This window comes from Hypanus sabinus, unplaced genomic scaffold (assembly GCF_030144855.1).
Source record: "Hypanus sabinus isolate sHypSab1 unplaced genomic scaffold, sHypSab1.hap1 scaffold_513, whole genome shotgun sequence".
NCBI classification, from domain to species: domain Eukaryota; kingdom Metazoa; phylum Chordata; class Chondrichthyes; order Myliobatiformes; family Dasyatidae; genus Hypanus; species Hypanus sabinus.
In genome coordinates, this window is record NW_026781377.1 from 1,423 (window position 1) to 73,511 (window position 72,089).

Here is a 72,089-nt window from a genome sequence, read left to right on the forward strand (position 1 = left end):
TAAGGGAGAGATGACGTCTAGTATCACACCTCGCCCCTTCCACTGGAGATCTATCACCAGGATCTGAGCTTCTCCTCAGCTCTGCATGCAGAAGCCAGTCCGTGTGGTTCCACACCACTTGCATCAGTATCTGCATCTTAACACCCTTTATCTCGCCTCTTCTCTCCTCCCCTTCCGTGCTCCTCCCCCAGCGCATTACCCAGGTCACGCAGAGACACACACACACCATCTCCGAGAGAACACTCAATTCGAGTCACAAAAGCGAAAAGCTGGGTATTAGTGAGAGTGGAGGACGGAGGAGGGAAAGATTTGCGCAGTGTTTCTGTTTCCATTAGTGTATGCTGAGGTGGTGCCGGAGCAACTTTACATCAGTGACCCCATGTCTGCTTGGACACCACTCCTTGTAGGACCCACTATATCACGACCCATATATTCCTATTCTGGCCTCAAGCCCCCACACACATACACAAACACAAACTTCGGTTAATGGTGTGTGTGTGGTGTGTGTGTGTGTGTGTGTGTGTGTGTGTGTGTGTGTGAGCGTGTGTGCGTGTGTGTGTGTGTGTGTGAGTGTGCGTGTGGATGTGTGTGTGTGTGTCTGTGTGAGCGTGTGTGCGTGTGTGTGTGTGTGTGTGTGTGAGCGTGTGTGCGTGTGTGTGTGTGTGTGAGTGTGCGTGTGTGTGTGTGTGTGTGTGTGTGTGTGTGTGTGTGTGTGTGTGTTTGTGTGTGTGTGTGTGTGGTTTGGTGGCTCTGTTTAATGTTCTGTGGCTCCTGAAGGGAATGTGAGAGGAGAGCAGAGGCGAGCTGTCGTGACAGGGGATTCGTTAATATGGGTTACAAACGGAGACTCTGTGGAGAGAACGAGAGTACTGAATGGTATGTTGCTGGACCCATTTTCTGTGTTGCGTAGTTTTCATGAAAACATAGAAAACCTACAGCACAATAAAGGCTCTTCGGCCCACAATGTTTTGCAGAACACCTCTCTAGTTTAGAATTTACTTGGCTTACCTATAGCCCTCTATTTTACAAAGCTCCATGCAACTTATCTAAAATAAACTATTACATCCGCCTCCACCACCGTTGCCGGCAGCCCATCCCAATAACTCATCAGTCCTTCAGTAAAGAGCTTACCGCTGATATTTCCACTGTTCCTACTTCTTAGCACTTTAAAACTGTGCCAACTCCTGACAGTCATTTCAGCTGTAGGAAATAGTCTGACTGTCCCGCGATCAGTGCCTCTTATCATCTTAACGTAATACCCTTAACATTGAGTCAACAACAAACTTACGAAGCCAACCCTCCTCTTCCTCATCCAGGTCATTAAGAAAAAAATCACTAAAAGTTAGGGTCCCAGACCAGCTCCCTGAGGCACTCCATTGATGACCGAGGTCAATGCTAAATGTGACACGTCCTAAAACAACTCATTACCTCCTGTGAGCCAGTTTTGGTTTCTAATCACATCATACCTCTCCAAATGTTCATGAATAATGCATCTCAGGATCTTCTCCATCAACCTACATACCAATAAGTAAAGTCTCACTGGTTCATAAATTCCTGGGCTAGCTCTGCACACTTTCTTGAATGAAGGGACAATATTCGCAACTCTCCAATTCTCCGTAAGCGCTCCCGTCTCCATTGATGATGCAAAGATCAGAGCCAGAGGCTCAGCAATCTCCTCTCTCGCCTCTCATTGTAGACTGGGGTACATCTCATCTGGTCCCGGCGACTTATGGAACTTTGTGATTTCCAAAAGACCAAGCACATCCGCATTCTTAATATCCACATGTTCAAGCTTTAGAGTTTGCTGCAAGTCATCACTACTATCACCAAGTTTATTTCCATAGTGAATACTGAAGAAAAGTTTTCATTAAGTACCACCGCTATTTCGTGCGGTTTCCTGCACACCTTTCCACTGTCTAACTTCATACGCCATATTCTTTCACGTTTTATCCTCGTGTTCCTCATGTACTTGTGGAGTGCCTTGGGGTTTTCCTCAATCCTGCCCTCCAAGGACTTCACATGGGCCCTTCTGGCTCTCCTAATTACCCTATAAGATCCTTCCTGCTAGCCTTATAATCATTTAGATATTACCTATCCATCCGAAACTTTTGTAAATTTCTCTTTTTTCTTGACAGAGTTTCGCCTCTCCCTGATCTCTTCCGAACGAGACCAGCTGACACTTGTGGAACAATATCAGGAGATGGACAGGAGCCGGAGCCAAAATCGACTAAATGTACTTGAGTTGTATTCGACCGTTGAATTCAGGACAATTGCAAATTCCCTTCGGGACCTCTGCCAGACCACCTGTTTCAGGAATGCGTACATCCTCAACCACAGCAGCTCTGTCCCCGAAAGCAAATTATTCTGCCAACGTTGACCAGCAGGAAAGGTGAGGTAAAATCCCACATCCCCCGCTCCTACTCCCGCTCCTACTCTCAAGGAGAGAGAGAGAGAGAGAGAGAGAGAGAGGGGGGAGAGAGAGAGAGAGAGAGAGAGAGAGAGAGAGAGAGAGAGAGAGAGAGAGAGAGAGAGAGAGAGGAGAGAGAGGAGAGAGGGTGAGTGAGAGAGAGAGAGAGAGAGAGAGAGAGAGAGAGAGAGAGAGAGAGAGAGAGAGAAAGAGGCCCAGACTGACAACACATCTGGGGTCATGCATAGAGTGAAACCTCCTCTTTACCGTCCCATAACACTCTCCTCTGGTCAGACAGTGAAGCTCCCTCCAAAACCCGCTTGAACCCGTTTCTCAAGGGAGAGACAGAGAGATGCGAAAGAGAGACAGAGAGAGGGGCAGAGACAGAGACAGAGAGAAACGTAGTGGAGATATACGGGCAGTGAGAGCGAGCGAGAGAGAGAAATAGGATTACTCAGTCTGTGATCTGGGCTGTGCGTGTTGGGTCGGTGTGGTGGGCATCACATCTATTGTCTGACTCCTCAAGACTAATCTTCTGGAAGTTTATGGGGATCTATCTATGAGAATGGACAAGTGGAGTCAGTGGATTTAGTGTACCTGGACTTTCAGTAAGCCTTTGATAAGGTCCCACACAGGAGATTAGTGGGCAAAATTAGAGCACATGGTATTGCGGGTAGAGTACAGACATGGATAGAAAATTGTTTGGCTGACAGGAAACAAAGTGTAGGATTTACGGGTCATTTTCAGAACGGCAGATAGTGACTAGTGTGGTACCGGCAAGGCTCAGTGTTGGGACCGCATCTATTTACAATATACATTAATGATTCAGATGAAGGGATTAATAGTAACATTACTAAATTTGCAGATGACACAAAGCTAGTTGTTATTGTGAAATATGAGGAGGTTGGGTGAGTGGGCAAATGTATGGCAGATGCAGTTTAATGTGGATAAATGTAAGGTTATCCACTTTGGTGGCAAGAACAGGAAGGCAGATTACTATCTAAATGGAATCAAGTTAGGAAAAGGCAAAGTACAACAAGATCTAGGTGTTCTTGTACATCAGTCAATAAAAGCAAGCATGCAGGTACAGCAGGCAGTGAAGAAAGCTAATGGCATGATGGCTTCTTATAACAAGAGGAATTGAGTATAGGAGCTAAAGAGGTCCTTCTGACCGTGTACAGAGCCCTCGGTGAGACACACCTAGGAGTATTGTGTGCAGTTTTGGTCTCCAAATTTGAGGACAGGCCATTCTTGCTATTGAGGGAGTGCAGCGTAGGTTCACAAAGGTTAATTCCCTGGAATGGCGGGACAGTCGTATGTTGAACGATTGGAGCGACTGGGCTTGTATACATTGGAATTTAGAAGGATGAGAAGGGATCTGATTGAAACATACAAGATTATTCAGGGATTCGACACGCTAGAGGCCGAAAGCATGTTCCCGATGATGGGGGAAGTGCAGAACCAGAGGTCACAGTTTAAGAATAAGGAGTAGACCATTTAGAACGGAGTTCAGGAAAACAAAAGTCACCCAGTGAGTTGTGGCTCTATGGAATGCTCTGCCTCAGAAGGCAGTGGATTCCAATTCTCTGTATGATTTCAAGAAAGAGTTAGATAGAGCTCTTAATGATAGTGCAGTCAAGGGATATTGGGAGAAGGCAGGAACGGTGTACTGATTGTGGATGTTCAGTCATGATCACATTGAATGGCGGTGCTGGCTCGAACAGACCAGTGGCCCACTCCTGCACCTATTGTCTACTACTAGAAGAATAGATTATAGGAGAAGGGGAGTGATGTTGAAGCTCTATTAAGGCACTGGTAAGAACTCAGTTGGAGTGCAGTATGCAGTTTTCGGCACCTTATTTAAGAAAGGATGTGCTGACTTTGGAAGGGGTTCAGTTAAATTTCACTAGAATGAGTCCGGGAATGAGAGAGTAACATACGAGGACCGTTTGACTTCTTGGAGTTCTGAAGAATGAGGGGGGGCATCATAGAAACATTTCGAATGTTGAAAGGCATGGACAGAGTGGATGTGGCAAAGTTGTTTCCCACGGTGTGGAAGTCTATCAGCCAGAGGGTGTTGGATTTCTGGAATTTGATGTTCCGGGCGGCAGTGGAGGCAGTCATTCGGTGTATTTAGGCAGAGATTGGTAGGTATCTGAGTAGCCAGGGCATCATAGGTTATGGTGAGAAGGCGGGGGAAGTGGGACTAAATGGGTGAATGGATCAGCTCATGATAAAATAGCGGAGCAGACTCGATGGGTCGAATGGCCGACCTCTGCTCCTGAGTCTTATTGTCTTAAGTGCACCCAGCTGCAGCTTCTAACACTCCGCGTTGAGGAGTTGGAAATGGAACTGGATGAACTCAGGGTCATTCGGAATGCCGAGGTTCTGATAGGAAGGACATATCGGGAGAAAGTTAACCTGCAATGTCATTCCAAAAAAATCGGAAACACTTCACTCCGTATGCATAACACCCTTCCTCTGCAAAATCCCTCTACAACCCCGTCAAACTTTCTCCCCTACACCACTCCCGTCTCCGTCACCTATCACTCAGTTCCAAGCAATCCCGTCTCTGTGACCCAAACCACCGGCTGCACACTTCACCGTCTCCATCATCCCGTACGTACCCACACGTCCCATCCCCATCTCGGTGATACACTCCATGTGCCAAACGTTCCCCATCTACGTCGTCCCTCCTCCCACTCTGTGTCACAGGTAATTGTGCACTGTATGAGGGAGAGATGATGGGTGGTGTTTCACCTCCCGCCCTTTTCAACGGATATCGATCACCAGGATCTGAAACTCTTCACAACTCTGCATGCTCAGGCCGGTCATGTGATTCCACACATCAGTGCCTGCATTCTCACATCCCTTTCCCTGGCCTGCTCTCTCCTCCCCTTCCTTCCTCTAACGGCAGCACTCAATCCGCTCACACAAACACACACACACCATCTCCGAGAAACACACACAGTTCGAGACTGCTGGAAGCCGAAAGGCTGGGTATTGGTGAGTGGGGAGACGGAGGAGGAAGAGGGTTTCGTACTTTTTCTCATTCTAGTGGAGTGTGCTGCGATGTCGCGGGAGGTACTTCACATGTCTGACTCCGAGAGTGAGATGGGATTATATTTAGGGAGCTTCGCTGGTTATCTGACCCAGGAAGAGTGTTCTGGGAGCTTCACTCAGTGTATGACCCCGGAGTGTGTGTTGGGACAATGTGGAGGGAGCTGCGCTCTGTGTCTGACCCTGGCTCTGTATGATGGATCTTTGTGGAGGAAGCGTTACTCAGTGTATGTTTACAGGAGTATGGGATGGGAATGTATGGCGGGATTTTCGCTCTGTCTCTGACTCCTAGTCATGGGTCAGTGGATTTCAGCTTTTAAGCTGACTCCAAGCAAAGATAGGGAGCAAGAAATGGTAACTCACACGTTCTGCTCCAACGGCTGCAAATTGAGCACCCTTTCTGTGGCCTCACTCTCCGCCGCTTCCTTCCTCATTTTGCAGCACACCATTCCTTCTCTAAGATGCTTAAGTGAGTGAGTGAGCAGCATATATGTACAAATGAAATCGATATGTACGGGAAGGTGGTTTTGCAAAGTGAGGTCAGGGATTTAGCTAATAAATCAAAGGACAGGACCACCACTCGTCCCAGTGTGTTCAGGTGTGGGACGACCATACGGTTTAGCACGTGGTGTAAGTGGGAGGGCTCAAAAATTCGGAATCATAGCATTTTTTTCCAAGTAAGGTGGGGTCTGTATAGAAGAGATGGAAGACAGTTTACACCTGACCTGGTGGGAATCTGATATCCCAGCGAGAAGGTTTGTCGGTACTTTGCATGAGAGTTTTTGGGAGAGTTGCGGAACTTGAGTTGTAGTGGGATGGGATTCAGAGCTCCAGAGCAGAGCAGAGTCGATATGGAGACAGAAATTGTTAAGATCGCATAAACGGTCAGATATCAAGGGTTTATGCATAACGCGACTGGTGCACTCAGCTCTGTATATTTCAATGCAAAAAGCTTTAAAAAAAGGCGGATGAGCTCGGGGAATGAATCAATACAGTGAATATGATATTGCAGCCATTATTGGGCATAGGGTGTAGGAGGAGCAAGCAGGACAGCACGATATTTTGGGTTTCCATATGATTAGTCGTGAGAAAGAGGAAGGAATTAAAGGAGGAGGGTTGACATTACTAGGCTAAGAAAATATTACCGTAGTCAACAGTCAGGACAGGCAAGAAAATTCGTCGAAGTGAGGCTTTATGGGTGGTAATAATAAATAAGAAATGTATGGCAATTTTATAACATAGAACATAGAATAGTACAGCGCAGAACAGACACTTCAGCTCTCAATGCTGTGCAGACACTTAAACCATGTCCCCTCCCTATAACACAACACCTAAAATTCTTCCATTTCCCTGTCTAGTAGTCTCTTAAATTTCACTGGTGTATTTTCCCCCACCACTAACTCAGGCAGTACATTCCACGCACCAACCACTCTCTGAGTAAAAACACCTTTCTCTAATATTACTCTTGATATTACAACCCCTTACGTTAAAGTCATGTCCTCTTGTATTGAGCAGTGGTGTCCTGGGGAAGAGGCGCTGGCTGTCCACTGCATCTATTCCTCTTAATATCTTGTACACCTCTATCATTTCTGCTCTCGTCCCACTTCTCTCCAAAGAGTAAAGCCCTAGTTCACTTAATCTCTGATCATAATGCATACCCTCTAAACCAGGCAGCATCCTGCTAAATCTCCTCGGTACCTTCTCCAGTGCTTCCACATCCCTCCTATAGTGCGCCGACCAGACTGGACACAGTTCTCCATATTTTGTTTTTGCATTTTTATGCCTTTTTTTCAAGGAAGTTGGGATCTTAATAACCATATATCCATATAACATATAGCCCTAATGCGAGGGTAAAGCAGTGGATGTTGTCTATATTGAATTCAGTAAGGCGTTTGACATAGATCCTTGAGGCACACCACTGGCCTCCGGCCTCCAACCTGACAAACAGCTAACACCAGTACTCACTGGCATCTCTCATCCAGCCACTGTTGAATCCATTTTACTACTTCAATATTAATACGTAACGATTGAACCTTCCTAACTAACTTTCCATGCAGATCCTTGTCAAAGGCCTTACAGAATTCCATATAGACAACATTCACTGTTTTTCCCTCGTCAACTTCCCCGTAACCTCTTCAAAAATTCAATAATATTTGCCAAACTTGACCTTCAACTCAGAAATCCATGTTGACTAATCAGACTCGTCTATCCAGATAATTATATATACCATCTCTAAGAACACTTTCCATTACTTTACCCACCACTGACGTCAAAGTTATAGGCCTATAATTGCTAGGTTTACTCTTAGAAACCTTTTAGAAGAGATGGAAGACTTCTTACACCTGAACGAGAGGGAAACTGATATCCCAGCGGGAAGGTTTGCAAGTACTGTACATGGGAGTTTTTGGGTGAGCTGTTGAACTTGAGTTGCAAGGTATGGGATTCAGATCTCTGGAGCAGATAGCGGAGTCGATATGGGCACAGATGTTGTTCAGACCGCAGAAAAAGTCAGATATCAAGAGTTTATGCATAATGCGACTGGTACACTGTGCATTCTAATGCAAAAAGCCTTAAAAGTCCGGTTGAGCTCAGCGAATGAATCAATATGGTGAATTATGTAATTGTAGCCATTACCGAGAAATGGGTGTGGGAGGAGCAAGCAGGACAGCACTATATTTCGGGTTTACTTAATTTTAGTCGTAAGAAAGAGGAAGGAATTAAATGAAGAGGGCTGACATTACTAGGCTGAGAAAAGAATACCGCAGTGGACAGTCAGCACAGGCAAGAAATTCGTCTAAGTGAGCCTTTATGGTTGGAAATGACGAATAAGAAATGTATGGCAATGTTACAACATAGAACATAGACTAGAAAAGCACATAACAAGCGCTCAGGTCCACAATGCTGTGTCGACCTGTAAATCATGCCCCCATATGACCCCCCCAACTTGAATTCTTACATTTACCTGTCTAGTAGTCTCTTATATTTCACTAGTGCATCTGCCTCCACCACTGAATCATGAGGTGCATTCCACACAACAACCACCCTCTGAGTCAAAACACCTTCCTCTAATATCCCCCTTAAACTTCCCTCCCCTTACCTTAAAGCCATGTCCTCTTGTATTGAGCAGTGCTGCCCTGGGAGGAGGCGCTGGCGTCTATCTATTCCTATTATTATCTTGTATAGCTTTATCATTTCTCCTCTCATCTTCTTTCTCTTCAAAGAGTAAAGCCCTAGTTCCCTTAATTTCAGATCGTAATTCATACACTCTAAACCAGGCAACATCCTGGTATATCTCCTCTGTATCCTCTCCAATGCTTACACATCATTTCTTTGAGGAGGTGACCAGACATATATATGAAGGTAGTGCAGTGAATGTGATCTACATGGATTTTAGTAAGCCTTTTGACAAGGTTCCACACTATAGGCTTATACAGAAGGTCAGAAGGCAAGGGATCCAGGGAGGTTTGGCCAGGTGGATTCAGAATTGGCTTACCTGCAGAAGGCAGAGGGTCATGGTGGATGGAGTACTTTCTGATTAGAGGGTTATGACTAGTGGTGTCCCACAATGATCTGTTCTGGGATCTCTAATTTTTGTGATTTTTATTAACGACCTGGATGAGGGGGTAGAAGGGTGGGTTGGCCGGTTTGCAGGCGACACAATGTTTGTTGGTGTTGTAGATAGTGGAGAGGATTGTCGAAGATTGCAGAGAGACATTGATACGAAGCAGAAGTGGCAGATGGAGTTCAACCCGGTGAAATATGAGGTGGTACACTCTGGAAGGACAAACTCCAAGGCCGAGTATAAAGTAAATGGCAGGATACTTGGTAGAGAGGAGGAGCAGAGAGATCTGGAGGTACATGTCCGCAGACACCTGAATTTTGCCTCACAGTTAGATAGGGTAGTTAAGAAAGCTTATGGGGTGTTAGCTTTCATAAGTCGAGGGGCAGAGTTTAAGAGAAGCGATGTAATGATGCAGCTCAATAAAACTCTAGTTCGGCCACTCTTGGAATACTGTGTCCAATTCTGGTCTTTTCAGTATAGGAAGGATGTGGAAGCATTGGAAAGGGTATAGAGGAGATTTACCCGCATGCTGCCTGGTTTAGTGAGTATGGATTATGATCAGAGATTAAGGGAGCTAGGGATTTACTCTTTGGAGGGAAGGAGAATGAAAGGAGACATGATAGAGGTGTACAATATATTAAGAGAATTCGACAGAGTGGAGAACAAGCGCCTCTTCCCCAGGGCACGACTGCTCAGTACAAGAGGACATGGCTTTAAATTAAGGGGAGGGAAGTTCAAGGGGGATATTAGAGGATGTTTCTTCACTCAGAGAGTTGTTGGTGCGTGGAATGCACTGCCTGAGTCAGTGGTGGAGGCAGACTAGTGAAGTTTAAGAGACTTCTGGACAGCTATATGGAGGGATTTAAAGTTGGGGGGGAGTTTATATGGGAGGCGGGGTTTGAAGGTCGGCACAACATTGTGGGCCGAAGGGCCTGTAATGTGCTGTACTATTCTATGTTCTATGTTCTATAGTGAAGCGACCAGACTGGATACAGTACTCCAAGTTCGGCCTAACCAGGCTTTTATAGAGCTGCATCTTTATATCGCGACTCTAAAACTCTATCCCTCATCTTATGAAATCTAACACCACATAGGCTTTCTTATCTACCCTTCAAGGATCTGTGGACTCGTACCCCCAGATCCCTTTGCTCCTCCCTATTATCAAGTATCCTGTCACTTACTTTGTACTCTGCCTTGGAGTTTCTCCTTCCAAAGTACCGCTTCACACTTCTCCGAGATGAACGCATCTGCCACTTTTCCCCGGGAAATGAATAATCAAGCGTATACGTCCTATCGAAAGGACAGGTGGGCAGAGAGGGTGGGGTGGCTCTGCTGCGGAGGAATGAAATTCAGTCCCTTGCGAGGTGTGACATAGAATCAGGAGATGTAGAGTCAGTATGGATTGAACTGATAAATAATAAGGGCAATTTGTCATCACCTCAGTTCATGACGTTTCTTGCATTGTCGTACACGCACTTTATCCGTTCTACCTAACTACTTTACACCCTTCATTCTGTTTCTCTTTCCTCAAATGCAAGATCTGGCTTTACTCCATGCACTGTCCTTGCAGCTCTCGCATGACCTTTATCCTTCTCCATCTCACCATCTGCTCTAACACTCTGGTTCCCCTCCCCCTGCAAATCTAGTTTACACACCCCGGTGCAGCACTAGCAAACATTCCCGCAAGAATTATAGTCCCCCACCAGCTCAGGTGCAACCCGTCCCGTCGGTACAAGTCCCACCTTCCCTGGGACAGGGCCCAATTGTCCAGAAACATGAAGCCATCTTTCTTGCACAAACTGCTGAGCCACGTATTTAGCTGCATTATCTTCCTATCTCTGGCCTCACCAGTACGTGGCACGGGTAACAATCCTGAGATTGCAACCCTGGAGGTCCTGTCTTTCAACTTTGCACCTAACTACCTAAACACTGTTTGCAGGATCTCTTCCTTCTTCCTATCTACGTTATATATCCCTACATGGACCACGACATCCGGATGCTCACGCTCCCTCTTGAGAATATTGAGAGTTTGATCCGAGATATCGCCGACGCTGGCACCAGGGAGGCAACAGATCATCCGAGATTCTCGATCTCTCCCACAGAACTTCCGATCTCTTCCCCCAACCATCGAATCCCCTATCACTACTGCACTCCTCTTTTCACTCCTTCCCTTCTGAGCTGAGGATACAGTCTCAGTGCCAGAGACGTGACCATTACTGATTGCCCCTGGTATGTAGGGACACCAGGGGCAGCTCCTGCTTTACTCCATGGGGGTACCTCCTCACCAACAGTATCCAAAACGGTATACTTATTATTTGTGGGAACGGCCGCATTGATGCTCTGCTCTTTCTGTCTATTCCCCTTCCCTCCGCTCACAGTCTCTCAGCTACCTGCCTCCTGACATTTAGGGGTGAATGTCTCCCTGTAACTCCTGTTTATTGCTGCCTCAGCCTCCCGAATTATCCTAGGTTTCTCAAGCCCCAGCTCCAGTACCCTAACTCGGTTTGTTAGGAGCTGCAGCTGGATGCACCTTTTACAGTTGTGGTCATCAGGCACATTTGTGCACGCCCGGACTTCCCACATCTTGCTAACGGAACACTCGACTGCTATAACTGCTGCCTCCATTACCTACACCTAAGCTAATTAGATTAATTAAAGGAGATTACCAGGCCTTACCTGAATGGCAGCAAGCTTGCCCTCAGCATCTGCTCGCCGAAGCCTCTGGAGCCAAAGCCTTCCTACACTGTCTCCCTCCAGTACGTCGCCCGCTCCGTTAAACTGCTTGCTTTTTAAACTCTCCTGCTGCCTCACGGGCAGATTTTCACGCGCTTGCGCAGTCGTGTCCCGTTCAAACTTCCAGAGTAATCTTTTGGAGATATGATTTGGTGGCCATTACAGAGCCTTGAATGTCTCAGGGACAGGAATCGATACATCAAGTGCCGACTTTTAGATTTTTCATAAAGGGCAGGGAGGGGGGCAAAAGAGCTATGGGCGTGGCACTGTTGATCATAGATAGCGACACAGATGCAGAAAAGGTGGACGCCATCGAGGAATTTTCTACGGATACTCTTAGGGTGAAGGTTGTGAACAGAAAAGGGTCAATAACTTTACTGGGTGTTTTTTTATTGGCCGCCCAACAGTAGCAGGAATATCGAGGGTACAGATAGGGAAACAAATCTTGGAAAGTTAACATAATAACAGAGTAGTCGCGATGGGAGATATTAATTTCCCAAATATCAAATGGCATCTCCCTTGAGCAAGAGGTTTAGATGGGTTGGAGTCTGTTAGGTGTGTTAAGGAAGGTTTCTTGACTCAATATGTAGATAAGCCTGCAATAGCAGAAGCTGTTCTTGATTTCTTATTGGAAAATTAACTTGTCAGGTTTTAGATTTTCGTGAGATCTCACTCTGGAAAATGGTCTTGGTGATCATTGTTGTGACTTACAGCAGACTGAAAAGCTTGAGCACGTAGATAATTAAAAAGAGGATGTGCTGGAGATTTTGGAAAGTATCGTTTGGATAAGTCGCCGAGACCGGATGAGATGTACCCAAGGCTACTCGGGGAGGCAAGGGAGGAGGTCGCTGCGTCTCTGGCGATGATCTTTGCATCAATGGGGACAGGCGAGGTTCCGGAGGATTGGAGGTTTGCGGATTTTGTTCCTTTATTCCAGAAAGGGGGTAGATATAGCCCAGGAAATTATAGCCCTGTGAATCCTGACTCAGTGGTTGGAAAGTTGATGGAGGAGATCCTAAAAGGCAGGATTTATACACATTTGGGGAGGTATAATATGTTTAGCAGTAACAGCATAACTTTGTCAAGGACAGCTTGTGCCTTACCAGCCTGGTAGAATTTTTTTGAGGATGTGACTATACACATTGATGAAGAAGAGCAGCAGATTCAGTGTTAAAGGATTTCGGCAAGGCATTTGATAAGCGTATTAAGCCGTATTAAGAAAGAAAGGATGCATTGGATCCACGGGGACATTGCATTGTGGATCCTGAACTGGCTTGCCCACAGAAGGCTTGTTACAGAAGGGTGATATTCTGCATGGAGGTCGGATAGTGTGGAGAGCTGTCAGAGGTTACAGCGGGGTATCGATTGGATGTTGAGGAAATTACAAGAAGGCTAGAAATGAGAGAAGCAGTGGTTTTTGGTAGGAATAATCCAAGTAGGACAAACATGGGAAATTGTAGGGCATTGAAGAATGCAGTAGAACAGAGTAATAATGGTGCATATTTCCCGGAATGTAGAATCTCATGTGGATAGGGTGGTGAAGAAAGCTTTTGGTCTGCTGGCCTTAATAATTCAGAGCATTGAGTATTGGAGTTGGGATGTAATGTTAAAATTGTACAAGGCATTGGTAAGGCCGAATTTGGTGTATTGTGTACAGTTCTGTTCACCGGATTATAGGAAAGATATCAACAAACTAGAGAGAGTACAGAGATTTACTACAATGTCACCTGGGTTTCAGCACCTAAGTTACAGGGAAAGGCTGAACAAGTTAGGTATTTATTCTTTGGAGCGTAGAATGTTGTGGAGGGGGTACGTGATAGAGAAATTTAAAATTATGAGAGGGAAAGATCAAGTTGACGTGGATAGGCTTTTTTCATTGAGAGTAGGGGAGATTCAAACAAGAGGACATGATTTGAGAGTTCGGGAGAAAAAGTTTAAAGGTAACACGAGGGGGCATTTCTTTACTCAGAGAGTGGTAGCTGTGTGGAATGAGCTTCCAGTAGAAGTGGTAGCGACATATTCGGTAATATCATTTGAAGTAAAATTGAATAGGTATATCGACAGGAAAGGAATGGAGGCTTATGGGCTGAGCGCGGGCCACTGGGAATAGTTGAGTGTAAGCGACAGCACGGACTAGTAGGGCCGAGATGTCCTGTTTCTGTGCTGTGATATTTATATGGTTCTCTGGTTAACTGGCAGAATATTATATAGATAAGGAGAGAATTCAAAATTCTGAGATTCAGCGGGACTTGGGGGACCGCATGAAGGATACCCTTAATATTAACCTCCAGACTGAGTCGGTGGTGAAGAAGGTGAATGCAATGTTGGCATTTATTTCTAGAGGAATAGAGTATAGGAGCAAGGATACAATGTTGAGGTTCGAAAAGGCACTGGTAAGACCTCACTTGGAATACTGTGTGCAATTTGTGTATCCTTATTTTAAAAAGTTTGAGCTGACTTTGGAGTGGATTCAGAGAAGCTTCACTACATTGATTCCGGGAATGAGAGGGTTTACATATGAGGAACGTTTGGCCGCTCTTGGACTGTACTCCTTGGAGATTAAAAGAATAGGGGCGGGGGGTGGGAACTGATAGAAGCATTTCTAATGTAAAAAGGCATGGACGGAGAGGTTGTGGCAAAGTTGTTTTCCATGTTGGGGGAGTCCAGTACGAAAAGGCATGACTTAAGCATTGAAGGGCCCCCATTCAGAACAGAGATTTTTTTTTTTTATTTATTCTCCAGAGGGTGGTGAATCTGTGGAATTTGTTGCCACGGGCGGCAGTGGATTTCAAGTAATTGGGTGTATTTAAGGCAAAGATAGATAATTATCTAAATTCCCAGGGCATCAAAGTATAAGGTGAGAATGCGGGGGAGTGGCACTAAATGCGATTAGCTCATGATAAAATGGCGGAGCAGACTCGATGGGCCGAATGGCCGACTTCCGCTCCTTTGTCCTATGGTCTTATGGATGTAAGACTGGGCTGAGAAGTGGCAGATTACGTTCAACCCAGGTAAGTGCGAGGTGGTTCATTTGTGTAGGTTTAATATAATGGACGAATACATTACTAATGGTAAACCTTGCAGTGTGGACGATCAGAGGGATCTTGGAGTAGGGGTCCATCAGACACCCAGAGCTGCTGCGCAGTTTGACTCTGTGTTTAAGAGTCCGATGCATTGGTAATCATCAACCGTGGAATTGAGTTCAACAGCGACAGGTAATGTTGCAGCCCGATAGCACACCGGTCAGACACACCCCCCCCCCCAACCCACCTTGGAGAGCTGTGTTCAGTTCTGGCCAACACACTATAAGAATAATGTGGAACCTACAGGAATGATACAGAGGAGCTTTACAAGGATTTTGCCTGGATTGGGGATCATGCATTCTAGTTATAGTTTCAGTGAACCCGCAGTTCTCCCCTTGCAGCGACGGAGGATGTGAGGTGACCTGACAGAGGTGTATAAATGATGAGAGGCACTGATCGTGTGGATAGTTAGAGACAACGCCACCAATATTACCCTCTTCGGCAAGGTTATTCACAGTTCCTTGTACATTCTCATAAAAAACCGCCATATAGCTGAACGCAATCAAACTTCTCAGAGAGGTGTTCGCGGGTTCCACATCATCCTTCAATGTAGTATGCAAACTGGACCTTGTTAAAAACCTAGTTAAATTCCATGAAAGTTACATCTACTATCCGTGCGTGATCTACCTTCCCCGGTCAAATCAGACCGACAAATCTCCCTGGGTCTCACGCCATCTGATAACTCCCTCCCCTTCGATGTTCCACGCTCCCAATCTCCACTTCTCTTTCCCTCTCTCACCAGTCCAGTTCATGTCCGTCTCTCCCAATCTTCCATCTCCCAGGGTGTCTACCATCTGGGATATTCTGAATGGACATGTCTATGTTTATTACACATACCAATATAAAAAATAGCTCCTACACAATCAAATCAGCCGGTCATCTCTCCCTGTGACCCACATCATTATTCTCGAAGGATTTAACTTGTTTTACCAAATTGGACTGTAAAAGAATTTATCCTGGGATCAAACAGAAATAAAGACACAAACATCGGTGTACGGTTAAACCTGCAATAGGTGCTCCCGTTGCCTTACGACTCCGCCAAATATCAGGTTATCACTTAAATTTATACAGAGAATTTTTGGTAATAACCAACAGCGAAATATTCTCAGTGAGCGATTTCAAGACGCACTTGTTAGATATCAGCCAGACATTGAATGCTTCGAGGGGGTGTACAAAATTAGAACTGCACGTCTGCAGTTAGTTCCTCTTTTACCAAGACAGTGTTGGATAAAAGGTAACACTACCTCATTCTTGGTATGAAATGCTGCTACTATTGTTAACTCGCACAAGCAAGGCAGCGTCTGCATCTTATCCTGTGACCTTCGTGACCTCAATCTTCAGCTAGTCCAGCTTGGCAAAAACACTTATTTTTTTTCACATTCAGACAAAGTAACTCATCATGAGAACGTAGGGTTTAGAAGCAGAATGAGACAATTTGTCCCATTCAGTCTGCTCCACCGTTTCATCATGTCTGATCCAATTTACTTCTCAGCATTAATTCCCTCCCTTCTTCCAGTATTCCTTCAAGCCCTGACCAATCAAGAACCTCTGCCATAAATATATAAAAAAGAAAGCTTTGGACTCCACGGCCGCCTGTGGCAAATAATCCCACAGATTCACCATTCTCTGGCTGAAGTAATTTCTCCTTGTCTCTGTTCTAAAAGGACGCGCCGCTCTTCTAAGTTTTTGTCCTCTGGTCTTCGACTCCCCCACCATAGAATCTATCCTCTCCACTCCACCTCATTCAAGGAATTTAAATATTCAATGGATTTCAATGGGGTCTTCTTCCTTCTAAATTCCAGAGAGTGCAGGCCGAGGGATATCAGGCACTTCTCATATGACTCCCCTCGATCTGGGAATCGTTTTTGTGAACCTCGTTTGAAACCTCTCCACTTTGAGCACAATCCTTCTAACATAAGAGTCCCAGAACTGTTCATAATACTCCACGTGAGGCCTCACCAGTGCTTTATAAAGTCTCAGCATCAAACCTTTCCTTTTATATCGGAGTCTAAATGCTGACATGCATTTGCCCTCCTCACCACAGACTCAACCTGAGAAGGTGACATCATCGACAGAACGTTGTGGGCTGAGGGACCGGGAATGTGCTGCATGTTCAACCTGCAAATCAACCTTCAGGAAATCCCGCACAAGGATCGTAAAGTCCCCTTGAATCTCCGTTTTTTTTTTTTTGCTTTCTCTCCATTTATAAAATATTCAACACTTTTAATTTCTCCTAAAGCATGACCATGCATCTTTCAACACAGCGGTACATCTGGCATTACTTTGCCCTGTCCAAGCCTTCTGCAGCCTGTCTACTTCCTCAAAACTACCTGCCCCTCCACTTATCCTCATATCGTCTGCAAACTGTGGAGCCACGTTCATGGAGCTACATTCACGGACCGTAAGATCCCTCTGCTCCTCGACACTGTCTTGTTTTTTAAGAGTGTGCTATATCTTTCTATTTGTCCGGATTGAACTCATCTGCCATTTCTCCAACCATATCTGCAAAGGATTTCAGCAGAGCAGTAATTGATCTCGTTTCTAGGAAAAGATGAGGAAGGTGCAAGACATGTTTATTCCAAAAATGAAGTTCTCAATACTCAAGAAGTATTCGATTTTGGCCGAAAAGGGAACTCAAAGCTCTTTTAAAAGCTGAAGAATGGTCTTGCAAGAAAATAAAAATTAGTTGGAATGCAATAATCGGTTCTGCTCGCAGCTTCATCCGGGTGATGGTAGCCCCCGACCCGAGAAAATTACGAAATCTCGTTTGAGTGGATATTGTACGACGTTTAAAAACAGTACGCCATATGAGAGTAAACGATTGAGCTTTAAATTTGTATTTTGACTATATGGCTAGTAAAGCAACATAAAAAAATAAGAAAGGGGCACATTCTTATGAAACAGTCTAATATGCCAACGTTAGAGCTCATAGTATCGTCCATTTGTTCCCGTCAACCTCTCCCGAGCGTAGGCGACCCTCGGATGCACTGTCCTCTCACCGCTCCTCCAGAGGTCATAGAAACATAGAAACACAGAAAGCCTAGATCATAATACAGACTCTTCGGCCGACAAACTGTGAGAACATGTCCTTACCTCCGAACCATCCAGCCCTTATACAGAATGGACTTCTAAATTACCTGGGATTACCAATTGCTCTCTGTTTTCCTGATCTCCATGTACCTGTCCAGGAGACTGTTAAAAGTGGCTGTCGTATCGGGCTCCATCACCGTGGACGGCAGCGCATTGCGCGCACACACCACTCTCTCCGGCCAAAAATAAAAATAACTCTGACATTCCCTCTGTACCTACTTCTAAGCAGCATAAAACTGTGCCCTCTCGTGCTATCCATTTCACCGCATGGAAAAAAGGCCTCTGACTATCCACACGATCAAGGCCTCTCATCATCGTTTACACCTTATCAGGTCATCTCTCATCCTCCGCCGCTCCAATGAAAAAATAGCCGAGTTTACTCATCTTATTCTCATAAGGCAGACTCTCCAATACAGGCAACATCCGTGTAAATCTCCTCTGTATCCTCTCCACCTATTCCCTGTAGTGAGGCGACCAGAACTGAGCACAATGCTTGGTGGGATTTGACCAGCGTCCAATATAGCTGCAAGATTACCTCCAGGCTCCTAAACTCAGTCTCACGCTTGATGAAGACCAATGTCCCATATGCTACCTTAACCACAGAGACAACCTGCGCCGCTGCGTTGAGTGTCCTATGGACTCGTACCCAAAGATCCCTCTGATCCCCAAACTGTCAAGTATTACCATTACTACTATATTCTGTCATCTTATTATGACCTACCAATATGAACAAGCTCACACTTACCTGCGTTGAACTCCATCTGCCACTTCTCAGCCGACTTTTGAATCCTATGAATGTCCTGCACTAAATTCTGACAGACGTCAAAATTGTGGGTATCTACAACAGCGCCAACCATTCTATCATTCGTATTTTAAGAAACCACACTTCCACTTTCTCATCCAGGTCATTTATAAAATCAGGAAGAGTTGGGGTCCCAGAACAGATCCCTGAGGAACTCCACTGTTCACCGGCCTCCATGCAGAAAATGAACAGTCCACAACCTTCTGTGGGCAAACCAGTTCTGGATCCACAAAGCAATGCCCCCTCGGGACCCATGCCTCCTTACCTTCTCAATAAGCTTTCCATGGGTAACTTATCAAATTCTCGGTGAAAACAATATACACTACGTCTACTGCGCTACCTTCATCAGTTTTTTTCAGTCACATCCCGATAAATATTCAATCAGTCTCGGAAGGCACGACCTACCATTCACAAATCCTTATGACTTACTGATCCGATTAATCATATTATGCTTCTACAAATGTTCATAAATCCAGCCTCTCTGGATCTTTTCCGTCAAATTACCAACCACTGAAATACGATTCATTGTTCTGTAAGTTCCTGGGCTATCTCTACTCCATTTCAAAGATAAAGGAACAACATCCAAAACCCTCCAATCCCCCGGAATCTCTCCCGTCCCCACTGATGGTATAAATGTCATCGCCAAAGATCTTTGTCGTCAAGTAGTGTTTTGGACCACTTGTAAAGCCTTCTTTTCTTCTTCATTAGATGTATAGTAGCCTTTGTACACCACGGTTCCTGAGCCATACCATCCTTCCCCTTTCTCATTGGAACGTACCTATGCAGAACACTACGCAAATACGCCCTGGACATTTGCCACATGACTTCCGTTCAGTGCGGATGGAGTGCGATGGAGTTTAATACAGACAAGTGTGAGGTTTTGCACTTTGGAAGGAAGAACGAGCTGAAACAAGGTAAATGGTAGGGCACTGAGGAGTGCAGGAGAACAGAGAGATCTAGGAATACAGATACACAATTCCCTAAAAGTGGCGTCACCTGTAGATAGGGTAATGAAGGGAGCTTCTGGTACATTGGCCTTTATAAATCAATCTATTGAGTATAAGAGTTGGAATGTTATGCTGAGGTTGTATCAGGCATTGTTGAGGCTGAATTTGGGGTCTTCTGTGCAGTTTTGGTCACCGAATTACAGGAAGGATATTAATAAGGTTGAAAGAGTGCAGAGAAGGTTTAGAAGGATGTTGCTGGGACTTGACTAACTGAGTTACAGAGAAAGGTTGGACAGGTGAGGACTTCATACCTTGGAACGCAGAAGAATTAGCGGAGTTCTGATAGAAATGCATAAAATTATGATAGGTATAGAGAGAGTGAATGCAAGCAGGCCTTTTTCCACTGAGTCCACGGGAGAGGGAAAACAGAGAACATGGGTTAAGGGTGAAGGGTGAAAAGTTTAAAGGGAACATTAAGGAGGTGTGTCTTCTTCACACAGAGAGTAGTGGGAATGTGGAAGGAGTTGTCAGATGACGTGGTATATGCGGGCTCACCGTTAACATTTATTTTAAAAATTGGACTCTACATAGATGAGAGGTGTATGGAGGGATACAGCCCAGTTGCTGATCAGTGGGTCTCTGCAGAAAAAATGGTTCGGCACAGAGAAGAAGGGCCGGAAGGCCTATTTCCATGCTGCAATGTTCCGTGCTTCTATGATTCCATTAGTCCCCCTCCAGTTCAGGTGCAATCCGTCCCGTCTGAACAGGTCCCTGCTCTCCCTGGAACCATGCCCAATTATCCAGAAACACGAAGCCCTCCCTCCTGCACTAACTCCTTAGCCTCGTATTTAACTGCATTATCTTCCTATTTATAACCTCACTAGCACGTGGCACGGTTCGCAATACTGGGATTGCCACCCTGGAGGTCCTGTCCTTCAACTTTGCACCGAACTACTGATACTCTCTTTGCAGGACATCGTGCTCCTTACTACTCTCTTCATTGCTCCCTACATGGTCCACAACATCTGCTACTCAATCTCCCTCTGGAGAATACTGAGAATACTGGGAATACAAAATTGTTAGAGGTTTATGCAGGGGAACATCTTCAATCTATTAATTAAAATACCATTCGTATAAAGGGAGTTATTAAGAAGTCCGGTCCTCGGGTTTGGATTCTAAATTAGAACAAGGCCAATTTTTCCTTGGATCAGAAAGGATCGGGGAAGTGTGGATTTGGACAAGTTTATTTTTCATCTGGCGATGGTGCACTTGGTAATTTAGATCCCTAGCGCAGTTTCATCTCAGTGTTCAAGTGAAAGGCCTATGCTCTGAATAGTGGGAAGTGATGAAGGAGAGAGGGACTTTGGTGTACAAGTCTAGGGTACACACACTATGAATGGTGAGGAGTGCCAAGGGACTGACAAACGTCCCACTCGACCCCGACACTGCCCCGCTGTGAAACCGACTCGTCCTTCATTCTGACACCGATAGTCCGACACGCTCTGCATCATAATTAATACACTCATTTCGATCACCATTAGCCGTACCCCTCCCGTCTCCTCACTAACTAAACTCTATATCCTTGTGAGTATTCCCATTTCCATAGCCTTGCTCGTCTGCGTTACACAACTCCATCTCTCCTACACTCGGCCTCTTTCCGTCATCCCACACCTCCGCTATGCCCCTCCATGTATTCATAAGGAACTGTGATGAGGGAGTGGGAAAATTGTCACACCTCCCCCTTTCCCCCCCAATATCGATTTCCCGGTTCTGAATCTCTCCACTGCTCTGTGTGGTCAGGCCGATCATGCGGTTTCACCCCAACATCCTCCATTGGCTGTAATCTCACCACCCCTTCCTGCAAAGCGCTCTGCACTCATTTCGGCCTCTGTTCCCCACAACACATCCGTGGAGCAGGGGGAAGGTTACCGACTTCACAAAACAACTGAACCCAACAGCCGGTGTTGAGAAGGTGTGGTTGGAGCACCCCCCAGTGGTTGACATCTGACAGTGCATGATACGACTTTGTGGAGTCCATTCATTCAGTGTCCAACTCCAGATGTGTGTGATGGGGCTGCCTGTAGTGAGCTTCAGTTCTTCCCTGACCCCGGGTGAGTATTCGGGACAGGAAAGAAGGAGCTTCTCTCTGTGTCTGTACCCGGAAGCGTGTTATGGGAAAATGTGGAAGGAGATTCACCAGGGAACTGTGTGATTGGATGACATGGAGTGAGACCCCGCTCTGTGTCTGAGTGAGAGAGACAGGTGATTTCCTTGTCTCCAAGCAAAGAGATGGAGTCAGGTAAGTGTCACTCACACGAGTCGGCGAGTGGCCATTAAATTGCTGCGATTCACGGAAGTATCAGCGTTTAAACAGCAACCAGTCAGGGTCTAGGATTCATTAGAAAGTGCAAATAAAATATATGGCTGCTGCAAGCGGAGAGGATGCTGTTGGAGTGAGCAGTGTCATCGTGGCTATTATTTACCGCTTTAGTGCTTGAAAGCGGAAAGAGTTGAGTGAGAGAAAGCACGAAACTGTTGAGAGATTTGTTTTCGTTTCATTTATTGTTTGCATCTTCAGAATTGTACAGTTAGACTCGTAGGCAATGGCTGGCTGGAGCGTTGAATGATCCTCCTACAGGACGTGGGACGGCAGGGAGACCTCCAGTGTCTCAGACGACTTCATCTGTCAGAAGTGCATCCGGATGCAGCTTCTAACACTCTGGGTTAAGAAGCTGGAACTGGAACTGGATGAACTCAGGGCCATTCGGGAAGCTGAGGGGATGATGAGGGCATATTGGAAGCAGTTAGACCCACCGTGTAGGACAGAGGAAACAGCGTGATAGTCAGGAAACTGAAAGGGGTTAATCTTCCAGGGCAGAATATTCTTGTGGCGCTGTTCCTGGGCAATGTGAATTGGGAGAGGCTATTTTCTTGCAGAGGTATAGCTGGTAACTGGAAGGCCAAGCGCCATTTAACCTCAGTGCCCAAGGGAAAGGCCAAGACGGTCACTGGTGGAAAGCGCTGACGGAGAGAGCGACTTGGGTGTACACTGCTGGGATAGACACATTGTAAATGGTGTGGAGAGCCGAGGAAACGAGCGATGGGTATCGGGACCTGGGTGTACACTGCTGGGATAGACACATTGTGAATGGTGAGGAGAGCCGAGGAAACGAGCGATGGGAATTGAGACAGAGTCTCCAGTTTCCGAGTCCACAAACTAGTTTCTTGTCGCCTCGTTACGGGAAGAATGTGGAGGTCTTCGGACAGAATGCAGAAGAACTTCACAGGGACGCTGCCTGGAACAGACAGTATAATCTATAACCAGACAGACCAGACAGTCTGTGCATTCCTCTAGAGAGGCGGAGACTGAGGCGGGGGGGGGGGGGGATACAGGTCTATCTCATTATGAGACACACAGGGAGATAGGGCAGACAGTGTATTAGTCTAGACCGGCCGAGACTGAGTTGGGAGGAGGTACAGGTCTATATCATTATGAGAGATACAGGGACTGCAGATAGACGATGTATTATTCTAGAGCGGCGGAGACTGAGGTGGGAGGAGATAAAGGTCTATATCATTATGAGAGATTCAGGGAGACCAGGCAGACGGTGTATTAGTCTAGAGCGGCGGAGACTGTGGTGGGAGTAGATACAGGTCTATATCATTATGAGAGATTCAGGGAGACCAGACAGACGGTGTATTAGTCTAGAGCGGCGGAGACTGAGGTGGGAGGAGATACAGGTCTATATCATTATGAGAGATACAGGGAGACCAGACAGACGGTGTATTAGTCAAGAGCGGCGGAGACTGAGGTGGGAGGAGATACAGGTCTATATCATTATGAGAGATACAGGGAGACCAGACAGACGGCGTATTAGTCTAGAGCGGCGGAGACTGAGGTGGGAGGAGATACAGGTCTATATCATTATGAGAGATACAGGGAGACCAGACAGACGGTGTATTAGTCAAGAGCGGCGGAGACTGAGGTGGGAGGAGATACAGGTCTATATCATTATGAGAGATACAGGGAGACCAGACAGACGGCGTATTAGTCTAGAGCGGCGGAGACTGTGGTGGGAGGAGATACAGGTCTATATCCTTATGAGAGATACAGGGAGACCAGACAGACGGCGTATTAGTCTAGAGCGGCGGAGACTGTGGTGGGAGGAGATACAGGTCTGTATCATTATGAGAGATACAGGGAGACCAGACAGACGGCGTATTAGTCTAGAGCGGCGGAGACTGTGGTGGGAGGAGATACAGGTCTATATCATTATGAGAGATACAGGGAGACCAGACAGACGGTGTATTAGTCTAGAGCGGCGGAGACAGAGGGGGGAGTAGATACAGGTCTATATCATTATGAGAGATTCAGGGAGACCAGACAGACGGTGTATTAGTCTGGAGCGGCGGAGAATGATGTGGGAGGAGATACAGGTCTATATCATTATGAGAGATACAGGGAGTACAGACAGACGGTGTACTTCTATGGAGCGGTGACAAGCAGGAGTGTGTACAGGGATTGGAGGAAGATGGACATTGCGTCGGCAGAAAGGATTTCATTGGGCCTGTTCTTTTCTGTCATTTCCGTTCACTGCTTTTCAGGAGGGCGGGGACTGATTTGAAGTCGCAGTGTGGGAAGAGCAGGGGTAGATTAGATCAGGGAAAATGAAGATTAACAAAGTCAAGAAACGACTTTTTCTTCCACAGACGACATGGGAAGTGAGCGACCCGCACGGAGAGGCAGATCAGACTCAAGCATATGGCTAATCTGCGTTTTAACAGCGGCCCTCATTATCACGGGTATCTGCTGGAGGATTCATGGTGAGTTTCACTCCGGTCGCAACGACCAAACCGCAGAGAATAAAAATGGCCACTTTAAAATCAGCACATTCCTAAAATGTCCAAGAAACACCCTTTACTGTGCTATCAACACACCTATCACTATGGTAGTGACGGGCCACTTATAATGACTACGACACATCCCTCACCGTGACCCCTACACTACCCCCATCAGCACAGAGCTCAACGTGATGCCTACAGACATCTGCCAACTGTAGAACATTACAGCACATAAACAGGCTTTTTAGCACTTCTTGGCTGTGCTGACCCATTTTTACAGCCTCGCCCCACAGACCTGCAGCTGGACCATATCCCTGCATACCCCTCTCATAAATGTACCAGTCCAAGATTTTCTTAAATGATAAAAGTAATCCTGCATTCACCAGTTCAAAAGGCGCCTGATTCCACACTCCACACTCCCACTACTCTCTGTGTGAAGAGTGCCCCACTAATGTGCCCTTTAAACTTTTCGCCCTTCACCCTTAACCCTTGTCCGTCGTTTCGTTTTTATCTCCTAAACTCAGTTGAAAAAACCTGCTTGCATTCACTCTATATATACTCAACGTAATTTTATACACATCTATCAAATCTCCCCTCATTCTTCGCGCTCCATGTAATAAACTCCTAACCTATTCAGCCTTCCTCTGTAACTCAGTTTCTCAAGTCCCGGCAACATCATTGTAAACCTTCTCTCCACTCTTCCAACCTTATAAATATCCTTCCTCTAAGTAGGTGACCAAAACTAAACGGAACACCCAAATTCGGCCTCATCAATGTCTCATAAAACCTCGCCATGACATTCCAACTCTTATACTCAATAATTTGATTTATAAAGGCCAATGTGCCGAAAGCTCTGTTTACAATCCTATCTACCTGTGATGCCACGTTTAGAAAATTATGTATCTGTATTCACAGATCCCTCTGATCTACTGCAATCCTCAGGGTCCTACCATTTACCTTGTATGTTCTACCTTGGTTTTTCCTTCCAAAGTACAATATCTCACACTTGTCTGCATTAAACTCCATTTCCATTTGTCATCCCACTTTTCCAGCTGGTCCAATTCCCTCCGCAAGCTTTCAAAATCTTCCTCACTGTCCATTACACCTCCAATCGTTCTATCATCAGCACATTTGCTGACACAATTCACCACATTATCATCCAGATCAATGAAATAGATCACAAATATCAATGGACCCACCACTGATTCTTGTGGCACACCACTAGTCACAGGCCTGAACTCAGAGAAGCAATCCTCCCCTACCACTCTCTGTCTTCTCCCATTGAGCCAAAGTCTAATCTAATTTACTACCTCACCATGTATACCTAGTGACTAAATCTTCCTAACTAACCTCCCTTGCAGGACCATGTCAAAAGCCTTACAGAAGTACATGTAGTCAACATCCACTGCCATCCCTTCATCTGCTTTCCTGGTAACATCCTCGAAAAGCATTGATAGTTTGGTTAAAGATGACTTACCACGCACAAAGCCATGTTGACACTGCCTAATAAGTCCCTGTCTGTAGATCATATCTCTTAGTACACCTTCCAATAAGTTACCTACTACTGACGTCAAACATACCGGCCTATAATTTCCCGGATTACATTTACAGCTTTTTTAAACAACGGAACAGCATGAGCTACCCTCCAATCATCCGGCACCTCACCCGTGGATACCAACATTTTCAATATATCTGCCAGGGCCCCAGAAATTTCAACACTACTCTCCTTCAAGATCCAAGGGTGATCTGCTCTGTCTGCTCATGGGAATTTATCTACTCTGACTTGCTTCAAGACAGCAAGCCCATATTCCTCTTTATCTGTTGAGGTTCCGAGTCCTCACTACTCGTTTGCCTTATTTTCAGAGGCTCATTACAATTCCTTACTAAATGCAGATGCTAAAAATAAAAAAAATAAAATCTCCACCATTTATTTTGGTTCCATACATAGCCAAATGTTTTGTTCTTCAAGCCGACAGGTTTTATCCCTCGGATGTATACTCCTCAAGCACCTTATTTGCTCATTGTTGCCAAAACTTTCGTACATCTCCCTCTTCTTCTTTATCAGAATTCCAATCCACGCTTTTCCGATCCTTTCTCAGTTATTCAAATTTCCCCTTTTTCCAGTTTAGTACCTCAACCCGAACACCTGATCTATCTTTATCCCTCGCCAAGTTGAAAATAATGGTGTCATGATCACTAGACTGAAAGTGTTCCCGACACATACTCCCGTCACTTGTCCTAACTCGTTTCCTATTAGGAGATCAACTATTGCATCCTATCTAGTTGGTACATCTATATTTTGATTTATAAGACTTTCCAGATCACATTTAACAAACTCTGACCCTTCAGTTTCGGAGCCCCAACGACATGTTGAAAATAAAATCTCTTCCTATCACAACTTTATGTTTCTTGAAGTTGACTGCTATATCTCTGCAGTTTTGCAGCTCCAATTCTCGCTGACTATTGCGTGTTCTGAAATACAATCCCATTAATGTAGTCATACCATTCTTGCTTCTCAGTTCCACCCAGATGACCTCTGTAGACAAACCCTCTAATCTATCCTGCCTGAGCACTACTGTAAAATTTTCCTTGACTAACAATTCTAACGCACACCCTTCATCCCTTTGCCTCTATCACCTCTGAAAATGCGTATCCTTGGAACATGAAGCTGCTAGTCCTGCCCCCACTATAGACAGGTTTCACTAATGGCTATAAAGTCATAATTCCATGCGTTAATCCCCGCCCTCAGCTCGTCTGCCCTCCTCAAAATTCTCCTCGCTTTTAAATAGGCACACCGCAGAAGATTATTACCACCACACACAGCTCTTCTATTTTTGACTTTGCATGAACTTTTAACATCATATATTTTCGCCCCCGCTCCACTATCTGCTCTTGCACTCTGGTTCCCATTCCTTTGCAAACCTAATTTAAACCATCCGCAATTACACCAGGATATGGGTACCCCTGTAGTTCAGGTGTAACCGTTCTCTCTTGGATAGGTCCCACCTGCCCCAAATGAGGTCGCCAAGATCCAAAAATCTGAAACCGTGCCTCCTATAACAGTTCCTCATCCACGTGTTCATCCTCCAGATCATCTTACACTTACCCTCACTTGCACTTGGCACAGGAAGCAATCTTGAGATCACTACTCTCGAGGTCCTGCTTTTTAACTTCCTGCCGAACTCTCCATACTCACTCTTCAGGACCTCCTCACTCTTTCTTCCTACGTCATTTGTACCGACGAGAACCATGACATCTGGCTGATCACCTTCATACTTCAGAATGCTGTGAACAAGTTCAGAGACATCCCTGACCCTGGCAAATGGGAGGCAACAAACCATCCGGGAGTTTCTGTCATGAGGACAGAAACTCCTGTCTGTACCTCTAACTATCGAGTCCCCTATCCCAACCGCTCTCCTCATCTGCCCTGCTTCCTTCTGCACTGCAGAACCAGACTCAGTGACAGATATCTGGCAGCAGCCGCTTGTCCCAGGTAAGTCATCCGCCCCAACAGTATCCAAATCTGTATACATGTTGTTGAGGGGAATGGCACGGGGGATCTCTGCTCTGTCTACCCTTTACCCCCTCCCTCGTCTGACGGCTATCCAATTGCCTGTGCTCTGCTTCTATGCCGTAAAAACCTCCCTGAAACTACTATCTATAAACTCCTCATTCTTGGGAATGATCCGGTCGCAAATCCGGGCTGAGTGCGGGCCAGTGGGACAAAGTGAGAGTAAATGCTCGGAACGGACTAGAAATCTCCTGCTTCCGTGCTGTAATTGTTTTATTGTTATATGGTTATAATCTCTTTACCCTTTCGGTAGCGTGACGCTGACTCACGTGTTACTGTAAACATCCTACACCATCTCTCTCAGTGTCACAGATTCGTCAGTCTAAGGAAACCTGCCACCGAAACTACAATGAGTTAAACTCAACCCTTCAATCCAAGCTTACTGCGCTCAACTCTAATCTGTCCGTTCTTAAACAATTGCACAACGATATCCGTCACCATTTCTGTGCATTGTTGACCGGCAGAAGAGGTAAGACGTCATCCCCGTCTTTCTCCCGCTCCTCATCACAGGGCAGTCATGGAGAGAGGAAGCGTCACTCTGTGGGTGACATCGGTAGTGTGTGAAAAGATGGTATGGAGGGTGATTTTCTCTGTGTTTGACCCGGCAAGAATGATGGGACTGCGTGGAGAAAGTTTCCCTCTGTCACTGAACCCAAAGTGTGTGATGGGACGTTGTGGAGGTGGATTCATTCTGCGTCTGACCACGGGATTGTGAGATATAACATTGCTGCTTCACTCTATACCTCATTCTGGGAATGTCTGAAAGGACAGTATGGATCCTGCTTCACTCTGTGCCTGACAGCGGGATTGTGTGAGGGGACGGTGCCTACAGATATTCACAGCACACCTGAACCCTGAAGTGTGTTATGACACCGTGGAGAGAGCGTTTCACTCTGAATCCGGGAGTGTTTGATGGGAAGGTGTGGAGGGGGACTCACTCTGTGTCTGACCCCGGGAATGTGTGAGAGGCGGTGTGCAATGAGTAACTCTCAGAATCTGACCCCGAAAGAGTGTGACATGATGGTATGCAAGAAATTTCACCTCACGTCTGTCCGCTGGAATGAGTGTCTGTGTCTGACTCCGAGAGTGTTTGATGGGACAATGTAGACTGAAGCTTGGCTCCACGTCTGACCCCGGGCTTTTATAAAAGTAAGACTGTGTTTCACCCCGTGTATGTACCCCGTGTATTGACACAGAGTGCGTGTGATGAGAAGCTATGGTGCGAATAGAGGTGCGTGAGAGGATTAGGTTTTGGGGTCATGCGTGTGACTGACACAGTGAACAGTGTCGCATGCCTGGAGAGGAGACATGATAGACGTATACATTATTTAAGAGGAATAGATGGAGTGGACAGCCAGCACCTCTTCCCCAGGGCACCACTGGTCAACTCAAAATGACCTGGCTTTAAGGTAAGTGATGGAAAATTCAAGGGGAATATTAGAGGTAGGTTTTTCACTCAGAGAGGGGTAGGTGCGTGTAATGCACTGCTTGATTCTGTGGTGGAGGCAGGTACACGAACGAAATTTAAGAGACAACTAGACAGGTACATGGAGGAAATTTTGGTGGGGGGGGGAGTTATATGGGAGGCAGGGTTTAAGTGTCGGCACAACATTGTGGGCCACAGGAACTGTACTGTGCTGTATTATTCTATGTTTCATTTACTCTGAATGTTGACCCCAGGAGTGTGTGATGCATGGTGTGGAGGGAACCTCACTGAGTCTGATCCTTGTTAATTTACGATGGGACGTTGCGGAGGGATATTCACTCTGTGCCTGACCTCATGTGTGCGTGATGGGACCGCGTGGAGGGAATTTCCCTCTTTGCGTCACCCCCAGTGTGTGTGATGGGGAAGTGTGAAGGGAGATTCACTCTCTGTGTCACGGTTCCTTGTCCCTGATTTTCAGAGCAAATGTGTTCCGAGGACTGGGTCACAAATAAAGACAGGAGTTATTACGTATCCACGTTTGATACATCTTTCCACAAAGCGATGCAAGAATGTTCAAACCATGATTCAAGGCTGCTGGAAATCAATTCAAGCGATGAAGCGGTATGTGTCACAGTACGAGAAGATTCCACAGTAACACAGAAATCATCAAACACTCCCGGGATCAGACACAGAGTGAAACTCCATCCTCATCGTCCCATCACACACCCCCGGGACCAGACAGAGTGAATTCCCCTCCACGACGTCCCATCACACACTGCCGGCGTCAGACACAGAGTGAATCTCCCTCCGCACCGACCCATCACACAATCCCGGGGTCAGACACAGAGTGAATCTTCCTTCAAACCGTCACATTACACACTCCCGGAGCCAGATACAGAGTGAAGCTCCCTGCACCACTGTCCCATCACAAATTCCTGTTATAATCAATAGAGGGAAGGTACTTAGATAGTTTTCTATTCTTGGCATTAATCAAGTAAATTTAACTTCCCAGCGCTTTGTATACGACAATCTTCTGGATAGCAAACGTGTCGACAGAAACAGTGCTTACTGGATTAAAAAATGCGTAAACGGGTAAGATTATCACTGATCGGTGAGGTGAAGATTGGTTATTGACATAGTCCTGACAGGAGAAAATGGGATTAGTTTACGGACTGAAGTAGTTTTGTTGGAAAAGGGAGGGGCATTGAGATTTGTTTGTAGACTGTACGTGGTTAGAGGGTAGTGTAGTACAATGGGAACATTTTGGGGCCGACACATGTCTGTCGGGGAAGGACAGGGCAGTGGGAATATTTCGGAAACTGCCAGGGGGTAGTGGGGAGAGATCAGTGACAGAGATTACTTTGGTATTGACGCATGTGGGTGAGGACAGCGCGGTGCAGTGGGATTATTTTGAAGATAGTCGCCGTGCTGTGAGGAGAGGGAACAACAGCGGGATTAGTTTGGTGAATGGCATGGATCTGAGGGGCGACAGTAGGAAAACTGGATTAGTTTGGAGTCAGATACAGGGCGGTGGGCACACAGTGGGTTAACCAAATTACTTTGCGATCTGAGGCAAGGATGTGGGAGAAAGGGTGCCAGTGTTATAAGTTTGGTGGCCGACTCGTGGCTATGGGGAGAGCGCGGAGTAGTGGAATATGTCGGGAAACGGACTCGAAGCTCTGGGTAGAGGGTAGGACAGCGGAATTAATCTGGGACCGGTACAGGGTTGAAGGAGAAGGGCTGAACAGTGGGATTAATTTCGGGACAGCCATAACATTGTGGGGAGACGGTGGGACAGTGGGGTTTGTTCGCGGACTGAGAAATATCAGCGGGGAGAAGGTGGATCACTTCGATTCGTATGGGGACTGACAGAGGACTGTGGTGAGAACCTGGTTCCTTGGAATTAGTTTGGGGTACCCAGGGCTGTGGGGAGACATTGGGTCAGTACGATTAGTTAGGGAATTGACGCAGGATTGCGGGGAGACATTGGGACCCTGATATTTTTCTTGGTACCAGCACGGGGCTATGGGGAGAGAGCGGCTGAGTGGGATCAGTTTGGGGACTGAAAGGTGACTGTTGAGAAAGCGTTTTGGTGGGATTAGTTTGGGGGATACGAGGCTGTGTGGAGACATTGGGTCAGTACGATTAGTTCGAGAACTGACACAGGCTGGTGGGGAGATATTTGGACCGTGGTGTCTGCCTGGGTACTGACACGGGGCCTTGGGGGGAGAGTGGTTGAATGTGATGAGTTTGGGGACTCACACACGCATTTAGGAGAGATAGACTTCATGAAATTAGCTTGGGGACTGACTCCGCTTGGGTCCTCTACTGAAGCTGTTTTGTCTCTGTTGAAATTGTTTAACACTCCTGCATAGGACGGTGGAACAGAATGTCCTGTACAAGCCGTCCTCTGGAACGCCCGCCTGTAGTCAGTGCGGAAGGAGCTACCCTTGTTCTGGTTTTTGGCGTTTCATCTGCGAGAAGTCGGCACCTTTGTTCCCGGATATTCCTGAAAAGATCCAGGATCTCTGTCAATAGCCAGTGGAGTCGATATGAATCAAGTGACTACCCCCATTTTCTCCTCCTTCACTCGCACACCTAAATCCTTTCAAATTCCCTCCGCACCCTCTCTGCCCCACCCTCCTACATCTCCCCCTCCTGTCGCAATCATATTCACCCCATCAGACACCAACAAACCCATCTCGCCGTCTATCCCCTTCGTGCTCGCCATTCTTCCCGTAGCGCTCTTCCTAGTTCCCTCTACCTTCCTGTCTAGCATCAGCTCCTCTTATTCCCTCGAGCTTTTTCCGCCCGCACTTTCTCTGCTCCCTCTACACTCCTCTTTCACCTCTCTCCCCTTCCTTCCTCAGGAACTCTATAGCTCCTCTCCCCCTCCTCTCTAAACCTTCCATCTCCCTGTTCTACCTCTCTCTTTCTCCTTTCCACTCACTCTCACCCCAATCCTGTGCCGTCTGGTTCTCGACAACCCAACCCTGGGTGAAAGTCTGTGTGCATTCCCTCTGTTTGTCCCCCTCTCGGGTTTATGTAACTCTGTAAGGTTATAACTATGCTCTAGAGAATAAACTCCATATCTTCCCTCCCTCCCACCATAACTCAGTCCTCCGAGTTCCAGCAATATTCCCGTAGAACTCCCTATACAATATATCCAGTTCAGTGCTATTTTTTCCTAAAACAGGGCAGCCTCAAAGACGTGTTGTCCCACGGCAACGTGACCTCCCGACTCCTGTACTCAGTGTGACTGGTGAAGACCAGCGGGCCAAGTGTCCTGTCCACCCTATCGGTTGTTTTCCACTGGAATCGCTATTTCGATTATTATCTGAAGCTTATAACCTCTGGAATTTGTACTTCTGAAGCATCAGTACGGCGCAACGATGTACAGTAATGTAAATTGCAAATATTAATAAACACCGCAGAAATGTCGAGTTTTTGCTGATGCATTGAAAGGTGTGATGGTGCAGGGGTAGATGCTGTTCCTAAATCGCTGTGTGTGGGTGTTCTGTCTCCCGGAGCTGTCAAATACTCCTCCTATAATACCACGTCCAATCCCGTTATCATTCCCATGAGCCCTCTCTAATGTCTCACATCCCCTGTGAGATAAGCGGTCGAAAACAGCTCCCAAAACACCAAATGTGGCCTCACCAGTGACGCATTGAGTCTGGGAATGACGTCCTTGGTTTTATGACCCAGTCCTCTCGGATTGAATGCTGTCATCGCATTTGACTTCCTCACCACCGGCTCTAACTACAGGTTAAACTTTTGTGAAAGCTACACGAGGTCTCCCAAATCCTGGTGCACCGCAAATATATTTTTCTTTCCATTTAGAAAATAGTCTAAGCTTTATTTTTTTTTAATTGCTTGTCCAAACAATTCCGAGCACTGTATTCTATCTGCCGCGTAAATTCCCATTCTCCTAATCTGCCTGAGCCCTTCTGCAGACCCGCCCCCCCCCCCGCTTCCTTAACACAACCAGTCGCTCGGTAACGTTGCTACCGACTGTGGTTTCCGGATGAGAGAGTCTATCATCCTATCATCCCGTTGCAGAGGGACGGACCGCAACCCCGGATTTGGAGTCGGTGATTAAAACTGGGATCACGTGCGCGCTGAATAATCCACATCCTGTCACGCGCACTCACAGTATCCGGGACAGAATTCCAGACGACATGGATGGCGGAGCGCTGGGGATTGCCGAGAGGAGAGAGTGGAGGTCGATGGGGTTTTGTTCACCTATTGACATGGGTAGTGTGTGTTACGATTGTGCGGGTTTTGGGCTGGGAGATGCAGTTGAACTGAACAATATTTGAACCGTGAGTGTGTGAAAGGATAGGGAACAGGGAATTAAATCTGTGTCTGCACTAGAAAGTATGTGATAGGATATTGTCGAGGAAACATCACGTGGTTGACACCGGGGAACTGGCTATAGGACGGTGTGGAGGGAACGTCACTCTGTATCTGTCCCAGGGAGTGTGTGATGGGACGGTGTGGAGTGAGGTTCACTCTGTGTCTGACCCCGGGAGAGTGTGATAGGACGGGGTGGAGGGAGATTCACTCTGTGTCTGACCCTGGGAGTGTGTGATGGGACGGTGTGGAGGGAGATTCACTCTCTGTCTGACTCCGGGAGTGTGTGATGGGACGATGTGGAGGTAGATTCACTCTGTGTGTGACTCGGGAGTGTGTGATGGGACGGTCTGGAGGGAGATTCACTCTGTGTCTCACCCGGGAGTGTGTGATGTGACGGTGGGGAGGGAGATTCACTCTGTGTCTGACCCCGGGACTGTGTGATGGGACGGTGTGGAGGGAGATTCAGTCTGTGTCTGACCCCGGGAGTGTGTGATGGGACGGTGGGGATGGAGATTCACTCTGTGTCTGACCCTGGGAGTGTGTGATGGGACGGTGTGGAGGGAGATTCACTCTGTGTGTGACTCGGGAGTGTGTGATGGGACGGTCTGGAGGGAGATTCACTCTGTGTCTGACCCCGGGAGAGTGTGATGGGACGTTGGGGAGGGAGATTCACTCTGTGTCTGACCCCGGGACTGTGTGATGGGACGGTGTGGAGGGAGATTCAGTCTGTGTCTGACCCCGGGAGTGTGTGATGGGACGGTGGGGATGGAGCTTCATTCAATGCTGACTCCGGAAATGCGTTATGCGACTGTGAGTGGGAGCTTCACTCCTTTTCCGAAACGTTGCGACAGCTCGGAGGGAGCTTCACTCCTTGGCTGACTCCGAACTTGTGTGTTGTCATGTTGGTGAGGGAGCTTCTCTCAGCGTCTGACTCCGGGTTTGTCTGATGGGATAGTATGGGGTTGTCTCGCTCAGCGTCTGACTGACGGCGTCAGAGACTCATATATATTTTCCCCTTGGGACAACCTCCAATCAGAGTTCGGGAGCGGGAAATGTGTGCATTATAAACCAGTGCCTCGCGTTTGTTTCAGCAATAACCAATCAGCAAGGCGGCTTCATCAGCAAGAGAAAATAAATATAGAAACATAGGAACATAGAAACCCTACAGCACAATGTTATGCCGAACATGTCCCAACCTTAAAAAATAAATACTGGGCTTACCTATAACTCTCTATTTTGCTAAGTTCCATGTACCTATACAAAACTCTCTTAAAAGACCCTATCGAGTCTGCTTCCACCACCGTCTCCGGCAGCCCATTCGACGCACTCACCACTCTCTGAGTAAAAAACGTACCCCTGACATCTCCTCTGTACCTACTACCAAGCACCTTAAATCTGTGTCAACCATTTCAGCCCAGGGAAAAAGCCTCTGACTATCCACTCGATCAATGCCTCTCATCATCTTGTCGTTATACGATAACTCTCTGTCAGGTCATATTGGGAGGAAAATAGACCGAATGTTCAGTTCGCAGGAAACTGGTTGACAGTCCACAGATTCAACGGGTTTAAACATCCAGGCCCAGTACAGCGTCCCACTGTGAAAAAGCGGCTCAATAATAGGTACACCAGTTTGTGTACCTCTGGGCGGGATAGACGGGTTAAAATGGTCAAGTGGAGATATATCTCGCAGGTCAGGACGACAGATGAACATCCATGAATACAGCCTAACGAGATAGTGTTACTCCAGAAAGAAGGTGCAAAACGCGGAACAAAGCACAAATAATATGGATAAAATAGAAAAAAATATACCAACGCAGTTTGAGACATTGGGTCAACTCAATACCACTGATATCTGATGTCGACAACAACAGAGCCTGTCTTCTGCCGAGCGAACACTGGGGGGCAGCACAGACTCCGGCCCGGAGGCCACGCCAAATCAGCCTGCCGTGCGCAGCTCCTCCACTTCCTCTGCCAGCGACCGGCTCTCACAGTTTACACCTCAACATGAGTTGAAATAATATCTCAGCGGGAATTTTTGCCATAGAAGGTAGGTGGTGTGGGCATTAAACTAGAGATACAGGGGGGTGAAAACCGTAAGGACATCACCCATAGAAGAATGCTTTTTGGAACAGATGTCGTTAAGTTCTCAGACGAATTCAGGAGGCAAAAAGATGAGCCTGTTGGGACTCACATTCTGAGCTGCCTACGTTTCAATGCAGAAAGTGTTGTCCGAAAGGCAGATGAGCTCAGGGAGGGAGTCAAAGTCTGGAAGTATGGCATTGTAGCCAATAGTGAGACTTGGTTGCAGGAGAGGCAGGACCGTTAACTTAATATTCCTGTTTTCGTCTGTTTTAGTCGTGCTAATGATCAAAGAATGCAAACGTGAGGGGCAGCTTTACCTTCAGGGAAAATGTCACGGCGATGCTCAGTCAGGACAGTCGAGGGAACCCGGCCCGGTGAGGTTCTTTTGGGAAGTAGTGAGGAATAAGAAAGGTATGAACACGATCATGGGGCGACATTATCAATTCCCTAATAGTCCCGGGGATTCAGAGGAACAAATCTGTAGAGAAACATTAGGTTGTGATATTGGGTAATTTTAACAGGTATTAACTGTGAGCCCCATTCCGTGAAAGGACCAGTGGGGTATTTTCTCAAATGCTTTGAAGAAAGTTTCCTGAATCAGTAGGTAGATATTTCCAACCAGAGAGTGCAATACTGGATCTCCTCCTGCGGAATGGAACAAGGCAGGGGACAAAAGTTTGTGCAGTTGACCGCTTTGCATCTCGTGATGACATTGCCATTAGATTCAAGGTGATTATGGAAAATGATATTTACGACCTCGGGTTTAGTTCTAAATTGAATGAAGGCTTTCTTGGCGGCAGGAGTGATCTGGCAAGTGTGGATTCGGCCAGGTTGTTTTCTGGCGAAGATGCACCTTCTCAGTTGGAGCCCAGGCGCTGTTCCATGAGAATACTGGGAGGTGTTTGATCACAACCAACAGCGCTGGAAATGGATTTCCTACGGTTCAGCACTGAGTGCTCAGCACGAGCGCTTGAATTACAAACTTTCCGGGAAGGATTGTGAGAGGCAGAAACTGTCAGTCCCAGTCTTAAAGTGAAAGTGACAGGGAAGCACACTCCAAATGAGGCCACACCAGAGCCTTCAAATTAAATCCTTGCCCGGGAAATGAATGCGAACCTTTTATTAACCTTCCTCACCACCGAGTCCTTGAACAATCCAGCCTGGTGGTGGGAAAGGTTTTCAGTGCCCTACCAGGTAGACATTCGGAACCCGAGGACCTGCGAGGGTTCACCCACCTGAGGAATGATTCTTACATCGGCCTTCGAGACAGAGGTCACAGAAGAGAAGGGGGCGTGCAGAGCCGAACCTGGTGCCCCTCTCGAAAGTATTTTTCAACAGCAACGTGACTTTCCAAGAGAGAGAGAGAGAGAGAGAGAGAGAGAGAGAGAGAGAGAGAGAGAGAGAGAGAGAGAGAGAGAGAGAGAGAGAGAACGTTGAAAATGGTTATTATTCTTTCTGGTCAACAGGGAGGTTCACTGGCCCAGGATCTGAAGCTTGTGGGATGATGATGCCGAACGCGGATAATGGATGAGTGTTAGCGTTATGCTCCCATTCCACCCGATATCGAGCTCTCGGTTTTGACACTATCTGTGTGAGCAGTCCAGTCGTGCGGTTCCTCTTCACTCCCGACCGGTGACTGATAACTCAACATTCTTTCACTGCCCTAACCTCTCCTCTGCTACTCTTCTTCCCTCTGCTCCACATCTGGTCGCACACACATGCTGTGAAGTAGGTACAGTATTCGATACTACAGGAAGACCGAAGTGCTGGTGATGGTAAGAGGGGAGACTGTGCAAAGCGGGAGATCCGCTCTGTTTCAGAATCCATTAGCGTGTGATGGGAAGGTACGGAGGGAGATGCACTTTCTGTGTCTTACACCGGCAGTGTGTGTATGTTCATTGCTGAGTTTCTCTGTATCACTCTTTCTCACTCTCTCTCTCTCTCTCTCTCTCTCTCTCTCTCTCTCTCTCTCTCTCTCTCTCTCTCTCTCTCTGCGCCGCTCCAGACAATTCCCACCTACACCTTCTCTAGACCTCCATCATTTCCAAAGATATGTTCGCCTTTCCCCTCGCACCTGACTTACAATGGTGAGTTGGACCGATCCCGACTGCGATGATAAAAATAGTGACGAGAAAGTACGGCCATTTCACAACCTGTCTAGCGGGAGGCGCTTTTCCAGGAACCGGAATAGCCGGCCGGTTTGTTATCAGATATCCGTCAGGTGATTTCAGTGCGGGCGGGAGACATTGGGAAAAGAGAAGGTATGAGAGTTGTAGAGAAAGGGCGAGGGGTGAGTGAAAGAGAAGGCTGAGTGAAGAGGACAGTGAGATAGAAAGGGATAGGGAGAGTATGGGTCGAGCTCTGGAGCGAGCTGGGGAGAGGAGCAAAATTGAAGCAGGTTAGGGAAATTCATGGATGATAGAGAGGGGGTTTAGTATCGGGAAGTCAGAAAAAAGAATCGGAGAATAAGCTTAGACCGAGAGAAATGGACTGGGATTGAGAGGGGAAGCAGAGTGCAAGGGAAATGGAGACAGGGTGGGAGAGGCAGGAGAGGGGTGTAAGGAAAGGGAGAGAATGGGAAGGATGATGGCGTGAGAAAGAGTAATTGCGAGAGAGGGAGGGAGTGAGAAAGGGCACATGGACAGATTTGGAGAGGAGGACAGCAGCGTAAAAAGCGTAGGGAGAGAGGGGAATGTGGGTAAAGAGATGACGGACAGTGGTAGTAGAGAGAGAAAGGCGGCGATAGAGAGGGGGTGATGGCGAGAGAGTGAGAACGGGAGGGAGAAGGGGAAGAGTTAGAGGGGATTGGAGAGGGAGGGTGTGTGAGAGATGCGGATGTCACTGTCGTGGTTGGTGACTGTGAGAAGGGGTTGGGAGAGAGAGGAAGGGAAAAGGATAGAGAAACCGTGGCTGGCGGGCAGGGAAGGAGAGTGAGACAGGGAGGAAGGAGCGTAAGGATGGTGAGGGGAGGAACCGGGAGTTTGAAGGGATAGGAGAGGGAGAGGAAGTCTGATGCTGATCGGGAAAAGCGTCTGAGGAGGTAAATGGAGAGGACAGAGAGACTGCGAGGGTACAGGAGCATGTACAGGAGACTGGGGTGGTGTAGTGAATAGGAAAGGGAGGTGGAGAAGACTCCATTCAGGCCCTCACCTTGCCATGCGCCGTTCCCTGCCGGGGAAAACCTGACTGGATTTACCGAGCCTTCACAGAGAGGCAGAGACCCACAGTCAAAGACGGCAGAAGTCGAGGATAGGGTGACGAGGCAGAATTCCCCCAATTTTTAGCCAAACCGACACCTTTCCCACACCCTTTGTCCCTTCCCTCGCCACACTCCTTCTCCTTCTTTTTCAGAAGCTGCTCCTCCATCTGAGGGTAGGAGCCACGGGGTTGGGGGGAGGATTTTCTAGCATGTGTTGACCGGCCGCAGCTAATCTTTATCCGAGGCTCCACCAAGTCCCCAGGGTAATCCCACAACTATCCCTTCTCACACCCCGAGATTTTAACTCCTTCTATCCTGTTACGCTTTGCTTCTCCCTCTAGAAACATTCATTCCCTCCCATCCAACTGCTCCCTCCACTTCCCTCCCATGAAACTACAGACATCCCGCATCGCTTGCATGTTCCTCCCTACCCCTCTCTCCATTCCCACATCCATTCCTCTCTGCAGAACTATTCGCCCCTCCATTGCAAAACTCACCTCTCCTTCCCTTGCTCTCCTCACCTCTGCACCAAGAACAGCAGAGGACAATCGGAGACTCATCCTAACGCCGAAATATAAAAGAAAGGATGGGTGCCGGAGGGGGGCGTGGGTGGGGTCCCTCAGTCGGAGAGGGAGGGAGGGAAAGATGCATCCGGCGGGAATGGGTAGGAAGGGGAGTGAGGAGGGTGGGTGGGAGAAGAGGTAGAAGGAGGGGTGGGGTAACGGGAGATCGAGAGAGGAGTGTGGGAAGTGGGAAGAGGGACAGGAAGATAAAGGTGAAGGGCCGTGGTATGGACAGTGGGACGAAGCGGAAAGGAGAGGATAGGGAAAGGGAGATGAGTGGACGCAGTGACGTAACGTAGCGGGTTAGTAGTGAGGAAGGTTGAAGTACAGCAGGAGGGTGAAAGAGAAGAGGAGAGAGGATCTTTGGGAGAGGGAAAGCGGATAGTGAGAGGGAGGGTTGGAGGACGGGAGCGATATTGGGAGGGTGGAGAGAGAGGCAGGAAATGTGGGAAAGAACCAGGGTAGTAGGATGTGGAAGAAAAGGAGTGGAGTGGTGGGGCGAGAAGGGGAGGGCGACAGAAGGAGGGAGACAGATGTGGGAGGGGACATGAAGTGTACAGAGGTAAGGGAGGGGCAAGGAGGGGACGGAGATTTTGGAGGTGGAGGAGAGAGAAGGGGAGGTGAAAACCAGTTAGAGCGAGGTAGTGGGAGGGCGGAATGAGCTCACGGGATGAAAGGGATAGAGGGCGAAGGAGGGGAGGGGGAGGTCAGGCAGTTGGAAGAAGGGAGAGAGATATCGAGAGATGGCTGGAAATCCCGGGCTAAACGTTACCTAATTTACAAACACCACCTCCCCACGCGTCGGAAATGCGGAAGGGACGGGGAAATTGCCGGGAGCTGTGGTTGTGCTGCAAGGGTGGTTGGGCAGGGGTTATCTCCAGATCGGGGTGACACCAGTGTTGGTGGTGGAGAGGAGAGAGAGAGAGAGAGAGGGAGACAGATGACAGATGGGGGAGTGGGTTAAGATAAGAGTGCGGAAAGTTGGGAGAGAAGTGGGGGGGGGAAGAGAGAGAGAGAGAGAGAGAGAGAGAGAGAGAGAGAGAGAGAGAGAGAGAGAGAGAGAGAGAGAGAGAGAGAGAGAGAGAGAGAGAGAGAGAGAGAGAGAGAGAGAGAGAGAGAGAGAGAGAGATGGGAGAGATGTGTTAAAGAAAGGAAAGGCAGAGTGCGTCACTGGAAGGGGTCGTCGAGGAAACCCTGTGGGGGCACGAGTTTCGAAGGGAGGGGGCTCACTCACATCGGTGGGTTTCGAGTGCTTTTCCTGGGGCCACCCTCCCTCCTTCTCCACTTCCTTCCATTCTTTTCGTCTCTCACTCCCTCCATCGTCCACATTCCTTTTCCCTCATCCCTCCCTTTGCTCCCTTCCTTCTCTGTAACAACTCTCTCCCATTCCTATCCTCCTCTCCGCTCCTCTTAATTCATATCTCTCTTCCTCACGTTAAACGCGCCCTATCTCCTCCCCCTCTATTTCCCTGCCCATCTTCCTCATCCCCTCCCGTTCTCTCATCTCCATCACTCGTATTATCCCTTCACTCCCACCTCTCTCCCATCACTCGCCTCAACCCACACAGTTAACTGCCACCCCCTTCACTCGCCGCCCACACTCTATAACCCACTCAATCCCCCCCCCCCGCTCTTTCATCCCACTCTCAGTACTCTTCCCACCGCCACTCTTATCTATGTGGGCAACCCTCTCACACACTCTCAATCCCTCACCACGGCACCACCCCCACCCCCTGCTCTCGATTCCTCTTTATCAGCTGCTCAGCTCATGTTTGTTGGTGTCGGTCTGACTCCCTTGTCAAAACAGGCTTCCTCTGACAACGGTTACTTCCCCTCGCTGAGCTCAGAGACGCAGAGTATACTCGACAGGATGGACGACAGCGAGACTTACATGAACACGAAACCCAAAAAAATTGGCTCACGGGCTCCTTCCGGAGGTGAGTGGGGCGGAAAGACGGAGGGATGGAGTTTCAATCTGTGACTGATTCCGAGAGCGTGTGATGGACAGTATGGATGGAAACCCCTCAGCCTTTGACCCCGGGGGTTTGTGATGGCACATTCGGGAGGGAGCTTCACTCTGTGTCCGACGCCAGGACCGTGAGACACTGCAGTGGGAGATTCACTCAGCGTTTGACCCCGGGAGTGTGTGGTAGGACAGTGTGGAACGAGGGTCACTCTGTGTCTGAACCCGGGGATGGGTGATGGGACGGTGTGGAGGGAGCTTCACTCTGTGTCTGACCCCGGTAGATTTTGTTGGAACAGTGTGGAGGGAGATTGACTCTGTGCCCGACCTCAGGGGTGTCTGATGGGACGGTGTGGAGGGAGATTCACTCTGTGTTTGACCCCAGAGCTGTGTGATGGGATGATGTGGAGGGAGATTCACTTTGTGTTTGACCCCGGGAGAGTGTGCTAAGATGGTGTGGCGGGAGATTCACTCTGTGTCTGACCCCGGGAGTGTGTGCTGGGACGGTGTGGAGGGAGATTCACACTGTGTTTGACCCCGGGAAAGTGTGATGTGACGGTGTGGAGGGAGACTCACTCTGTGTCCGACCCCAGGGCTGTGTGATGGGATGGTGTGGAGGGAGCTTCACTCTATGTTTGTCCACGGGAGAGTGTGTTGGGACAGTGTAGAGGGAGATTCCCTCTGTGTCTTACCCCGGGAGTGTGTGATGGGATGGAGTGGAGGGAGAGTCACTCTGTGTCCGACCCCAGGGGTGTGTGATGGGATGGTGTGGAGGGAGCTTCACTCTATGTTTGACCACGGGAGAGTGTGTTGGGACAGTGTAGAGGGAGGGTCACTCTGTGTCTGACACCGGGAGTGTGTAATGGGAAGGAGTTGAGGGAGATTCACTGTGTGTTTGACTTCGGGAGCATGTGATGGGACGGTGTGGAGCGAAGGTCACTCCGTGTCTGATCCCGGGTGTCCGTGCTGGGTCGATGACGAGAGAGCCTCAGCCAATTTCTGAACGTGCTGTATCGTACGTGGGGCAGAAAGTCAAGACACTCTCTGTTGTCCCAGGTCCATAGAGATGGAGGTCAGTTTCATTTTTTTGCCTTGACTGTGTTCATTCCTGTCGAGAGACCGAGAGACCTCAGGACAAACTAACAGATGACCATTAAGATTCGCTGTTTGAGAATATGTCGGAGGGAGCGCGCAGGAGAGGCGAGTATGAGGAGCAATGTGTTTCGGGGGGGGGGGGGTGTGCTCAGTGAGAGTGGCGCGCTTTGGGTAGGGTAGCGTGGAGCGAAAGGCATAGTAGGGCTGTATAGAGGCAGCAGTGTGGAGTGAGGTGCAAAGAGAATGGTGTGGGAGAACGGAACGCCATGGGAGGGGCAGTGCTGTGGAAGTGTCCTGGTCGGGACGGTGGGGTGAAAGGGTGACTGATGGAGGAGCGTTGAGTAGTGCGAAAGGAGGCAGCGCTGTGGAATGGCAGGTAAATAATGAGCGCCGTGGGAAGGGTGGTGTTTAGAGAGGGGATTGAGAGATGCAGTGAAGAGGGAGACCTCTAAAATGTATTTTTAATCCCACCTCGTCCCTTCGCTCTCCTCTCCCCCTCTCACTCTGTACAAGCCTTATCACGTCCCACCTTCTCTCTCCCTTTCCCTCTCTCGCTCATTCATCTGTTTCCTTTCTCTTCTCCCGTCGATCCCGCTTTTCCCATCTCATCCACTCTCCCCTTTCTTGTGCTCACTCTTTTCCCTCTCACCATTCTCCCCATGCTGCTCTTGCTCCCCTCTAACTCCCTCTCCCTTCGCTCTCACTCCATCAAGCACTCTATCCTCCGTACCTCCCTACCCCTACCCTGTCCCTGACGGTATCTTTCACTCTATCCCCTCTCCCCGACCCTTTCCCCCTTTCCCTCCCTTTTTCCCTCCTCTCTTGCCTCCCTCGTACGCCCATTCTGCCCGCTTTCTAACTATCTCTCAGTCTCTTTCTTCCCCATTATCTCTTCCGTCTCCCATTGCTCACTTTAGCAATTCTGTCTCTGTCACCTTCACGCGGTCTCCCACTCCCGCTGTCCCTTCTGCACTCTTTCCCTCATTCTCTCACACCGTTTGTCTCGTCCAGCCTCTCTCTCCCAAACATTCACCCTTTCGTTTCTCTTCTCGCAACCCTCTGTCTCTGTTCTGAATCCTACTCTCCGCGCTGACAACCTAACTGTCCTCACCTCACTTTATCTCCTCTTTCTCCCCTGTCTCTCATTGCTCTCTGCCCCCATTCTATTCCATTTCCCGCCAATCGCCCCTTTTCGATCACCCCTCTCTTAAACACACCATCCATCCATTTCAGCCTCTCTGTCTTTGTACTCCGTTTCGCTTCCCCCGCTTGCCTTTCGCTCGTCATTCCGCTCGCTGTCCCTACCCTTCTCTTCCCTCTCTCACTGTACTCTCTTCCCTTCTCTCTGCACTTCACAGTCCCAGATTCTCTAGCACACTCACTCTTCCTTGTCTATCTCTCTCTCGCAGACCATCTGACCTCTACCTACACCGAACTGAACATTCGGAAAGTCGAACCACTCATCAATATACAAACAGGTCAGTGATGCAACAACGACGTCATTCTGGAGGGCTTACATGTCATACTCCCAAAGACCCATGAGTATAATGTATTTGTCTCCACCAATTCCCTGGCAGCTCGTTCCACAGACTGACCACCATCTGGGAAACAAACGGTTGTCAATCGGCTCATCAGTTGAATCTATTTTCTCCTCTCTCCTTAAACCTGTGCGCTCTGGTAATCGTCTGTTCAGGTCTAGGGGAAATAATAAAGCCCATTCACTCTGTTTGTGTTCCTTGTGGCTTTATATACCCCCTAAAGGTCACCACTGCGCTACAAGGAATAAAGGTGCAATCAAACCAACCTCCTTCGCTAGCTCTGTCCCTGGAGTCCCGGAAACGTCGTCGTAAATCTCCCCGTAAATTTCCAGTTCGATGGCATTTTTCAGGGAACAGGACGACCAACACTGAACACCATCCTCCACGTGTGACCTCACCGACGTCCTGTACAACTGCAACATGGTCACCTGACTCCTGTACTCAATGACATTCTGACGTTCAGACGCATTCTTCACCGCCCTGTCTACCTGCGACTTCACTTTCTGGGAACCGTGTTCCTGGACCGCGTGTCCTGCTGTTCTCCAACCCGAGGCTGTCTTACATAGCTCGCACTTAACAGATTTAAACTGCATTTGCTTCTGCTAGTGACGGGTCCCAGTCTGAGAAAGGAACTGCAACATTAAACCTTTGCTCCTCGCACAAAGCCAATTGTATATCTCTTGTATATCTTCATTTCTCGCCCTATTTCCTCCCTCCATCCATTCCTCTCTCGGCTATTCTGTCTCCACGTCTTTCTCTACTCACTTCCTCATCTCCCTCATATTGTCCCTCTCTCACTCCGCCCCACCCCCCCATTCTCCACCAGTCCCTCGCGCTTTTATTTTTCTGTTACGCACTTTCTCTTCCATTCTCTTCCAGATTGTCCGGACTCCACTTACTCTCAGCTGAATCTTCGCCAAAATGAACTTGTCATCTCTAAGGATGAAGATCCTCCTGTTGAGACGGGACCAGGAGAAACGCCAGTGACTGCTCAGGCAGGTCAGAGTTCTCATTGATGACGCCATTCTGAGGGGGGGTCACGTGCTATACGCACACGTGCACAAGCAGTAATACATCTGCACCGACCTTTTCTCTAGCAGTTCATTCCACTGACGGAGCCCCGTCTGAAACAAAAAAAAAATCACTTTAGTCCGCAGTTAAATCTCTTTCTTCCATCACCTCAGAACTGTGCGCTCTGATCCTCGATCCTGCAAGTGTATAGAAAATGACTGCGCATTCACATTGTCTTGTCCCACGTGGTTTTATAAACCTCTGTCAATTACCCATAAAAGCCAAGGTATAAAATCCTAACCTGCCTGTCTTATCTCCATAACTCAGTCCCTCGAGTCTCGGCAATATCCTCTAAAGCTCCCTCTACAATCTTTGCTGCTCAGTGGCATTACACCTGGAGGAGGTGGACATAATCTGAACACTGTACTCCAAGTTCGGCCTACCCTACATTCTTTACAACTGCAAAGTGACCTCTCGACTCCGGAACTCAGTGCCTTGATTGATAAAGATACCATCTTTACTGCCCTACCTATCCTTGACCTCTTTCTTGGATCCGGTTTCCTGTAGCCCAGGGTCCGTCTATTATATAACACTTCCCGGAGTTCGTCCTCTTCACTGTAACTGTCCCACCCTGACTTATCTTCCTGAAATTCGACAACTCGCAGTTATCAGAAATAATTTGAAGTTGCTCTTGCTCGGCCCAAGTTGCCTGCTAATCGAGATCCCACTGGAAGAGGAAAATATCTTCACTGTTTACCATATCAAGAACATAGAACATAAAATAGTACAGTACATTACAGGCCCCTCGGCCCACAATGTTGTGCCGCACCTCATACCCTGCCTCCCATATAACTTCCTCCACAAATTAAATTCCTCCATATACCTGTCATGTAGTCTCATAAGCTTCACTGGTGTATCTGCCTCCGCCACTGACTCAGGCGGTGCATTCCACGCAACAACCACTCTCTGAGAGAAAGACCCTCCTCTAATAACCCCCTTGAACTTTCCTCCCCTTACCTTAAACAGTTGTCCTCTTGTACCGAGTAGTGGTGCCCTGGGGAAGAGGCGCTGGCTGTCCACTCTGTCTATTCCTCTTAATATCCTGTACAACTCTATCATGACTCCTCTTATCCTCCTTCTCCTGTAGTAAAGCCCAAGCCCCCTTAATCACTGATGACAATCCATACCCTCTAAACCAGGCAGCATCCTGGTAAATCTCGTCTGTACCCTTTCCAATGCTTCCAATTCCTACCTATTGTGAGGTGACCAGAACAGGACACAGTACTCCAAATGTGGCCTAAATTGAGTTTCATAGAGCTGCATCATAACATCGCGTCTCTTAAACTCTATCCCTCGACTTATGAAAACTAACACCCCATAAGCGTTCATATCTATCCTATTTACCTGTGAGGCAACTTCCAGGCGTCTGTGAACATGTACCCCCATATCCCTTTGCTCCTCCACACTGCCAAGTATCCTGGCATTTACTTTGCTCTCTGCCTTGGAGTTTGTCCTTCCAAAGTGCATCACATCACACTTCTCTTGGTTGAACTCCATCTGCCACCTCTCAGCCCCCTTCCGCGTTGCATCAATGTCTCTCTGCAATCCTTAACATTCCTCCACACTTTCCACAACACTACCAACTTCTGTATCGTCTGCACTCTATCCAACCCACACTTCTACCCCGACATCCAGGTCGCCAAATAAAATCACGAAAAGTAGTAGTCCCAGAACAGATCGTTGTGGGACACCACTAGTCACAACCCTCCGATCTGAATGTAATCCCTCCACCACGGCCCTCTGCCTTCCGCAGGCAAGCCAATTCTGAATCCACCTGGCCAACCGTCCCGGGATCCCATGAATTCCGACTTTCTGAATAAACCTACCGTGTTGAACCTTGTCAAATACCTTACTAAAATCCATGTAGGTCACATCTACTACACTCCCCTCATCTATACGTCTGGTAACCTCCTCAAAGAATTCTATCAGGCTTGTTAGGCACGATCTGCCTTTCATAAAGCCATGCTGACTGTCCTTGATCGGACCACCTTTCTCTAAATGCCTACAGTTTCTATCTCTAAGAATATTTTCCAACAGCTTTCCCACCACAGACGGAAGACTCATTGGTCTATAATTACCCGGACTATCCCTATTACATTTTTGAACAAGGGGACAACACTCGTCTCACTCTAATCCTCCGGTATCATTCCCGTGGATAACAAGGACATAAAGATCCTAGCCAGAGGCTCAGCCATCTCTTCCGTCGCTCGTGGAGAGGCCTGGGGAATATTCCGTCAGGATCCGGGGACTTTTACGTCATAATGTATATTAACATCTCTAACACCTCCTCTCCCTTAGTATCAACATGCTCCAGAACATTAACCTTACTCATATTGTCCTCACCGTCATCAAGTTCCATCTCAGTGGTGAATACCGAAGAGAAGTATCCATTGAGGATCTCGCTCATCTCCACAGCCTCCATCCACATCTTCCCACTTTTATCTCAGATATGTTCTACCTTCACTCCTGTCATCCTTTTGATAATTAAAGAATGGCTTCACATAATTGAAGAATGACTTGTGGATTTCCTTTACCCTTCTCGGCAAAGCCTTCTCATGCCCACCATACTTTTTTTCAGCCCCTTGATAAGCTTCTTTCTTGCCACCCTATATAACGCAATAGACCCATTTGATCCTTGCTTCCGAAACCTCATGTATGCTGCCTTCTTCCACCGGAGTAGATTTTCCATCACACTACCATTCTTCATCTTCCTCACCGGGACAGATTAATTCCAAACTTCCTGCAAGTGATCCTTAAACATCGACCACATGTCCATCGTAGATTTCCCTGCAAAAACATCATCCCAATTCACACCCGCAAGTTATAGTCTTATAGCCTCATATTCTGCCCTTCTCTAACTAAAAATGTTCCTGTCCTCACTGATTCTATCCTTTTCCTTGATAATGCTAAAGCACCTTTGCATCTTTCCAAAATCTGTCTCCCAATCTGTTCTTCGGTATCTCTGTTGCTACCAGGGAATCTATACAAATATCCCCAGTAGTGTAAATAGTCCATTCCTGTTCCTGACTTCCACCCATACTGACTCAAAAGAGTTTCCTGCTAAATTACCCACCCGTTCTGTAGCTGTAACTGTATCCCTGACCAGTGATGCCACCCTCCTCCCCTACCCCCTCTCTATCGCTTTTAAAGCACTGAAATCCAGGAATATTGAGAATCCATTCCTGCCCTGGTGCCAGCCAAGTCTCCTTAATGGCCACTATGTTAAAATTCCATGTATATATCCAAGCTTCAGTTTATCACCTTTCTTCCTGATGCTTCAAGTATTGAAGTACACACACTTTAGCCCTTCTACCTTTCTACCTTTACAGCTTTTATTCTGCTTCTGTTTCCTCAAAGCCTCTTTATATGTTAGAGCTGGCTTTACTCCATGCACTTCTTGCACTGCTCTATCGCTCCGTGTCCCAACCCGCTTGCAAATCTGTTTAAACCCTCCCGAAACATGCTAGCAAACTGCAAGCTTATCAAACGCGAATTGTGTAATCTCTTACAAATGATCGATACAGTTGACAAAGATCCTTGGTCCCACTAGCGACAATCTGGTATTCATGACGAGTGACCGGCATCCAGTCTGAGAAACGAAATTTAACCCTCAAGCTTTGCTCCCACAGCAGAGCCAATTTTATATTGTATGATCAGCAATGATCACAGTGAATAGCGGTGCTGGTTAGGGGGCCGAATGGCCCAATCCTGCACCTACTGTCTATTGTGTATTCTCTATATCCAGTCAGCCATTCCTCCCTTTGTCGTATACCTACTTTCAGAGCGGTAGACCATCTGGGACCGTGTTAAATCTGTGTATATTACATCTACCGACCTGACTGGATCAGTCCTCCGCAGTCAAATTAGTCAGGCAGAACTCTTTTCACATAATCTACTAGAGCAGTCTACCATATCTGGGAACTTGTCAGCCAGCCTACATTATCTCTGCCCATGCGCAGAAATCAGTCTGTCAAATTTCGCTGTGCCCCCCACCATTCTACAGAGTAGCTCACCAACTGGAAACGTTAAATGCGTTATAGAGTTCCTTATTCATCAAGTCTACTTCCCTGTTCTCATGAACCGCCCTTGTTCCTCACTCACAATGTTGAAACTGCTTCACCCGTGACCGCAAGTAACTGCTGAGCTTTGTTCCTCACTCAAAATGTTGAAACCGCTTCACCCGTGACCGCAAGAACCTGCTGAGCGTTGTGGAAAGAGCTGAACCTATCTCGGAAACCAGCGTCCTTTCCGTGAACTCTGTCCACAGATCCCTGACGCCTCGATGAAGCAGCCAGCAGCATCACAGAACCACCTCTAGCCCCGCCGGCCATTCTGGCTTCTGCACCTTACTATCGGAGGGAAGATGCGAAGGCATGTCTCACTAGGCTGAAGGACAGCTTCTACCCCAGAGTTATCAGACTATTGAACCGTCCTCTACCATGATAAGTGTACTCTTGATCTCGCAATCTGCTTCCCATTTGCCGTTTCAGCTTATTATCAGCCTGCACTGCACATTCTCTGTAACTGTGACCCTTTATTCTGCATTCTGTGATTGATTTACGTTGCTCCACTGCCATGAAGTGACCGGTATCTCTGGATGCAACTGGCCGCTCTCTCTGACGTGTATGTAAATGACATGGGTGCCAAGTTAGATGAATGGTTTGATACGCCTACAGATGATACGAAGATGGGTGATGTTGTGGATTGTGGACTTGAGAAAAATCTGTATAACCGTAAAGCAATAACTGCACGGAATCAAGCCATCTCGGCCTTTCTAATCCTTGCCGAACGCTTAATCTCACCTAGTATCACCGACCTGCACTCTGCCCATAACCCTCCATTCCATTCCTGTCCATATACCTACCTGATTTTACTTTAAATGACAAAACCGAACCTGCCTCTGACACTTCTACTGGAACCCCGCTCCACAGAGCTACCACGCTCTAAGTAAAGAAGTTCCCCCTTGTGTTACCACTAAAATTGCACCCTGGCTCTCAACTCATGTCCTCTCGTTTGAATCTCCCCTACTCTCAATGGAAATATCCTGTCCACGTAAACTCTATCTATCCCCTGATAATTTTAAATACCTCCATCAAGTCCCTCCTCGCCCTTCGCAGCTCCAAAGAATAAAGACCTATCTTGTTCAACGTTTCTCTGCAACTTAGGTGCTGAAACCCAGGTAACATTCTAGTAAATCTTCTCTGTACTTTCTCTATTTTGCTGACATATTTACAATAATTCGGTGACCAGAACTGTACACAATAATCCAAATTTGGCCTTACCAATCCCTTGTATAAATTTAACATTACATACCATCTCCTATACTCAATGCTCTGCTTTATAAAGGCCAGCATACAAAAAGCTTTCTTCACCACCCTATCCACAAGAGATTCCACCTTCAGGAAACTGTGCACATAATTCCGCGATCACTCCGTTCTACAAAATTTTTCAGTTCCGTACCATTTACCACGTATGTCCTATTTTCATTATTTCTTCTAAATTGTAGCACCTCACACTTATCAGCATTAAACTCCATCTGCCACCTTTCAGCCCACTGTTCTATACAGCCAGAATCTATCTGCAAACTTTGAGATCCTACTTCATTATCCAGAACACCACCTGTCTTTGTATCATCTGCATAATTACTATTCAAATCTACCACCCCATCATCAAGATCATTAATGTAAATGACAAACAACATTGGTCCCAGCATAGATCCGTGAGGCACACCACCAGTCACCGGCCTCCAACCTGGCAAACAGTTATCCACCACTGCTCTCTGGCATCTCCCATCCAGCCACTGTTGAATCCATTTTTCTGTTGCAACATTAACACCTAAAGAATGAACCTTCCTAACTAAATTTCCGTGCGGAACTTTGTCAAAGGCCTTACTGAAATCCTTTCAAACAACATCCATAGTTTCCTCTCGTGAGCTTTCCTAATAACCTCTTCGAAAAATTAAATAAGGTTTGCCAAAAATGACCTTCCACGCACAAATCCATGCTGACTGTTCTTAATTAGACCCTGACTATCCAGATAATTATATATACCATCTCGGTATACTTTCCATTCATTTACCCACCACTGTCGTCAAACGTACAGGCCAATAATAGCGAGGTTTACTCTTAGAACCCTTTTTAAACAATGGGACAACATAAGCAATACGCCAATCCTCTGGCACCATCCCCGTTTCTAATGGCATTTGAAATATTTCTGTCAGAGCCCCTGCTATTTCTGCACACACTTCCCTGAAGGTCCTAGTGAAAATCCGATCAGGACCCTCAGATTTATCCACTATTAAATTCATTAGAAGCACCATTACTTCCTCCTCTTTAATCATCATAGTTTCCATAATTAGCTTACTTGCTTTCCTTACCTTACACAATTCAATATCCTTCTTCTTAGTGAATACCGAAGAAAATAAATTGTTCTAAATCTCCGCCATCTAGTTTGACTCCGCAGATAGCTATCCACCCTGATTCTCTAGGGGAACAAATACTATCCTTGTGCTATTAATATAACTGTAGAAAATCTTTGGATTTATTTTCCCCTTACTTGCCAAAGCAACCTCCTATCTTCTTTAATTTTTCTAATTTCTTTTTTGAGATTCATTTTGCATTTTTTACATTCCTCGCGCATCTCATGTATTCAAATCTGCCTATATTTATTGTAGATCTCTCTCTTGTTCCGAATCTAGTTTCCAATATACCTTGAAAACCATGGCTCTCTCAAATCCTTAACATTTTCTTTTAGCCTAAGGATTCTATACTTTCAAAATTTTTACCTCAAAATCCATTAGGATGTGGAACAGTTACAGATCTGGGTTGGACAAATGGCAGATGGAGTTTTTCACGAACAGCCTTAAAACCAAGAACCTAAAGAGTGTTGATTAACAGAGGAAGATTGGGTTCAAATCACATTATCCGTGGTTAAGCAGGCATATTACACGTATGTCTTCATTAATACAGGCACTGGTTTCAAAAGTCAGAAGTTATGTTGCAACTTCATCAAAATTTCTGAATAGGCTGCATCCGGCGTATTGTACACAATTCTGGTCACCCCATTGTTGTGAGGATTAGAAGGGCTTGGATAGCCTCCGGAGATTGTGAACGGCAGATCCGACAGATGTTTCTAGGATCACAAGAGGCATAGACTGAGTAGACCGGCAGTTCCTTTCACCAAAGCTGAAACGTCTAATACCAGAGGGAATGCATTCGGGACAACATTGTAGGCCTGTTTCTGTACTCCGCGGGGTGGTCTCTGTTCCTCAGGGGCTCTCTGTTCTGCAAAACTCTCCACGGTCCCTGACGACCTGTGACTTCATTTTCAGGGAACCGTGTACCTGTAGCCCTGGGACCCTCCGTTCTTTAACATATCTCAAGTTTCCTCACGTTGACCGTGCAAGTCCTACCCTGTTTGCCCTCCTGAAATACGATAGTTCAAACTAAATAGCATGTGCTCCTGTTCAGGCGACTTCACCGGCGAATCGACATTGCACTGTAAGAGATAACTGTCTTCACTGTTTAAAGCACCATCAAAGTTAATGCCATCTGCAAGCTTACCTACCGTGTATTGTATAATCTGTTATAAATGGTCGATATAGTTGACAAATATCTCTGGTCCCACCACCAACCACTCGTGAGCAACGCGAGTGACGGGCTTTCAGTCTGAGAAATGAATTACAACCCAAAACTTTGTCGCCTATCGCCGAGCCAATTGTATACCTAATCAGCCATCACTCCCTGTGTCGCACACCATCTCTCGGAACAGTATGCTATCTGGGATCATGTTAAATTCTATGTACATTACATCCAGCACCTCGGCCTGAACAGTCCTCCTCAATTAAATCGGTCAGAGAGATCTTCTTGGGTTCCAAATCATCTTCACACCAGTCTCCCATCTGAGCCCTTGTTCATGCCTCTGTATGGTACATCTGCTCCCAATTCCTTGTCTGACCTCTACAGTTAAATCTGCCCGAAAAACGCTACCTGGGACTCACGCCACCTGTCATCTCCTTCCCCCTTCTCTATTTTCCCTATCTTTCTCTCTCCCACCCAGTCTCACTGCACCATTCCTTCTCGATCTCTCTCTACATTACTCTCTCCCATCTTCCAGAGTGATCTACCATATCGGATTTTGATACGGGACATGTCAAGTGTCCGTTATGCCTATCAATCCGGACATATCAGTCAGTTTAAATTCCCTTGGGTCCAACACCATTACACAGAGTAGTCCACCAAGCTGAAATAAAAGTCTTATTTTCTTTCCTGTTCACAATGTCTACTACTCTGCTTTCATGAAACGCGCTGGTTCCTCACTAAAAAATATAAACATTGTTCCGCCCATGACCGCAAGAAACTGCAGAGCGTTGTGGAAAGATCTCTGCCCAGCTCCGAAACCAGCTTCCTCTCCATGAACTCTTTCTGCACACACTGCTGCTCCGACAGTTATCAAAGGTCCCCGGACATTCTGTCTTCTGCACCCTCCCATCGGAGGGAAAATGTGAAAGCATGTATCAGGAAGCTCAAGGACAGCTTCTACACTACAATAATCAGACTACTAAACCGACCCCAAATACGATAAGATGTACTCTTGACCTCAAATCCTCTTCTTCGAAGCTTTTGAACCTTATAATCTGCCTGCACTGCAATTTCTCTGTAATTTGGATGCTTTCTTCGGAATTCACGATCGAGTAACCTTGGTCTACTCCAGTAAAGTGACCCGTATCTATGGATGTGGGTGGGATCTCTCCTGTCTGTGATGTATATAAACGAACTGGATGAGAATGTAGGTGGGTAGTTTGGTATGTTTGTAGATGATACGTTGATGGGTGTTGTGGATCACTTAGAGGACCTGCAACGAATTCCGTAGGACACGGATCAGTTTCTGATATGGGATGGAAGAATGGCAAATACTGTTTAAACGGGACATACGTAAAATGTTGCACCTTGGTAGGTCAAATATACAGATTTAACACTGTACTAAAGCCGAAACCCGAAATGTCTGAAATGTATATCCGAATTACTTCTAATTATCTGGATAGACAGGGTCTGATTAGTAACCGTTAACATGGATTTGTGCGTGGATGTTCATGTTTGACAAATCTTATTGAATTTTTGGGAATGGTTACTAGGAAAGTTGACGATGGGAAAGTAGTGAATGTTGTCTATATGGACTTCAGTAAGGAATTGACGAGCTTAGTTAGAAAGGTTCAATCGTTAGGTATTAATGTTGAAGTAGTAAAATGCATTAAAGAGTGGCTGGATGGGAGATGCCTGAGAGTAGTGGTGGACAACTGTTTGCCAGTTTGGAGGCCGATGACTAGTGGTGTGACTCAGGGATATGTACTGGGTCCATTGTTGTTTGTCATATACATTAATGGTCTTGTTGATGGGGTGGTAAATTGTATTAGTAAGTATGCAGTGTACTTCCAGTAGAAATGGTGGAAGCAGGTTCGATATTGTCATTTAAAACAAAATTCGATAAGTGTATAGACAGGAAAGGAATGGAGGGATATGGGCTGAGTGCAGGTTGGTACGACTGGCTGAGAATAAGCGTTCGGCATGGACTAGAAGGGCCGAGATGGCCTGTTTCCGTGCTGTAATTGTGATATGGTTATAAGGGCCAGTGGGACTAGGTGAGAGTCAGTGTTCGGCACGGACTAGAAGGGCCGAGACGGCCTGTTTCCGTGCTGTAATTGTGATATGGTTATATGGGCCAGTGGGACTAGGTGAGAGTAAGCGTTATATATGAACGATCTGGATGAGAATGTAGATGGGTGGTTTGGTATGTTTGTAGATGATAGGCTGATGGTTGTTGTGGATCGCTTTGAGGCCCTGCATTCAATTCCATAGGACATGGATCAGTTTCCGATATGGGATGGAGGAATGGCAGATGGTGTTTAACCCCGACAGACGTAAAATGTTGCACCTTGGTAGGCGAAATGCTCAGAGATAACACAAGATCATAAGAGTTGCATTCCAGATATGAAATGTTTAATACAAGAGGGAATTGAACCCGGGTCGCTGGTACTGTAAACCGCTGCGCTAACCATCACGTGCCCGTGCCGCCCTTCTCCCTGTCAGCAGCCTCAAGACAAAGAAACACAATGGAGTCCTCGAAAATCCCCACCACATGTTAATCCACACAAGACCGTCATTTATCTCATGTGCGAAAAAGGAACAAAATGGGCAAACAACAAGATAGATAGGAAAAATAATGAAATCGTGACACTCGCTCTTTCCACTCTTTCGCACCCCTTCTGTCTCGCTCCATTGTCTCTTCCCCTCTCCCCCACTTTTTTCTCTCGTCACTACTCCTCTCTTCCCCACGCTTTCGCTGTCCTTCTCTCAAATCCCACTCAACATTGATTAAGAACATTGCTTCCTCTTCTCACGCGGCCATTTACTCTCCCCTTTCTCTTCTCGTTTTCTCTCCCCAATTCTCTCACATTTGCCCGTCCATCGCTCCCCTCACACAATCCCCTGAATTTTCCTTCTGTTTCTCTGAATGTCGTCTCCACAGGTCCGCATAAACAGGAGCCGAACGAGAACATCGGAAATAGAACGGACCGTAAGATCTGCTTATGCTGCATAATTGCGTCCGTCCTCCTTGTGACCGTGGTCGGGCTGTCGATCTATGGTGAGTCGAACGGACTCCGGTTGGAGTCGGACCGTAAACTAACAGAACGGAATGAAACCTGAGTGTAAAACCTCGCAGTGACACGGACTCGCCGCTCAACGTGTACCTCACCACGTACCTCGCCACGACACTGACACATACCGTTCCGTGAGGCCGTCAAGTACCTCACCGTGACAGTGTCACGCCCCTCACCGTGGAAATGACACTACCCTTTCTGAACAGGGACACAACTTCCACCATGACACAGTTACGTCCACACCATGACACCGAGAAAAGCTACTCTGAATCCAGACGGTCAATTCCCCGTGGATCCCCTGTATCATAATCCTCTGGATAACCCTCCCCTGAGGGATCCAGTCAAACACCCACCGCTCCAACTTAATCGATCACATTCCGGAGAGGTGACAAAATCTCTGGAATCAGAGAGACGCTTGTCGGCCCTGGGAAGTCAAGGGATTTGGAATCTCAGCGATGTGGCTCAATGTAACTGAGATTGAGAGAGGGATAGATGTTGGTGGTGGTAGGAGAGACCGCGGCTGATGGGTGGAAGCGAGTCCCAGTGGGGGACACGGCTGAATTGAACACTGAGAGCGAACATGGGAAATAGATCGAACCGATGGATCTGCCTTCTATGTCACGTTACGTCTGACATTATTGGGATTGTTGACGGGCTCTCGACCCATGGTGAGCCGAACGGGCTCCAAATGTAAATAAATTGTAATTGAAAAACAGCACAATGACACCGACACGCCCTTCACCGTGACACTGAGGCACCACTCACTGTGACACTTACACGCTCCTCGACCTGACCCATCCAGCTCCGCACCGTGACACTCACACGTCACTGTAACAGATTTTAGCGAGACAGTATCGCCCCTCAATATAACACCGATACACAACCTAAATTGTACACCCCGCGACATCGACCTACACCTCAGCGTGACACTGTCACACCCACCGTAGCCATGACATGCCTCTCACCGTGAAACAGACACACCTCTCTCTATAAGATTAGCACACCACAGACAATGACACAGATACACTAAAAACCGTGACACCCCACTCCCCTCATTCTGACATTTCCCTCGCAGTGACATCGAGAAACACTGCATTAGGAGCCGCCTCAACTCTCGACAGTGCACCTAAACACCTCTCACAGTGACACCGACTCCTTCCTCAGAGCAACTCGAACATGCCCCGCACGATAATGACGCAGACCCCCATTGTAAAAGCAACGGAATCTTCACCGGGGCAATGAAAAGCGCTCAGCGTGACACAGACACGACCCTCATGGAGGAACCGATGCCTCTCACTGTGCCACCAGCACATCCTTCACTGTCACCCCCTTCACCGTGGCACTGACACAAAACTCTGTGACCCGTTCGGTAGCGTGACGCTGACTCACGTGTCTCCGTAAACGCTAAACATCCTTCACCATCTCTCTCAGTATCACAGATTCGTCAGTCTCAGATCACCTCCAACCGAAACTACCAGCTCCTTCGGGAAGAGTATCACGAGATGAACAGGACCCAGCGCCAATGTCGCCAATGTTGTTAAACTCAACCCTTGAATCCACAATATCCGAGAATTCCCACCTCAATCTGTCCCAAAGAACGTGTCTCGACAATCTTTCAGCGCTCATCTCTAATCTGTCCGTTCTTAAACGAAGGGACTCTGAACTCCTTAACCAGCTTATTGTGGTGAAAAAGAAGTACAGATCTGTCAACGAAACCAAGACTCGAATCTGTGAATTGTTGACCAGCAGAAGAGGTGAGACATCATCCCCCTCTTTCACCCACTCCTCATCACAGGGCAGGCATGGAGACAGGAAGCGTCACTCTATGCTTGTCATCTGGAGTGTGTGAAGAGATATATGGAGGGAGATTCACTCTGTGTTTGACTAGGCGAGTGTTTGACGGGGCTACCTGGAGAAAGTTTTACTCTATCACTGCATCCAGCAGAGTGTGATGGGAAGTTGTGGAGGTGGATTCACTCTTGGACTGACCTCGGGATTGTGAGACGTAACATTGCAACTTCCTTCTATGTCTGACTCCGGGAATGTCTGATGGGACGATATGGATCCAGCTTCCCTCTGTGTCTGACAATGGAATTGTGTGATGATACAGTGCACAGAGAGATTCACCCCATGTCTAACCCCTGAAGTGTGTTATAGCACCGTGGAGAGAGAGTTTCACTGAATCAGGGAGTGTGTGATGGGACGGTGCAGCTGGGGCTTCACTCTGTGTCTGAATCCGGGAGTGAGTTCTGGGACGTTGCAGAAGGAGCCTCACTCAGTGTCTGATCCCGGGAGGGTGTGATGAGACGGTGTGGACTGAGTTGGATAAAAATGGCTTAAAGAAAGAAAGCAGAGGGTAGTTGTGGAAGGAAAGTATTTCTCCTGGAGGTCGATGACTAGTGGAGTACCGCAGGTTTCTGTCTTGAGACCTCTGCTATTTGCGATTTTTATAACTGACCTGGATGTAGAGGGGGAAGGATGGGAGAGTAAGTTTTTGGATGACTCGAAGATTGGAAAAGTTGTGGTTGGAGCTATAGGTGGTCGAAGGTTACAAGATTATGTAGACAGGCTGCAGAGTTGGGCAGAAAAAATGGCATATGGAGTTCAACCCGGCCATGTGTGAGATGATGCATTTTGGAAGTGCAAACCTGAAGACTGAGTACATGATTAATGGTAAGTTACTTAAAAGTGTGGTTGCTACTCTACAAATCTCTGGTGAGATCGCACAGAGTATTGTGTTCACTTCTCGTCACCTCATTATAGGAATAATGTGGAAGCTATGGAGAGGGTGCAAAGGAGATTTACCAGGATGTGGCCTGGATTGGAGAAAAAGTCATATGAAGCTACTTTAACAGAGCTGGGACTTTTCTCTTTGGGGCGTACATGAATGAGAGGGGACTTGATAGAGGTCTAGAAGATTATAAGGGGCATAGATATGTTGATAGTCAGTACCTGTTTCCCAGGACACCAATAGCAAAGACCAGACGGCATATGTACAAAATTAAGGGAGGGAAGTTTAGGGGAGACATCAGTGTTAAGTTTATTACACAGGGCTGTGAGTACCTGGAATGACTTGAAAGGGGTGGTGGTGGGGGCTAAAACGTTAGGAGTATTTAAGAGCTTCTTCTGCAAGAACATGGATGAACGAAAAGTATCGGGTTATGTGGCAGTGTGGGTTTAGTACTTTTCTTAAGGAATATATGGGTCAGCACATAATGGGGGGCTGAAAGGCCTGTACTGTGGTGAAGTGTTCTATGATTTTATGGTTGTATGGAGGAAGACGGAGAAACTGACTCCGGAGGAGTGTGACTGGACGGCGTGCAGGAAATTTCACACCAGGTCTGAACGCTCGAATGTGTGATGAGGCCATGGAGAAAGAGATTCACTCTGTGTCTGATCCAGGCAGTACGTGACGAGACTTTGCAGAGAGAGAAAACTATGTGTCTCACTCCGGGAGTGTGTGATGGGACACTGGGGACGGGAGTATCATTCCACTTCAGACACTGTGTGATGGGTCCGTGGAGAGAGATTCAGTCTGCGTCTGACCGTGTTCGTGTGTGATCGGAATGTGTGCCGGGAGCATAAATCTGTGTCTCAGCCTATATGCGCATGATGGGACTCTGTGTTTGACACTGTTGCGTGTGATGAGAAGCTACGGCGGGACGTGGGTCGATGAGTGCCTTTGACGAGGGTGGGGAACGTTATGTGTTTGTCTGACACTGGTAACGGTGACGCGTGCCTGGATGGTGTTCCGCTCAATGTCAGATAACTCTGTGATAGGACTGTGGAGGGAACTTCTCTCGTTTACTGACCCCTGTGATGTCAGCGGTAGACATCATGCTATGGTAGACAAGGGGAGTGTGCAGCGGGATGAAGCAGAGAGCGTTTCATTTCCTATCTGACCACGGGAGGTTGTATTGCGGTTTTGTGGATGGAAGTCCACTTTGTGTTTGTCCGCAGTACCGTGTGATGGGAGAGTGTGCTGGGAGCTTCACTCTATGTTTGAACCAAAGAGTGTGTGATAATGTAGATTAGGGTTAGGGTCGTGTGTGATGGGACAGAGTGGAAGGAGCATCACTCTGTGCCTGACACCGGGACAGTATGATGTGACCGTGAGACAAGAGCTTCATTCTTCGCCTGTCTCCGAGAGTGTGTAACGGGACATGGCGGACGGAACCCAAATTTGTGTCTGACCCGTCAGGAAGTGTGTGATTGAATGGCCTGCAGGGACTTTCACTCTATAACTCATAGAACGGTGCCGAGGTAGTTTTATTGCATGTCTGATCTCGGGGGGGGGGGGGGGGGGGGTGTGATGGGACCGCATGGCGGGAGATTCACTTTATGACTGGCCGGAGGAGTACGTGATGGGACGGTATGAAAGCAGCGACACCTGCTGTCTGAATCCGGGATGGGAGTTGTGGAGGGAGGTTGAATTTTTCTGATCCCATTTGGTGCAATGGGAGTTTTGGAGGGAGATTCACTGTTTTTTTTTCCTGATTAGGAGAGCACACGTGTCCTCAGAACTGGATCGGAAACGTAGATCGGTGTTATTTCATATCCTCCTTGGAGAAACCTTATGCTGGAGCGAGGGAACATTGTTCAAACTTTGATGCAAGGCTCCTCGAAATAAATTCAGACCAGGAAGAGGTACGTGATTCCCGGAGTCTAACATCGACTGAATCTAGATTGAATCATTCCACACCGTCCCATCACACATCCCCGGGGTATATACAGAGTGAATCTCCCTCCACACAGTCGCATCACACAGTCCCGGGGTCAGACACAGAGTGAAACTACCACTAGAAGCAGAATTCGATTCAGATTTATTATCACCGGCATGTGACGTGAAATTTGTTAACTTATCAGCAGCAATTCAATGCAGTCCATAATCTAGCAGAGAGAGAAAAATATAAGAAATAAAATTAAACATAATAAAAATAAACAAGTAAATCAAACACGTATATTGAATAGATTAAATGAAAATAAAAACAGAAATGGTCTACATTATAAGAAGTGAGGTAATGTTCAAAGCTCTAACCCATTCTGGAATCGGATGGCAGAGGAGAAGAAGCTTTTCCTGAATCACTGAGTGTGTTGCTTCATTCTTCTGTATCTCCTACCTGATGGTGTCAGAGAGAAACGGGCATGCCCTGGGTGCTGCAGGTCATTAATAATGGACGCTGCCTTTCTGAGACTCCGCCTCCTGAAGATGTCCTGGGTACATTGGTGGTATGCGCCCAAAGTTGGAGCTGACTTGATTTACAACCTTTCGCAGCTTCTTTCGGTCCTGTGCAGTAGCCCCTCCATACCAGACAGCGATGCAGCCTGTCAGAATGCTCTCCATTCTGCAACTGTAGAAGCTTTTTTTAGTGTGACCTAATGAAGTACCTCCACGCCGTCCCGTCGCACACTCCCGGGGACGGGAAGAGAGTGACACTCCAACTTTTCCGTCCGATCACACATTCCTGGCAGCAGACACTGCGTGTATCCATCTCCATGCCATCACTTCACATTTTCCCGTGGTCAGGTATGGAGGGAGGCTAAATGGAACCCTGAATTTGGACCAGCATGCTTTTGTCTGAGGTTCGGCGAGGGGGGGGGGGGGGTCGATACTGCCTCCGGCCCGGTCAAACTGAATAATCTCGATTGTGTGGGTGTGGCCCGGTTAGAAATCAATCCCAAGAACTAACGAGCAGAACACCATTTGCAATGAAAAGATTGGGCTTTATGATTCTTCATTTGACTATGCTTTATTACAGAAAACAAAGAGAAAAAGGCCCATTTTAACGAAACAGTCTAATGCTTCCCTTGGAGATCACCGTTTTCCCGTCCGTCCGTTCGCCATCGATTTCCCCCGGGTGTGGTCGACAAACGACACCATTCCAAGTCCGCCCAGACCTGCAGTCTACGATTACCCCGTTTTGGCATCTTCTCTCTCCATCGTTAGCCGAACAAAAACCCGCGAATCCCTCTCTCTCGGGCTCACAGGAAAGAACCCCCCCCCCCCCATCATGGGACGCCACACAGTCCAAAGCCCCCGTTATCTCTCGTCATAACACAAACACACTGCTGCTACAGAGAAACCGTTACATTAGCAGTGAAATATTTCCCAGGGCTTTGCATACACATTTATCGAAGGGATTTACTTTCACAGAATTTTATTGCCATCTCTATCGCCTCCGGACCCGGAATTTACTGGATTGGAAAATGCGGAGAAGGGTGAGGTTTGGACGGTTGCAGGTCGGTGGTGTGGGACTGACACGAGGCCGTGGAGAGAGAGCCGGGAGGGGGATTATTTTTCAGACTTACAGATTTACACTGTGAGTCAGTTTGGAGACTGACACGAGGCCGTGGGAAGAGAGTGGGTCAATGGGATAAGATCGGAGGCTGACGCAAGGCACTGGGGAGAGAGTGGGTCATTGGGATTAGATTGAGCTTTGGCACAGATTTGTGGGGAGAGAGTGGGTCTGTAGGATCAGTTTGCAGACTGACACGGGGCTGTCAGGAGAATGGAAAAGTGGGATTAGTTTGTTGCCAGATGTACGGTGTCGAGAGAGGGTGGGGGAATGGGATTAATTTGGGAACTGACTCGAGATTTTAGGGGAGAGCGGTGTACTGGGACTCGTACGGCCAAGAAACCGAAGCTGTGGGGAGAGCGTGGTATCATGTGAGTAGTTCAGAGTCTGACAAGGGGCTGTGGGGAGAGCGCAGATTAATGGGATTAGTTTGGGATCTCCGGGTATCTGCTGGAGCGGTTTTGTCTCTGTTGAAATTGTATGACCCTCTTTGATAGGAATGTGGCCTCTGATCTTCTTTACAAGATGTTCTATGGACCGACCACCTGCAGTAAGTGTGACTCGTCCCGTTACAATTTCCAGTGCGAAAGGAAATACAGATTCATCTGCGAGAAGTCGGCGCATTTATACCCGGATATTCCTGAAGAGATCCGAGGTCTCTGTCAACAGTCTCTCGGGCCGAATTCAATCATGTGACTACAAGCCGCTACTCCTCATTCAATCTACCCCACTGTCTCTCTGCCATCCTTTCATCCCCACCCACCTTGTCTTCCCCTCATTCCTACTCCAGTCTCCTCCTCTACTCGCATCCCCATTCTTCTCACTACTCTCCCTAACTTTCTGAGTACTTTTCTCCCCTACCGCCCCCAATCTACCTGCTCGCCCCATTTATTCCCCCTTTCTAATCCTGGTCTCGCTCTACTATTATTCTCACCAACTTATTCCGTTTCTCCCCCCCTCCTCTCCCCCTCAGATCCCATTATCTGACACTCCACACACCGTTCTCTCCACACAACCTCACCTCAATTCTGTGCACTCTAAATTCCCCAACCCAGAGTAAAAAGACTGCACATTCACCCTATCTGTGCCTCTCCTGGCTTCATACCCACGCTCCAAGGAAGAGTGACACATCCTTCTTGCCTGCTCTCCATACTCCAGACACTCGACACCCGGGAACATCAGCGTAAATCTCCGTCTGCGCTCTTTCCAGATCAGTGGCATCTTTCCTACAGGAGGGCGACGAGATCTGAACACCGCGACCTCACCTGCGACTTGTACAATTACAACGTGACCTTAGCACGCTGCAAAGATGTAAATTTAACGTAAATTGGAAAAAAAAATATAAATAAATATTGCAAAAGAAGTGAATACCGAGGAACTGTTTAAGTGTTCAGCGAGCTTTCGCAATCCGATGGCGGAGGGGAAGCAATTGCTTGTAAATTGCTGAGTTTACAGGAGCCTGTACCCCCTCCCCGATGGTACCGATGAGCACAGGACATTTCCCATCTGGAGAGGGTCCTCGCTGATGGATGCGGTCTTCCCGAGGCATTCCTTCTTGAACCTGTCCTCGATGGAGGGGAGGTTTGTGCCCGTGATGGGATTGGCTGAGTCTAGAACCCTCTGCAGCCTCTGGCGACACTCTGCGTTGCAGCCTCCACTCCAGGCGGCGATGCGACAAGTCAGAACGCTCTCCACAGCACATTCGGAGAAAATCCCGAGTCTTCAATGACAGACCACATCCACTCAGACTCCTAACTTTGTAATCCCCTCTGTACCGAGAAAGATATGGATGGTGGAGAAGGCAGGGTCCGACCAGAGTCTGGAATGCACTCCGGCTGAGACTCGAAATAAGCAAGACCACAGTAATGAAATCCAAAGATAAAGTCACAAGCAGCAGTACAAGAAATAGATCCCGTACGGTTGAGCACTGAGTGCTCGGCGCGAGGCCTTCACCGACAGACATTCCATGAAGGAACACTGGCCGACAATAATTGGCAGTCTGAGGCTTAAAGGGAAAGTGACAGCGAACTACTCTCCGAGGAATGGGAGTGCTGAAACCTGGATGCCTGAGGCTGATCTGTCAGGAACAGGACACATTCTTCGTGTCACATGGATGTGTTGCTCCCAGTGTAGACAATCTGAGATGCTGATAACCAGTATCCCAGGAACTTGAAATTCGATCATATGAGAGAATGGTAGAATTAAGACATTTGCTCCATCGGGTCAGTCCACCACTTGTTTATGGCTGAGAAACCCTTATTCCCAATGTCCAGCTTTCGCTCCGTTCTCTTTATGCTCTGTCTGGTCATGAATCTATCACTCTCTGTCCAGTAGTACTCAGTGTCCAGACCGGTAGAGCCCGGCTTGTCAAATGTCCTGTCCACCCGCAACGTCTGTTTTACACGGGAATCACTAATTGATGTATTATATGTGACTTATATGGACCGGGATTTGTTCTTTCGCTGTAACAGCATGGCATAAAATGCCAAATTCGCGTAAATTAAAAATAAATGATAGAGGCAGCAAACATGTCGAGTTAATGTTCATGCGTTCGAAGATATGACGGCGCAGGGGAACCAGCTGGCCCTGAATCGTTGTGTGTGAGTCTTCAGGCTCCCGTGACTCCTCCATGATTATAGTAACGAGCAGGGAGCTTCCCCCGGGTGGTGAAGGTCCTCAGTGATGGATGCCGCACTTTCAAGGCATCGCCGCTTGAAAATGTCATGCATAGTGGGGAGGGGTGTTGACTGAGTCGGGAACCCTCTGCAGTTTCCTGCGATTCTGTGCGTTGCAAGCCCCACACCAGGCGGCGCTGCGACATGACAGAACGCTCTCCACCGTACAGCCATTGAAATATCCCGGTCTTCAATGAGAGACCGCATCTCCACAAATCCTAAAGCTGTGATCCCTTCTGCAATGCGACAGCTATAGATGCTGTTGAACCCGAATGCAGAGGAAGGTCTGGAATTAATTCAGAGCCAGACTCGAAGTAAGCAAGACACAAACTACAGATGACATGACAATCAGTAGTCGGGAAATGCAACTCATACGGTTGAGCAGTGAGTGCTCGGCAAGATGCCTTTTGGTTCAAACTGTCCATGAAGAAATGTGGCAGGGAATAATTGCCAGACTAAGTTTGGAAGGGAAAGGAACCGTTAACTCCGTGGACTGGACGTGCTGGAAGTTCATTCGGACACTTGACACCTTATTTGCGTTTGGGTGAACGTTTTGGGCTCACTGCAGATCCTCTGGGTGGCTGACACCCGGGAAACCAGTAACTCCAATTGAGGCCGCAGGACTTTGGAACAAGCTACCTCCTGCTCCCGCTACCCCTTCCGGCCTTGGACAATAAGGAATATTTCAAACTCTGCCTTAAGGTTCCGAATGTCTCGGCCTCCACCGCTGCCTGCGCTTTGGATTCCGCAAATTCACCGCTCTCCATCACACGAAAACCACATCATCTCCATTATAAAACATTTCCTCTTTCCTAAGCTGTGTCTTCTGGTCCGAGACTATCCTAAAACAGGAAACATTCTCTCCAAATCCACACTGCCATGGTATTTCACCATCCGAGTGCTTTCAAAAAGGTCCCCACGCATTCCACTGAATTCCAGCGAGCACGGGCCGCAGAGCTATCGAACTGCATTATATGACAATACGTCCAATCCTGGAATCAATAGAAAACAGGCAATAGAGAATATGTGCAGAAGTAGACCGTTCGGCACTTCGAGCCTGCACCGCCATTCTGAGATCATGACTGATCATCTACTATCAATACCCGGTTCCTGCCTTGTCCCCATCATATCCCTTGATTCCCCTATTCATAAGATACCTATCTAGCTCCTTCTTGAAAGCATCCAGAGAATTTGCCTCCACTGACTTCTGAGGCAGTGCATTCGAAACCCCCACAACTCTCTGGGAGAAGAAGCTTTTCCTTAGCTCTGTCCTAAATGACCTACCCTTTATTGTTAAACCATGCCCTCTTGTACTGGACTCTCCCAGCATCTGGAACATATTTTCTGCATCTATCTTGTCCAATCCCTTAATAATCTTATATGTTGCAATCAGATTCCCTCTCAATCTGCTTAATTCCAGCGTGTAGAAGCCCAGAGTCTCTAACCTCTCTGCGTAAGACAGTCCGGACATCCCATAAATTAACCTTGTGAATCTACGCTGCACTTCCTCTACTTCCTTAACCCTGGCAAACAAAACTGTACACAATACACCAGGTGTGGTCTCACCAGGGCCCTGTACAAATGCAAAAGGATTTCCTTGCTGTTGTACTCAATTCTCTTTGTAATAAAGGCCAAAATTCCATTATCCTTCTTCACTGCCTGCTGCACTTGCTCTTTCACCTACAGTGACTGATGAACAAGGACTCCTTGATCTCTTTGTGTTTCGCCCTTACCTTACTCTACACCGTTCAGATAATAATCTGTCTTCCTGTTCTTACTCCCAAAGTGGATAACCTCTCACTTATTCGCAGTATACCTCATCTGCCAAGTATCTGCCCACTCACTCAGCCTACCCAAGTCACCCTGCATTCTCCTAACGATGACATCACATGTCACACTGCCACCCAGATTAGAATCAGCAGCAAACTTGCTGATGTTATTTTCAATGACTTCATCTAAATCGTTGATGTAAATTGTAAACAATTGTGGTCCCAATACCGAGCCCTGTGGCACCCCACTAGTTACCACCTGCAATTCCGAGAAACAACCATTCACCGCTACCCTTTGCTTTCTATCGGGCAACCAGTTTTCTATCCGTCAATATCTTCCCCCCAATGCCATGAACTCTGAATTTACCCACCAATCTCCTATGTGGGGCCTTATCAAATGCCTTCTGAAAATCGAGGTACACTACATCCACTGGATCTCCCCCGTCTAACTTCCTGGTTACATCCTCGAAAAACTCCAACAGATTAGTCAAGCATGATTTACCCTTGGTAAATCAATGCTGATGTCGGGCTGACAGGACGATAGTTGTCTGTTTTCTCCCTCCCTCCTTTCTTAAAAAGTGGGATAACATTAACCATTCTCCAGTCGTCAGTAACTGATCCTGAATCTAAGTAACTTTGGAAAATGATTAGCAATGCATCCGCAATTTCCAGAGCCACCTCCTTTAGTACCCTAGGATGCAGACCATCTGGACCCGGGTATTGGTTAGCCTTCAGTCCCATCAGTCTACTCATCACCATTTCCTTCCTAATGTCAATCTGTTTCATTTGCTCTGTTACCCTATGTCCTTGGCCCATCCATACATCTGGGAGATTGCTTGTGTCTTCCCTAGTGAAGACAGATCTAAAGTACTAATTAAATTCTTCTGCCATTTCTCTGTTTCCTATAACAAGTTCACCCAATTCATTCTTCAAGGGCCCAACATTATTCTTAACTAACTGCTTTTTCTTCACATACCGAAAAAAGCTTTTGCTATCCTCCTTTATATTCCTGTCTAGATTGCATTCGTACCCAATTTTTCTCACCGTATTGCCTTATTAGTTAATTTCTGTTTTTCCTTAAAAATTTCAAAATCATCTGTCTTCCCACTCAATTTAGCTCTGTTATACTTCTTTTTTAATGTCATGCAATCTCGGACTTCCTTTGTCAACCACCGTGGCCATTCCCGCCCCCCCCCCCTTTGAATCCTTCCTTCTCCGGGGTATGAACTGATTTTGCACCATGTGCATTATTCCCAAGAATACCTGCCATTGCTGTTCCACTGTCTTTTCTGCTAGGATATCCGTCCATTTAACGTTGCCAGCTCCTCCCTCATGGCTTCATAGTCTCCTTTGTTCAACTGCAACACTGACACCTCTGATCTGCCCTTATCCTTCTCAAATTGCAGTTAAGAACTTAACATATTATTGTCACTACCTCCTACAAGATCTACCTCTACTTCAAGATCGCTTATCAAATCCTGTTCATTACACAACACTAAATCCAGAATAGCCTTGTCCCTGGTCGTCGGTCATACAAGCTGTTCCAAGAATGCATCCCGGAGGCACTCTACAAACTCCCTGTCCTGGGGTCCAGCGCCAACCTGATTCTCCCAGTTCACGTGCATGTTGAAATCCCCCATAACTACTGCGACATTACCTTTGCCACATGCCAATGTTAACTCCCTATTCAACTTGCACCCAATATCCATGCTACTGTTTGGTGGCCTGCAGACAACACCCATTAGGGTCTTTTTGCCCTTACTGTTCCTCAGTTCAATCCACACAGACTCTACTTCTCCTGACCCTATGTCCCCCCTTGCAAAGGACTGAATCTCATTACTCACCAATAGGGACACCCCACCCCCTCTGCCCACATATCTGTCCCTACGATAGCACATATACCCTTGTCCATTCATTTCGCAGGTATAATCTCCCTGCAGCCATTTCTCCGTTATCCCAACATCGGTGCTGCAAATGAAGCTTTCCAGCTCCCTGTTAGGTCCTAAAATTAGATCTCCTTTTATATTAGATCCACTTTTCTACATGCCCGTCCTCTCCAAATGAATGGGTGGAGGGGTACGGCACATAATGTCTGAACCGCGAGTGCGTGATAAGGCGAGGAAGAAGAGGTTTCACTTCGTGTCTGCACCAGGTTGAATGTGATGGTGGAGTGTGGAATGAGGTTCGCTTTGTGTCTTACCACGGGTGGTGTGATGTATCGTTGCTAATTGAGCGTCACTCAGTGTCAGACCCCGTGAATGTGTGATGGGATGGTCTGGAGGGTGATTCACTCTGTGTCTGACCCCGGGAGTGTGTGATGGGACGGTGTGGAGGGAGATTCACTCTATGTCTGACCCCGTGAGTGTGTGGTGGGATAGTGTGGAGGGAGATTCACTCTGTGTCTGACCCCGGGAGTGTGTGATGGGACGGTGTGGAGGGAGATTCACTCTGTGTCTGACCCCGGGAGTGTGTGATGGGACGGTGTGGAGGGAGATTCACTCTGTGTCTGACCCCGGGAGTGTGTGATGGGACGGTGTGGAGTGAGATTCACTCTGTGTCTGACCCTGGGAGTGTGTGATGGGACGGTGTGGAGGGGGATTCACTCTGTGTCTGACCCTGGGATTGTGGGTAATGCTATGGTATGAAGGAAGCCGTTTGGGCAGCTTCCAGTCAGATATTGGGAGCGGGAAGAATGTGTGCTTTCAAAAGCTGCCCCTCGCATTTGTTTGACCAACAACAAATCAACGAAACGGTTTCATTAGCAAGGGAAAATAAAGATAGGGCGGTGGCAAACAGTTGGTAGGTTTGGTTTCAGTATATTGATTGTTTCCTTCTTTCTAATCACACAGTTAGAGCAGGCAATATGCCAGGCTGGAGAGTTAAATGCTCTAATTACAGGACATGGTACGGTAGAGAGACATCCAGTCTCACCGATGACGTCACCTGTGAGAAGTGCTAACACAGAATCAGCTTTCCTAACTACACTATTTATCTGTGGGACAACTTTCAGGGATCTATGGATGTGTTTCCCCAGATCCCGCTGCTCCTAAACACTACCAAGTATCCTGCCATTTACTTTGTACTCTTCCTTGGAGTTTATCCTTCCAAAGTGTACCACCTCACTCTTCTCCGGGTTGAAATCCATCTGCCACTTCTCAGCCCACGTCTGCCTCCGAACAAGGTCTATGTGCAATCTCCGACAATCCTCTACACTATCTACAACACCACCAACCTTTGTGTCATCTGCAAACTTGCCAACCCACTCTTCAACCCCCACATCCATGTCGTTAAAAAAATCACGAAAAGTTGAGGGCCCAGAATAGATCTTTGTGGGACACAACTCGTCACAACCCTCCAATCTGAATGAACTCACTCCACCACAGCCCTCTACCTTCTGCAGGTAAGCCAGTCCCGAATCCACCTGGTCAAACTTCTCTGCATCCCATGACTTGTGACTTTCTGAATAAGCCTACCGTGTGGTACCTTGTCAAATGCCTTACTGAATTCCATGTAGATCACATCCACTGCACTATGCTCATCTCTTCGTCTGGTCACCTCCTCAAAGAACTATATCCGGCCTGTTAGACACGATCTGCCGTTCACAAAGATATGCCCACTGTCCCTGATCAGACCATGATTCTCTAAATGCCCATACATCCTATCTCTATGAATCTTTTCCAACGGTTTTCCCACCACAGACATAAGGGTCGATGGTCTATAATTACCCGGATTATCCCTACAAATTTTTTTGAGCAAGGGGACAAAATTCGCCTCATTCCAATCCTCAGGTACTATTCCCGTGGACAATGAGAACATAAAGCTCTGAGCCAGAGGTTCAGAAATCTCTTCCCTCGCCTCGTGGAGCAGTCTGCGGAATCTTCCGTCAGGATCTGGGGTCTTATCCATTCTAATGTATTTTAACAACTCCAACACCTCCTCTCACTTAATATCTACATGCTCCAGAACATCAACCGAACTCATATTGTCCTCACCGTCATCAGGTTCCCTCTCATTGGTGAATACCGAAGAGAAGTACTCATTGAGGACCTCGCTAACTTCCACAGTCTCCAGGCACATCTTCCCAACTTTATGTCTAATCGGTCCTACCTTCAGTTCTGTCATCCTTTTGTTCTTCACATAATTGAGGAATGCCTTCGGGTTTTCCTTTACCCTACTCGTCAAGGCATTGTCATGCATCCTTCTTGCTCCTCTAAGCCCCTTCTTAAGCTCCTTTCCTGCTCCCCTATATTCTTCAATAGACACATCTGATCCTTGCTTCCTAAACTTCATGTTTGTTGCCTTCTTCCACCTGACTAGATTTTCCACTTCACTTGTCAGCCATGGTTCTTTATCCATACTATTCTTTTCCCTCCGCAGCGGGACAAGTTTATCGCTAACATTCTGCAAGAGATCCTTAAACGTCGACCACAGGTCCATAGTACATTTCCCTGCAAAAACATCATCCCGATTCACACCCGCAAGTTCTAGACATGTAGCCTCATAATTTGACCTTCCCCTATTTAAAATGTTCCTGTCCTCTCTGATTCTATCCTTATCCATGATAATTCTAAAGTCCAGGGAACGGTGATCTCTCTCCATCAGATGCTCGCCCACTGACAGATCTGTGACCTGACCCGGTTCGTTACCTAACACAACATCTAGTATGCAATTTTCCTAGTCACCTGTCAACATACGGTGACAGGAATCCATCCTGATCACACTTAACAAATTCTGCCCCATCTAAACCCTCGGTGCTGATCAAGTGTCAATCAATATTAGGGAAGTTAAAGTCACCCATGATAACAACTCTGCTACTTTTGCACCTTTCCAAGATCTACCTACCAATCAGCTCCTCGGTATCTTTGCTGCTACGAGGGAGCCTATAGAAGTCCCCAGTAGAGTAACTGCTCCCTTTCTGTTCCTGACTTCCACCCACACTGACTCGAAAGAAGATCCTGCTACATTACCCACCCTTTCTGCATCTGTTGTAGTATCTCTGACCAGTAATGCCACCCCGCTCCCCCTTCCCCCCACATCCCTTTTGTAGCACTGCAATCCAGTAAGATTGAGAATCCATTCCTGCCCTGGTGCTAGCAAGTCTCCGTAACGGACACTACATCATAAGTCAATATATGTATCCAATCTCTCAGTTCATCACCTTTGTTTCTGATGCCTATGCATTGAAGTACAAAAACTTTAGCCCTCCTACCTTACTACCTCTACACCGTTTATTCTGCTTCTCTTCCCTCAAAGCCTCTCTCTATGTTAGATCTGGTTTTACTCCATGCACTTCTTTCAC

The 72,089-nt window shown here is 47.3% G+C and overlaps 2 protein-coding genes across 2 annotated transcripts; both read left to right on the forward strand.

Annotated features, from left to right (window-relative positions):
- Positions 1 to 5,394: 5,394 nt before the first annotated feature.
- LOC132389246 (uncharacterized) lies at positions 5,395 to 32,904 on the forward strand. The gene is made up of 7 exons (XM_059961737.1): positions 5,395 to 5,413; positions 24,395 to 24,508; positions 28,402 to 28,566; positions 30,002 to 30,144; positions 30,536 to 30,615; positions 31,899 to 32,084; positions 32,720 to 32,904. Exons 2-6 carry the CDS (start codon positions 24,400 to 24,402, stop codon positions 32,059 to 32,061), a joined length of 660 nt encoding a protein of 219 aa, XP_059817720.1. The 5' UTR covers positions 5,395 to 5,413; positions 24,395 to 24,399; the 3' UTR covers positions 32,062 to 32,084; positions 32,720 to 32,904.
- A 12,369-nt stretch (positions 32,905 to 45,273) lies between these two features.
- On the forward strand, positions 45,274 to 62,408 carry LOC132389245 (oxidized low-density lipoprotein receptor 1-like). The gene is made up of 5 exons (XM_059961736.1): positions 45,274 to 45,321; positions 55,918 to 56,034; positions 57,482 to 57,804; positions 60,552 to 60,697; positions 62,205 to 62,408. Exons 2-5 carry the CDS (start codon positions 55,979 to 55,981, stop codon positions 62,271 to 62,273), a joined length of 594 nt encoding a protein of 197 aa, XP_059817719.1. The 5' UTR covers positions 45,274 to 45,321; positions 55,918 to 55,978; the 3' UTR covers positions 62,274 to 62,408.
- Positions 62,409 to 72,089: the final 9,681 nt, after the last annotated feature.

Excerpts from the sequence above, each read along its gene's own strand:
- LOC132389246 (XM_059961737.1), top strand. The coding sequence starts at position 24,400 with ATGGGAAGTGAGCGACCCGCACGGAGAGGCAGATCAGACTCAAGCATA. Across the intron at positions 28,567-30,001 it reads ATTGTTGACCGGCAGAAGAG|AGCAAATGTGTTCCGAGGAC; the intron begins GTAAGACGTCAT and ends CCTGATTTTCAG. Across the intron at positions 30,145-30,535 it reads TCAATTCAAGCGATGAAGCG|CGCTTTGTATACGACAATCT; the intron begins GTATGTGTCACA and ends TTAACTTCCCAG.
- LOC132389245 (XM_059961736.1), top strand. The coding sequence starts at position 55,979 with ATGCTGCATAATTGCGTCCGTCCTCCTTGTGACCGTGGTCGGGCTGTC. Across the intron at positions 56,035-57,481 it reads GGTCGGGCTGTCGATCTATG|TATCACAGATTCGTCAGTCT; the intron begins GTGAGTCGAACG and ends CATCTCTCTCAG. Across the intron at positions 60,698-62,204 it reads TAAATTCAGACCAGGAAGAG|AATTTTATTGCCATCTCTAT; the intron begins GTACGTGATTCC and ends TTACTTTCACAG.